This window comes from Diplotaxodon limnothrissa, linkage group LG14 (assembly GCF_057381915.1).
Source record: "Diplotaxodon limnothrissa isolate DT_005_m linkage group LG14, D_limnothrissa_male_GT1.1, whole genome shotgun sequence".
NCBI classification, from domain to species: domain Eukaryota; kingdom Metazoa; phylum Chordata; class Actinopteri; order Cichliformes; family Cichlidae; genus Diplotaxodon; species Diplotaxodon limnothrissa.
The window spans coordinates 19,131,314-19,203,402 of record NC_140609.1 but is presented as its reverse complement, the minus strand read 5'-3'; the positions used below and the strand labels follow the sequence as shown (position 1 = coordinate 19,203,402).

The window sequence follows — 72,089 nt, the reverse complement described above, 5'->3', positions numbered from 1 at the left end:
GGCTGTCATAGATCTCTTCGCCTCACGAGAAAACACACATTGCCCACTGTTTTTCTCCCTGTCACACTGGATGCGCTGGCCCATCCATGGCCACATCTTCCCAACACTGATCAGAGTGAGGGATCAGGGCCAATTTCTGCTGTCCAAAAGACAATGACAAAAGCCATTTTTAATGTCAACAAGATTGGTTTTTTAACTGCATAAATAAAGGATATATAAAAGTCACTGCCAAAAACTGACTGCGGCTTCTACCTTGTTACGGGAATGTTGTCTGTGGCTCAAGTTGATTTGATATCATTCATGAGGGATACATTTGACATATGTTTCACATATTATAGACAACACCGGCTCTCACTCAATGGGAGTCGGCTCTTCTGATTCACTACAAAGCGTTTTGCTCATGACCCATCACTGACACGCATGCAGTTGTACTCCGGTGAAGGCAGAGGTTTTCTGCTTCAGCTATCCAATGAGATCGTTAGTGATGAAAGAATAAGCTGCATGGTAGATCTTCAGTTATTAGTATAATTCGATACTGTTTTCCTGTATTCAACCTATGGCAATATCACAAGTCTGCTGTGATATCTTTTATTGTATTTTGAAGAGGAAAAGAACTATAATTATTCATTTTCTTGAAGTGAGGCTGTTGATCTTGACTCAGAAGGACAGAGTTAGGGACATTCACTTTATCCATAGTAGTCAGTTCTTAAACTTGGAGGATTTTCTTTATAAACATTCTACAGAACACACGCAAGGAGTCATAATAAATAAAAGCAATTAAGATTGGAGCCCCTTTCATTCAAAGCACCAACTTGAATTTTCAGTTTTTAATTTTCAGTTCAAGGCACACGTGGAAATACAAGTAAAACAATTTGAATTAAGCACTTAGAACGATTGCAACAACATAAAAATTAAAGATTAAAAATAAATATAACATTGTAGGCATCATTCAGTGCAATTCAATCCAGTTTTGTTTATATAGCTCCAAATCACAACAACAGTTGCCTTGTGCTGCCCTCACAACACGTAACAATGTGAAGCTAAACAGCCAGCAAACACAACAGAAGAGATCTCCACACAGGGCTTGCTTTTCTTGACTTTGAAGACCTTTTTAAACCTTTTCCTCTCCCAAGGATTCTTCTCAGTTTTGTAAGTGAAATGAACAAAATAACAAAAAATTTCTCACCAATGCACACATCTTAATGACAAACTTAAATGCGTGCATTACTTTGGCATCACATTTTATTCCATGTAAACACATATCCAAGTTCTTCCTGAACACAGTAATACTCACTAAAACGAACGTTTCCCAAAGCACAAGTGTGTAGGGCACATTTAGCGTGTACATGAGTGTACTCTTATTTCTGCCGAAGCACTTGTTCACAAATTCTACAGTTGCGGGAGAAAAGTATGTTAAAGATAGGTTCGTGATGTGAGTGCTCTCTCGCGCCCGTTGCCGCGCGTACAATATACAAAGATCGCTTGTAATAAAGATGTCTTACTCTAATCAGATTTCAAAACCAAAATATTTTAACCGTTTTTAGCATAAATTTACTTATAATGTTTATTAACTATGAACTTATTTATCACTTTGCTTATGTAACTTAATCACATCATGCCCTAATTACTGTCTTTTGATCAAAAGGCATCACACGCCTAAAGGCATTTTATATTGTAAGGTAAATATGCTACAATAATACAGAGAAAACAAAATCTCAAAAATCACATGACTCCCCTATGAGCAAGTGTTTTGGTTATAGTGCAGAAGGAAAAACTCCCTTTTACCAAGAAAAAAAACTGGTAGAACCAGGATCAGGGAGGAGCGGCCATCTGCCACGACCGGTTGGAGATGAGGGGAGGGAGACATGACAAAAGACACGCTATGGAAGAGAGCCGAGATTAGTAATAACTAATGATTAAATGCAGAATGATGTATAAACACACAGTCAGTGAAGAAGGTGAATGAAGAAGACAGTATGACACAACACTGAATCAAAAGGCTTAATGGTGTAACTAGCTCTTAAGGTGAAGCCAATTTGAAAAAACTCTCAGAGTCCCAGAGCTTCTTTCTTCACGCTGGAACCCAACAGGACATTTCCAGCGTCCACACACTCTGACACACATGGTGCTAAGAACACAAAACACAAGGATTAAAGAATTAATTTGCAAGAATAGCTCACTTTAACTTTGTGTCATGGATATGCAGCATTTTCTGTTATTATCGTGTTACTACCATTCTGAGCACGGAGCCATGAGGCAGCCTTCATAGCCAGAAGCTCCCACTCATCCTTTGCATCCATCTTAAAAGCATGAAGCCAGATCAGAGCCAGAATGGTGGCCCACACTTCATTGTTGCCCTAATTCCCCAATCAGAGACAAATAAAACAGGCAACACACACACACACACAGAGAAAGGGTGTCAAACAAATTTTAGATCGTAGGCCACATTCAGCCCACTTTGCTCTTAAGTGGGTCGGACCAGTGAAGAAGTTTTTCTACATAATGAAGAAAAACCTGCTGTGACAAAAAAGGAAACCTGTCAGTACGACTCTTTGGACTTAAATTGTAAGAAATAAATGTGTAAAATTGTATCTCATTGTCCAGGCTGTCCAGTTTTTGTTAGTCACAAAACCCCTCAAAATTTCTATTGTTGAAAGTGAAAAACTAACATCTCGGTCATTTAATTGTTTATTGGTTAATCGCTTTGTGTAGTATAAATTGCCACAAGGGAGGTTTTTAATCAGCGGGAAAAGATGTAAAACCTATAAAAATACTGTTAAAAGTCCAAAATTGATGCTTGTTCTTCTTAGTGGTGAGCAGCAGATCAAACAGGTTCAGAAATACAAATGGCTTCAAGTATCATATTCAGGTCTGTGAGACTAATTTAGACACACAGACACTGAGCCATGGCTCTGCAGTATATTCACACATTTCTGCATCTCTGCCATTCAAAGACACTTTGAATATAGTTTATTTTATCTAACATTCAGTACTGAACAGTAATTTTAGTCTTTTTCAAGGAAACAATTTTTCATTCAGTGTTTTCATAAAAGCTTTATTTTTATGCAGTTACTACTACTACTAGGGAGAACACAAATGAGGTTTTTTTGTCCTTGATGGAAAATGGCTGAAAACAAAGACAGGTTTCACTTTAGACAGCTCCCAATTTTTTAAATTCTGCACTGTACTTTGCAGTCTCCAATGTCATTGAAATGCAGCTAGTTGCTGCTCATTTTACGTTTTCGCTCGTTTCGTCACTTTTTCCTGATATGCTTGCATTTAAATCCGTCTTCCTGTCTCCCTGTCTCTACAGCTAAAATGGCAACAGGCAGCCAGTCACATGTGAATGTTGATACACCAAAACAAGTTAGTGTTCTGCACACAACTACATTTAGATTTTTAAAAAAAAATGCTACACAAGGGTTTAGATCTTACTTTTGGCAATTGTGATAATATAAATAATGTATTTTTTGCCAGTTTTTACTAGGGGTAGTTTTTGATTATTGATTTATAGATTAAAATCAATTCTAGCTTGGATAACATGATATCGATTCATTAAAATCCTGAATCAATTTTTAATATAAATTTATTTTGCCCGAAACACCAGAATCTGAGGTTAAACCTCACAAAATTTTGACAACCACCAAACAGCTAAAACATTAAATGGCAGCAGGTACACAGATTCTGCACAAATACGTAAACACAAAGCGCGGACCCGCTGACGCATCAGAGCCAGTGAGATGTCACATCGTCGGGGGCTGAAAGCTGACAGCTCACTGATTCTGATGTGTCGGCGGGTCCGCTCTTTGTGTTTACGTCTTTTTTGCGCTAGATTCTGAAGCTGCATGTTTTATCGCTCTCCAAACAATATTGACTGAACCAGCAGCAGAAGAAGATCCAAACTACACTTCACATTTCGCTTCACATATACATCGTCATGAATTCCCTCTTACTTTTGCTGTTTTGCCAGCGCTGTTGGACACTGTTTTTTTTTTTTTACTTACTTCTGACAAGAAAGCCTCATTTCTCCTGTGCTATACTGGACAAATGTAAACTTTTTAAAATTATGCAAAATTGCAAAACCCTTAGATGTGTCTCTAATTGAACCTTTGTTACTTTGCTTCACTTCATCAGGTAATGTTCATATGGTGATTAATGGTTTTCTTTCATTTTTGACCTACTACAGAATATATTTTAAGGTCATCTGCTATTAAAAACCCAGGCCAGGAAATTCTTCTTCAAGTTTTTCTGTGTTTTATCCCCAGTTACTTTGACACAAAGGCATCTGCTGTAATGCTAGTGTCAGCTTTCTTGTTATAGATATTATGGATAATATGGATATGCACTGATAAGTGATCAGAATTATGATATTTCTGACTGTCTGAGGCAAAATTCCCCCCGATTCAAATCAAATCGAAGCGAATTAAATCGAATCGTGGATAGAATCGAATATCGGGACCTTGTGAATCGGAATTGAATTGATTCCAGAAATCAGTGACAATATCCAGCCCTAGTTTTTAGTACAGCTGAATTAATTTTAATCTGTTATGTTATGTTACAGTTTAATTTCTTAAATTTCTTTCTTTAATGTGTACTATAAAATTTGATTAACACCCATATATTCACTTTTTGTAATGACTAAAATTGACAACAACCCACCTTTTCAGGCTTTGACTTTTCCATCTCCTTGCTGATCTTTCCCAGTGCAGTAGCCAGAGCTGGATCAAGCCGCCAGTAGCCAGATGCCTCCTGAAGGAAGACTAACTGTAGCAAAGGATCTCTGGGTGGCTGCAATTGCACAGCAGCTGAAAAAGATAAAGTACAAAGATGAAATAATAACTGGACATAAAGTGTTGAATCTAGTTCTATATATCTATTATTACACATACATATATAATTTTTATCTATCTATCTATCTATCTATCTATCTATCTATCTATCTATCTATCTATCTATCTATCTATCTATCTATCTATCTATACACATATATATATCAAATCAAATCAAATCACTTTTATTGTCACATCACATGTGCAGGTACATTGGTACAGCACAAGGGAGTGAAATTCTTGTGTGCGAGCTTCACAAGCAACAGAGTTGTGCAAAATACAATAATGTAAACAAGCAAAATACAAGAATGGCTACATCTGAAACTAATAAATATATGTACAATATATAATAGTATATGCATTTCTGGATGTGTATACTAAATATTTTTCTACGTGTGTGTGTGTGTGTGTGTGTACACATATTTTACAAATTAAATAGAGTAAACAATAAATAAAATATATAAAATAAAATATACAGAGTGAGACATGTGCAAAACAGTGGCATTACTGTACAGTATGGAGTGCATAATGTTAAAGTTCCAGTAGTGAAGCTGAGGTGTCTATGAAGTGTTCAGCAGTCTGATGGCCTGGTGGAAAAAGCTGTCTCTCAGTCTGCTGGTACGGGACCGGATGCTGCAGAACCTCCTTCCTGATGGAAGCAGTCTGAACAGTTTATGGCTGGGGTGACTGGAGTCCTTGATGATCCTCCCCGCTTTCCTCAGGCACCGCTTCCTGTAGATGTCTTGGAGGGAGGGAAGCTCACCTCCAATTATCCGTTCAGAGCACCGCACTACTCGCTGGAGAGCTTTGCAGTTGTAGGCGGTGCTGTTGCCATACCAGGTGGTGATGCATCCAGTGAGGATGCTCTCAATGGCACAGTGATAGAAGGTCCTGAGGATGCGGGGGCTCATGCAGAATCTTTTCAGTCTCCTGAGAAAGAAGAGGCGCTGCTGCGCCTTCTTCACTGTTTTGTTTGTGTGTACTGACCACGTAAGATCCTCAGCCAGGTGTACGCCAAGGAACCGGAAGCTGCTCACTCTCTCCACAGCAGCGCCGTTGATGGTGATGGGGGTGTGCACTTCTCTGCACCTCCGGAAGTCCACTATCAACTCCTTTGTCTTTGCGATGTTGAGGGTGAGATGGTTGTCTTGACACCAGTGGGTCAGTGCGCTGACCTCCTCCCTGTAAGCTGTCTCATCACCGTTGGTGATAAGACCCACCACTGTAGTGTCGTCCGCAAACTTCACAATGATGTTGGAGCTGTTAGTGGCTGTGCAGTCGTAGGTGTAGAGTGAGTACAGGAGAGGGCTCAGTACACACCCCTGTGGAGCACCAGTGTTCAGTGTGACGGGGGATGAGGTGATGCTGCCCAGTCTGACCACTTGGCGTCTGTCAGACAGGAAGCTAAGGATCCAGCTGCAGAGGGAGCTGCTCAGTCCTAGATCCTGCAGTTTCCTGTCCAGCTTCGAGGGAACGATGGTATTGAATGCTGAGCTGTAATCTACAAACAGCATTCTCACATACGTGTCTCTCTTCTCCAGGTGTGACAGGGCAGTATGTAGTGTCAGGGCTATGGCATCATCAGTGGACCTGTTGTGGCGGTATGCGAACTGTAGAGGGTCCAGTGAGTCCGGTAATGCAGAGCAGATGAAGTCCCTGACCAGCTTCTCGAAGCATTTGCTTACGATGGGGGTCAGGGCTACAGGTCGCCAGTCGTTTAATGAGGAGATGGTGGAGGATTTGGGTACAGGGACGATGGTGGCCATTTTGAAGCAGGCTGGGACTACAGACAGAGAGAGGGAAAGGTTGAAGATGTGCGTGAACACTCCAGCCAGCTGAGCCGCGCATGACTTGAGGACGCGGCCGGGAATCCCGTCCGGACCAGTAGCTTTGCGTGCGTTCACCTTCCTGAAGCACCTCCGCACATCCTCCTCAGACACAGTGTGCGCACTGACGTCATCCGCGGTGCGCACACTGTCCGGTCTCATGGTGTTCGCTGTGTCGAATCTAGCGTAGAATACGTTTAGATCCTCACACAGAGAGGCCGTGGTCTGCGGTGTGCTGGTTTTCCCTCTAAAGTCTGTGATCGTGTTTAGTCCCTGCCACATACTCCGAGGGTTGTCAAACTGTTGCTCCACCCTGTCCCTGTACTCACGTTTGGCTGCTTTGATCGTCTTCCGGAGTTGGTAATGTGCGTGTTTGTAGTCCGATGTGTTCGCGGAGGCAAAGGCGGTGCTCCGTGCCGCCAGTGCCGCGCGAACATCTCCGTTAATCCAGGGTTTTTGATTTGGGAAGGATTTAACTGTTCTGGATGGGACGACATCTTCCACGCATTTCCTGATAAATCCGCAGACTGAGTCTGTGTATTCATCAATGTCCCTAGCAGCCACGTGAAACATTTCCCAGTCCGCGTGATCAAAACAGTCCCGCAGCGCAGACTCCGATTGGTCTACTATATATATACATATATATAGTAGAATTCATAGTAGTCCATATACTCGGCTGAAGGACTATAATATGATAGTATAACATAAATGTGTATGAGAAAATACAAAGACAAATATTCTACAGTAAATTTACAGTAAAGCACATTTTCCTCTTTTTTGCAGTGCAGTGTTATGGTAAGATGACTATAATGTGGCGACAACAATGAAGAATGTATTGGGTGCCCTGAAATTCTGTAAATGATGGAAACTGGACGCTTCTGTTGGTTGATAACGACTGTGTTTAGTCTGTTCCTTCCCATTCCATGCAAGGCCACCTGGGTTGGCTGGAAGACTGTTTACTTAGCCTAGCAGGGCGAAGGACACTGTCTCAGCTGAACTCTGGACACGCACACACATACATATACACTGATATGCACACACTCATCCCCCCTCCCTTTCCAAACGCCTTCGACGCTTATTCCCTTCCGATGCTGACAGGGATCAAGGAGACCAGCGCACGCAGGCCTGGATGTACTGTCTAATTCGGCGGTCTCTCACCCTTTACCCACCCCTGTTGCTTGTCATGTGTTTCTTTGGTGTATTAAGAGTTTTTTTTCATGTGCTATGTGCAGAGGTGTTTTTTTTTTCTGTTCTCAAACGGATCTCCCTGTCGGAGCTCAGTCTGGGGGGAGTTATTTTTTTTCTCCTTATCTTTCCTCATGTGGTGCATTTTCCATTGTTATACCTCTCTGACCTGTCTTCCCCATGTGATGTTTTGTGTAATGTATGTATGGTTGGAGGGTAAGATGGCGCCACCATTGCGTGCAATAGGTCGGCAGCCTTATGAAATTTCCCCTTGTGGGACTAATAAAGGTATATCAAATCAAATCAAATCATTACCTTCAGACACAAAGTTTAGACGAGCATCATCATAGTTGGTAGGCGTCTTATGAGATTTCCAAAAGACAGGTAGCTTCTTCTTCATGTGAGTAAATAGCCCTTTTTTGCTGTCAGACTTGTTTGTTGGTTCATAGCTATCAGGTTCTGCGAGATTAGAGAGACCACAACTCAATGAAGCTCAAGTCATTATTATAAAAACACACACACTACAGTCCAACTGGGTGATCTGGTAATTCATTACTTTCATATGACTGATGCTGAGTTAAGTTTATTCCTTTCCAATAAATAGAAATCCACATCCATCCAGTGCAGTAACGGTCATCTAAAACAAAGTAAATAGGAGCTGCTCCAGTTCTACTGCCTGTGGGCGTCCTGACTAAGCAAATGTGCAACAAGTGCAATGGTATCTCTCTTAAATGTAGGACAATGAAAACTCTTGGACTCCTATGTCAGGAACTGGTTCATATGTTTTTTTAACAGTCATCACAATGCAGCAATATGTTGTCTCTTGCTGATTTAAAAACATGGAGCAAATGGTGACCTGAGAATTGAGAAGCAGAACAACTATCACTGGATTGGAATGGTAACGCAATAAACACAAGATGTTAAAGGCTTCCAAGGCAAAATTAAAGATCAACTGTGGCAAACGCATGTGGTGTTTAGTTGCGTGCTTACAGCCATTTAACGTATTTTTAATCACACTGTTTCTGCAACATTTAGCTTTTTACTCACCTCTAACAGAGCGCATGACCTGCGATTGAGCTAAACAACACACAATTAAAAGTCTGATGTTAAAATCATTAAGTAAACAGTATCATCCTTTTTTTTTTAAAAAAAATCATAAAGACATGGTTAATTTTCTTAAAATTGACATAACATGAAACAACTTTTTCTCTATGAAGTGTATTTCACATCAAGCTTAGAATGGGTAAAATACTAACTTTGTCAGAGAAATGTGTTAGTTTATTTAGTGATTGCAGACAATTGCTATATTTATAAAAATCACAGAAACAGATTTTTAACCTCACAGATGAATTTAAGTAATTTAAAAAAAAACGAAAAAGAAAAAACACAATAAAAGTAAATATTGCCCAAAAAATAAGCTGCACTGATGGAGGTTTTAACTCTCAGAGCGCCTCTTATTTCATATTTTTTCCCTTTACTCTGTTGTGTGTGTGTGTGTCTGTAGAAATTAGTAAACATATTTTTTTAAACTGACCTCCCTTGACTTGCTGTTCAGGAATAATTTATACAATTTAGATTTATATGAGTATGAAGAAAATAAACTCAACCTTCACCTTCATCATCATCAGCCTGTTAATAATTACAAAACAGAGAATACTAAAAAACTTTTTTCCTTACCACAACCCATGAGTGCTGTGAAAGCAAAAACATTTAAAAATGTTTTTTTTTTTTAATCTTACTTACTCTTTTTTATGTTACAATGCAGGAAAAAAACTTTTAAACTTACCTTCATTTCTGGATGGAAGACACTCTAGTCAAGGATAAAAATAGGTGATATTCAATAATTAAGAAAACAAACACAGTGATTGGCTTCTGATGTTGCTATAATTATTTACTCATTAAGCAGTTTTTAAATTCTACAAAGTTATTAGTTATTCAGTAATCTTTGAAATATCACACACATTGTAACAACTCAATCTTCATCACTTGTTGCTTTAGATAATGTTAATAATTACAACACAGAGACACAGCTTTTAACCTACCACGTAGGCGTCCATTACCATCTGTGAGACAGAAGATAAGAATAAGATTAATTATCAGTAACACAATGTATTAACTAAACTTCAAGGTAAAAATAGGTGATATTCAGTAATTAAGAAAAAAAACCTCTGTGATTGCCTTCTGATGTTGCTATAATTATTTACTCATTAAGCAGTTTTTAAAGTCTACAAAGTTATTAGTTATTCAATAATTAAAATATTGCAGAAGTTTTAACAACTCAATCTTCATCACTTGTTGCTTTAGAGGATGTTAATAATTACAACACAGAGACACAACTTGTAACCTACCACAGAGGCTTCCATAGCATTCTGTGAGACAGAAGATAAGAATAAGATTAATTATCATTAACGAAATGTATTAACTAGACTTCTTATCATGATTCAAAACAAGTGGTTCAAAAGGTACTTAGAATAATGTCACAACATGACATTTTGTACATACAAAACACTTTATCACATGAAGAAATCAGCACACACAAACACACTGAGCTCAGACTAAATGATGGCTCTGAGAATCAAATACAATGAACACGTTTGTTCCATTGATGTGCGCCTTTTTAAAAATATATAAACCTGACCACTCTAGAGAGATAAAATGGAAATGTTTGAGCGTGATGTCAATACGCAAGACATAATAAAAGAAAAACGCAACGATTGGCTTGCAAACTATTTCAAGTGTACAAGTTATTCAATAATACTCAAAATAACACAAAGGTTATAGCAATTCAGCCTTCTTCACTTTGTGTCAACAAATGACTACCAATGTAATTAATGACTACCAAAGCAAACCTGAAAATATAAAAACTCTACAAACTGTTTTAAAATGTGCAAAGATGGAAAAATGCTTTTTATTTTATATGTTTTCTTAATTACTCATTTTTGATGTATAATTTAGAAAAAAAAAACACTTTTAAACTTACCTGTCCATTCAGATGGAAGACACTCTGGTCAAGGAAAAAAATAGGTGATATTCAATAATTAAGAAAACAACCTCAGTGAGTCTACAAAGTCTACCAAGTTGTTAGTTATTCAATAATTGTTGAAATATCACACACATTGTAACAACTCAATCTTCACCACGTGTTGCTTTAGACAATGTTAATAATTACAAAACACAAAATATTAAAAAAAGATTTCCTTACTATATTCCGCGGATGCTGAGAAAGCATAAAAAAGAAATAAAGATGAAAGGTGAAAACATGTTAGCAAACATAATTTACAAATTTTTTGGTTGTTGAGCTTCATACTGTGACTCATCACAAACAATTTAAACTTTTGCAGAATACTATTCATATTCACTTGCTGCTTTGGACAACCGACTATGTTAAAAACTATGAAAAAACCTGGGCAAACATAACAGCTCCTGTACAAACTGCATTTCACATTAAAGCTGAAATGTAGTTAAACAGCAGCTGTGTCACAGAAATGTGCTGGTTTATTCACTGTTTGTTACCATTTACTACATTTATAGAACACAGAGACACAACTTTTAACCTACCAGGTGGGCGTGCACGGCCATCTGTGAGACAGAAAATAAGAATAAGATTAATTATCAGTAACAAAATGTATCAGCTAGACTTCTCATCATGATTCCCACCAAGGCGTTTAATACACACACACATATACATATATATATATATATACATATATATATATATATATATATATATATATATATATATATACTCAGATACAGGGATGTGAATAACAGGGTTAAAAGTAACGAAGTTACTAACGACGTTACTTTTTTCAGTAACAAGCAATCTAATTAATTACTCTTTCTAATTACTCCATCACAGAGGTGTGTGCTGTCTGAATGCTTCTTGTTTTATATGTTTTCTCTTCTTATTCTTTATTAATGTTACAATGTAAAAAATGAAAAAAGAACTTTTTTAAACTGACCTAGTCTTAGAGGTTGATAATGCTCTGGTCAGGGATAAAATAGATATACGAGGTCAACAGAAAAAAAAGAAAAGAAAGAAAACAGATTCAGTGATTGGCTTCTGATGTTGGTATAATTAGTTACGCATTAAAAGCATTGTTTAAAGTCTACAAAGTTATTCAGTAATCTTTGAAATATCACAGAAGTTGTAACAACTCAATCTTCATCACTTGTTGCTCTAGACAACAGCCTATGTTAATAATTACAAAACACAAAATATATTTTTTTAAAAAAGCATTGTTTCTTACGATATGTCTCGAATGCTGAGAAAGACAAAAAAAGAAGTAAGAAAATAGGTGAAAACATGTTAGCAAACATAATTTACAAATTTTTCATATATGAGCAGTCAAAAACAATTTAAACATTGTGCAAAATAATATTCATATTCACTTGGTGCTTTGGACAACGGACTATATGTTAATAACTACGAAAACAAAAACCCATAACAGCTCCTGTACAAACTGCATTTCACATTAAAGCTGAAATGTAGTTAAACAGCAGCTGTGTCACAGAAATGTGCTGGTTTATTTACTGTTTGTTGTCATTTACTATATTTATACAACACAGGGACACAGCTTCTAACCTACCAGGTGGGTGTGCACGGCCATCTGTGAGACAGAAGACAAGAATAAGATTAAATATAAGTGGCAAAATATATCAACTGGACTTCTTATCATGATTCAAATCAAGGGGTTCAAAAGGTACTTGGAATAATATCACAACATAAAATTTTGTACACACAAAACACTGTAAATTCAAATGTTGAAACTACTTAAATTAAGTCATGTAAACACTTTTTTTTTTAAAACAGTTCTATTAACTCAAATAGCTTAAGAGCTCCAAACTTCAAAGGGGGTTCAAACAGGGTATGCCCAACACATTCTACAACAAACTTTCAACCATCTTATTCAACCAAAGATTTTAAAATAGAAGGCTCCCAAAACAGGTCAGTCAGCAAATATCTTTATAGAAATTTTTAAAATTCACAATGGAAAGAGATATAACATGAACCTTAAGGCGAGATTTTTTTATTCTAGCATTCATCCCTTTGGTTTTAATTTTTTGCTTTTCTATTTCTCTTCTCCCTGCTTTCAGCTCAATCCTAAACATCCTTTCTCCACTAAGCCCACTGTCTCTACTCTGCACACATTCTAACCATCTCACCCTTGCCTTTTTATTTTATTGTCACTTGGGTTCAGTGGCCTCTGAACTGATTTTATAACTAAATAATACATAGCTTTCAAACATAACTCTTACACACCAAAAGTTGCTGGATGACACTGACAACAATATTATCATGAGTTGCAGAATCCTCTGGGTCAAAACTACTGTAAGATGACGTGAAGACTACAGCAACACTCAAAGTGCTGAACAACAACTCTGTTGGGTGACCAATGGTTTTTGGCTTGTGGCCTTCATCAGAGTCATTACGAAATATCAAACAGTTTTTGTTTAAATAAAAAAAGGACACAGAAGAAATCCAAGTGGACCAATCATACATTTACAAATAAACAAGCTGACCAATTCACATTTAAAGAGGTGTTAATGGCTGATTGGTTAAGACACAACACAAATAGGCTCTGAACTGAACCACTACAGATTAAAACAGGGAAAAAAATTCCCCATATGTCCAAAAATCTTCTTAAAAACACAGAAACACAAAAGTAAAAATCACAGAAACTCATTAAAAGATAAATCTTCATTTATACCTGTAAAGTGAAACTCTTTAATCAAAATATCCAGAATGCTTCTCTTTTTTATCAGATAAAATTAATATTACCCCCTCTTTGACTGTGTTTAATGGCTTCAATGACTATATAAAATAAAGGTGAATTATAAAGTTTTTGATTAAAATGTCTTGCAACAGGACTGGTTAAATCATTTCCCTTAATCGAACTTCTGTGTTCATTAATTCATTCTTTTAGAGGGCAGGCCTTCTTGATATGATGTTCTTCTGCCTGGCCGCTATATCTGTGGGGATGATGTTTGCTCTGTGTTGCAGATGACACCAAGTTTGTGCTCCAGTGAACTAATTCACCCAGGTGTCATTCATCTACACATCCTAACCAATGACTTAGTGGTGTTCCAGGGTAGGATAACAAAGCATTCTTTTCCACTTACTTTGCATGGTTGGCTACAATGGGTGAAACTGGGGAATCAGTCAGGGATTTGGGTCTTTACGAACTTGTCTTTATGTGCTGCTCTGTCTTAGTCTGAGGCCATGTGTTTGTCTGGTACTCCTGTCCCTTGATTCCATGTTTGTGTGTGTATAGGAGTGTGGATGTGTGTTTGTGCGAAGAACCGGCCTACAGGTGCTCTCAGGCCTGGTGGGTGTGTCCTGCCGGGAGGCTGGTCACACCTGAAGTGGATGATGACACACACCTGCTGTTAATCAGCCTCATCTGGAGGGAGCTATAGAGAGTGGCTGAGCTCCTATCAATTTGGGATCGTTGCATGACTACCTGTTAGTTTCCCAGCAAGTCAGTGAGTGTGTGCTTGACGCAGTCTGGAGTTTACTGATGGCTGCCTCTGTGTTTTTCCCAGAAGGATTGTGGGAACCAGAGGGCTGAGGGGCAGAGCAAACACACTTGGTAGATGCTGAGAGTGGTCCTGTTGCTGAAGTTGGGATTATCCTGTAATCTCTTACTAACCACTGCTTCAGTGACTGGAACTCAAGTGAAAAGAGATGTGACATTGTACGAGACCATTGTTTCATCTGCCTTCATAATGACATCTTTTACCTTCTCAACCAAATCCAAGGTGTTCTAGATGTGGTGTTCGGACATGCCTACCACTGGGTTGAGGATTGAAGCCAGAAAATTTGTGAGGTTATAGGTGACCAAGTTGATCATACAGACAACTGATCTTTAAAGGTACACCCTGTTTATGTATCTTCTGTAAACCATACAGACTTGGTGTAGATTCCCCTGAGTATAGCCTGTGGTACGATGCCCGGTCAATATCATTGTCTTGTTCTAACTGTTTCAGACATCTATCACCCTCTTCCTGTAACCACTTCCTGGGTTTCGTTTTAGAGGCATTTTTGTTACTGAGCAGCGAAAAAAGTTTCTCATGATAGTCTTTCTGGTTTAGTAAAACCATGCACCTACTCTTGTCTGCCAGAAGGATGATAATGTTGTTGTCATTACTAAGTGATGTGAGTGCCTTCCGCTTCTCCATGCTGATGTTGCATTGCTGAGACAGGCCGAAACTCTTGTCCATAGCTGCTCTGCTTCCACATTTGCAATGTTGTTGTTTTGGATTGCTGTTTCTGTGGATGTGATCAGTTCCACTAGCAGGATTTGTCTCGGTGTCACACCAAAGTCAATCCTTTTGCAAGGATGTTTTTCTCTGCTTGGGTGAGTTGTCTGTCAGACAAATCCTTGGTGTGGCATCCTTCTCTTTTCTGACTGCTGAGGACATCCATCCATCCATCCTCTTCCGCTTATATGGGGCTGGGTCACAGGGGCAGCAGCCTAAGCAGAGAAGCCCAGACCTCCCTCTCCCCAGCCACCTCCTCCAGTTTGTCCGGGGGAACACCAAGGCGTTCTCAGGAGATATAATCTCTCCAGCATGTGCTGGGTTTGCCCTGGGGCATCCTCACGGATGCCCAACACACCTCACCCAGGAGGCGCCCATCCTTGTCAGATGCCTGGCTCCTTTTGATGTGAAGGAGCAGCAAGACCCTCCCGGATGGCCGAACTTCTCAACCTATGTCTAAGGGAGAGGCCAGCCACCCTTCGGAGGAAGCCCATTTCTGCTGCTTGTATCCATGACCTCGTTCTTTCGGTCACTACCCACAGCTCGTGACCATAGGCGAGGGTAGGGACGTAGATACACCGGTAAATTCAGAGCTTCCCTTTTACACTCAGCTCCCTCTCCACCACAACAGACCAGTACAGTGTCTGCATCACTGCAGCCGCAGCCCCAATCCTGACAACAGTCAGGACCCATTCCCTGACGTAGAGACGCAGGGAAAAAACCCTCTCGTCCACTGGGAGAAACCCCAACATACAGGCAGCAAGCCGAGGGGATACCAAGATACCCACCCTAGCCCGCTGCCTCTCACCAGGGGCAACTCCAGACTGAGACAGAGTCCGGCTCCTCTCCAAGAGACTGGTTCCAGAGCCCAAGCTGTGTGTTGAGATTAGCCTGACTATATCTAGCTGGTACCTCTTAACCTCACGGACTAACTCAGGCTCCTTTCCCACCAGAGAGGTGACATTCCATGTTCCAATTGCCAGTCTTGGTAGCCGTGGCTCGGTCCACCAGGGCCACCGCTCCTGGCCGCCGCCCGGTACACAATGCACCCGACTGATACGGAGCCTCCTGTGGGTGCTGGACCTGCAGGACAATGGGCCCATGTCCCTTTTTCGGGCTGTGCCTGGCCAGGCCCCATGGACTTGGGCCCGGCTACCAGACGCTCACCCTCCGGCAACCTCCCCGGGCCGGACTAGAGGGCGGGGTCTCAGTAACCCTATCCCAGGCAGAGTGAACTGTTCCCTCTATGGTCTTCTCATAGGTGTCTGTTGAGGACAATCTCCATATTTTGCTGTAGTTTCCGACGCACAACCAGTGAAATGTCCCTTGTTGTCTGGTTTTAGACTTTTCATGCTGTGCTAAACTAGCTTTCTCAGTTAATTCAAACACCTTTTCAAGAGTATTCTTATCTAGAAGCATTGTAAGTCGCTGTCGGATCCGCTCCTCTTTAGATTTTAGCACATCAATGGTAAAAAAAAATTGTGTCTTTAGTAAACTGAAAAAGTGACAGATGTAATGTGTACTACTTAGTCAGCATGTTTTATTTATGTTAGAAGTGCCAGTATTTTCTTTAATTTAATTGGTATGTATTCTGGCCAATCCAGTGATAGTCTTAAGTGGATGAGTGGGATTTGGTGGGGAGCTCTGAGTGTGAGAGAGGAGCTACAGGTATGAAGTGGACATTTGAGCGAGTAACACAGTAACACACGCTGAAGAATAGTGGTGCAACGGATCACGGTTGATCCGAAATCCGAACCGATCGCGATTCGAAAAAGAAAAAAAAAGTATGAGTATGGTGCGCTTGGTGGGTCTGTCAAGCGATAGTTATGGCCAGCGCTAGCGGTCCAAGTGGCGGAGCAGAGGAGTTTGCGGCATTTAAGCAGCCCTTTGCTGCCCAATCCGACCGGGCTAAAGCTATTACAAAAGCTACTGGGGTGTTTAGCTGAAGATGGGAGGCCGTATTCTGTTGTGCAAAACAAGGGGTTTAAAATGTGATGAACGTGCTTGAGCCATGCTATGATATCTCGTTGCGCGTCCACTTCAGTGTGACAAGATCGTTCCAAGCATGTATGAGCAGGAGAAGTTTAAAGTTATGGCTGAACTGTCCCAGGCATCTTCTGTTGCCCAACTACAAATGGGTGGAGCTCCAGGGCAACAGAAAGCCACGTGACCGTGACCGTGACCGTGACCGCTCGTTATATCTTTATTTCCGGCGCCCCCCGTGTGCGGCAGCCTGTTACAGCAGCTCTGCTCATTCTGAGTTTCTTTCTTTCTTATCTTTTTCTTCTCGTAATTTTTTATAACTAACGTATTAGTAATTAGACTCTGCAACCATGTTCTACCGTTTTGTGCTAGTTCTGGTCATTTTTCTTAGTTTATTTCTACTTTTTTCACCCGTGTCTGGGGACCCAGAGCAGGGATCCTTTGTTTACAGTAAGGATCAGCTGTTAGCGCTGCGTCCCGCAGCGGTACTGCCGGCAGACAGACCCGACATTCCCAGCGAGCTGAGGAGGAAAAGACGGGGGTGTCGTGCTGGGAAGGAGCGCCGTCGCCCGAGAAGGAGACGTTATCGACCATCTCTTCCTTCTGTAATTATTGGAAACGTAAGATCTTTGACATTGAGCTGTTGGCCGTTAGCATGCGTCCGTACTACCTGTCCCGGGAATTCTCGCATGTTATCGCAATAACAGCGTATGTCCCCCCCTCGGCCAACGCGGATGCAGCCTGTGACACTCTCCACTCAGTGGTCAGCAGACTGCAAACACAATCTCCGAGAGCCCTTTTCATAATATCAGGGGACTTAAATCATGCCTCATTGGACTCCACACTGCCCACCTTCACCCAGTATGTGACCTGCCCAACCAGAGACAATAAAACACTGGACTTACTGTATGCCAATGCAGAAGAGGCATACAGTTCATCACCTCTCCCTCCACTGGGCAGATCTGACCACAACCTGGTGCACCTTGTCCCTGTGTATGAGCCCTTAGTGCGCAGGGAGCCACCAGCACAGTACAGAGATGGTCGGAGGAGAGCGAGGAGGCTCTTGAGGATTGTTTTGAGTCGACTGTGTGGGAGGTGATCTGTGACGACCACGGAGAGGACATCGACAGCCTTACTACATGCATTACTGACTATATAAACTTCTGTGTGGATAACACTGTACCTACCAGGACTGTACGGTGTTTCTCCAACAACAAACCTTGGATTACCCCAGAAATTAAAACCGTCCTCAAGCAGAAGAGGAGGGCCTTCAAATCTAAAGACATAGAGGAGTTGAAAAGGGTGCAGAGAGAGTTGAGGGGACTGATAAGGAATGGGAAGGACAGCTACAGGCAAAAGATGGAGAACCAGCTTCAGCAAAACAACGTTGGTGAAGTCTGGAGAGGCCTCAGAACCATCTCAGGCCACAAACATCAGAACTCTCTGCCTGGGAGGGATGTGAGGTGGGCAAATGAACGGAATCATTTCTTCAACAGATTTCATTCAGCCATGAGGCAGTCTCCAACATCGGCTGCAGACTCACCCACCCCCACTGCTGCTGTTCCACCTCTGACACCTCAGACACTTCACACCTCCTCTATTCACCCTGCTCACTCCTCCCCACCCCCAACAACAGCATCCAATACACACTCAACACAAGGCTCCAGCCTGTCTCTCTCAACCACCCAGGTTAGGAGGGAACTGAGGAGGATTAATGGCAAGAAGGCAGCGAGCCCAGATGGCATCAGCTCGAGGGTCGTCAGGTCCTGCGCGGACCAACTGTGTGGGGTGATGGAGCACCTCTTCAACCTGAGCCTGAGGCGGGGAAGAGTCCCACAGCTCTGGAAAACCTCCTGTGTTGTACCAGTGCCAAAGACTTCACGCCCCAAGGACCTCAACAGCTACAGGCCGGTGGCTCTGACATCCCACCTGATGAAGACCCTGGAGCTGTTGGTCCTTGCTCAGCTTCGGCGCCTAACAAGCTCATCACTGGACCCACTTCAGTTTGCCTAACAGCCTGGCATTGGAGCGGATGATGCCGTCATTCACCTACATCGTTCCCTCGCTCGCTTGGAGACCGCTGGAAGCACTGTGAGAATCATGTTCTTTGATTTCTCCAGTGCCTTCAACACTATTCTTCCCTCGGTTCTGAAAGACAAGCTGGAGAACTCTGGAGAGGACCATCACCTCACTACCTGGATTTTGGACTACCTCACCGACCGACCACAGTATGTGAGGACTGAGGGCTGTGTGTCGGACAGGGTCGTCTGCAGTATGGGGGCCCCACAGGGAACGGTTCTGGCTCCGTTCCTCTTCACCATCTACACTGCAGACTTCTCCCACAATTCCACCCAGTGCTTCCTGCAGAAGTTCTCTGATGACTCTGCAATAGTCGGCCTCATCACTGATGGGGACGACAAGGAGTACAGAGGTCTGACCCAAGACTTTGTGGACTGGTGCCTCCAGATCAACGCCAGTAAAACCAAGGAGCTGGTGGTAGACTTCCGCAGGCACAAGCATTCTCCACTGCAACCACTGAACATCCAAGGTATGGACATTGAGGCTGTGGACAGCTACAGGTACCTTGGTGTTCATCTGAACAACAGACTGGACTGGACTCATAACTCAGACGCCCTCTACAGGAAAGGGCAGAGCAGGCTGTACCTGCTGCGGAGACTCAGGTTGTTTGGAGTGGAGGGCCCACTCCTGAAGACCTTCTATGACTCTGTGGTGGCTTCTGCTATCTTTTATGGTGTGGTCTGCTGGGGCGGCAGCATCTCTGCCGGGGACAGGAAGAGACTGAACAGGCTGATCCGAAGGGCCAGCTCGGTTCTAGGATGCTCTCTGGACCCAGTGGAGGTGGTGAGTGACAGGAGAATGGAGGCTAAGCTGTCATCACTCTTAGAAAAACATCTCCCACCCCATGCAGCAGACTGTGACAGCACTGAGCAGCTCCTTCAGTGGGAGACTGTGGCACCCACGATGTGGGACGGAGAGATTTCGCAGGTCTTTCCTCCCCACTGCTGTCAGACTCCACAATAAAGACTAACTGATCAAACACACACATCCACACATGTGCAATAACACTAAGTGCAATAATCTTCTCTGGCATCGTTGTATTTTTTACTCAGTTGTATATAGCATTCGTATTCTATTTTTATCTTATTGTATATTTTATTCTATTTTATTCAACTGTATATAGTATTTTATTTTATTCTATTCTGTACAGTTGTGTACTGTATTTATTCTTATTGTATTCTAATTTTTGCTTCATAACTTTTGCACTGTCTACTTCCTGCTGTGACAAAATAAATTTCCCACGTGTGGGACTAATAAAGCTTATCTTATCTTATCTTATTCTTTGCAAGCTCCTTTGACGATGACCGGTAACTCGCGTCACTAAAACAGAACAGTTCCTTTCTCAGTTCCTCCACCGCCTCCCAGATGCATCCTGTTATTAAACTTTTCTAGACTTACACAACATTTGCAATCAGTTTACCCAGACAGACTATGTGTCTGTGTTGTTAACCTCAGTGCATGACCTCACTCAGCGCCATCTGTTACCAGGCAAACTTCAGTGCAGCAGGCTGCTGAATGCACACAGGCAATATGTAGTAAATTATACTGTAAACATGTAGGCAACCTTTCAATAGCTGAACTTTGCTCCATTGATCGGCCAGACATCGCGCTGCCCGTAGCTTCAAACCATTAATTAACTTGACCGAGCTTCAACCCTTTAACTATGCAATATGTGTATAACATGATTACAGTTGCACCTGCAATGAAAGATTATTATGTGCTTATGCTAACACCTGAAATACAGACTTTAATATAACCTCACCAGTTTCAATAAATGTGTCAATGAAATAACAATAATGATAAATCATAAATGATGCAACAGTAATAATAAGGATTATGAATAGTAACATAGATTATGAATGTAAAATAATATTTCATTCCGATACTAATTAAATGTAAAATCTAAATAATATTTTCCGTTGTCATTTTTAACTTATTTCGAAATACTAACCTCTCCAGTGTTTTTCACTGTACACAGGCAAAAAGAGTAAACACAAAGAAAAACCCTAATATGAGTAGTTAAAGGATCTTTCAACCTTTTGAAAGATCCTGCAGATGCTTCTTTCAATAACACTTATTCAGGTTTTTACTTACTACGTAGAGAACTGTTCACCACAGGAGGACTCTGGATCACTTTAAAGATAAAGAAAAGAAAAGAAAAAAAGAATGAGTTCAAGTTTAGAGAATCAGTGAAAAAAAAACCTTTCTCACATGCATCCCTCTCTCTGATACTGCTGTCTGATGAGTACCTACATTCTACCATACATTACCACCTTGTTTCTACTGTATTTTTTTGGACCACAAGGCGCACTGGATTATAAGGCGCATTAAGTGAAACAAAACAGTCAGATAAGTCAAACTTTACTCAAGTCATTCTTCTTGCTTCCTTCACTTCCGTACCATTGATTCATTAATGTTTATAGCAGCTGCTCTATTCCCATATTGTTGCAGTATATTAATGACTAACCTCGTATTGTGAATAGTTTATCTCAGTTGTTCTCCTGACTGACGTTTGGTTCGTTTACAGCATCCTGCCATGCGATTGCATTTGTCCCTAACTATCGGGAACCCTCGTTAACTTTTATCGAGTGGAAAAAAGCCTTAGCGTTCATCCTCCAGCTTCACTGTGCTAATGTTATGCTAACATAGCTGTGTCTCTAGCGATAATGTAGCACATCATTATATACCAGCTAGTCCAACTTCAGTGACCCTACAAAAGTCACTACTGTTTAGTTTTCTGTCTTCATTTAAGTTGGAAGTGATAGCAGAGCAGCACTTTTAATTTTTTCAGAAATCTCGGTCAAAACATGGTATATCATGTTTAGGTGGAAACTAGCGAGCTAACTTCCTGATAACTTCTAATTCTATTAAATTTAATAAATTCTGTTTTCATGAATGCCTGGAGATGAAAGATGAAAGAATGTAGACAGTTTTTAACTCTCAGTGATGCCAGTGTTTGTTTAACTCCAACAATCCATCAAGCAGTGTGGCTTCGTAGCTTACCAAAGTCGTACTAAAACATTTTTTGACGGATTTTTGAGCACCATGCACAACATAAAATCGGTTCAAGGTCAGTAAGCACAACCAGAATCCATGCATTAGGCGCACCGGAGGCGCACTGTCGAGTTTTGAGAAAATTAAAGGACGTTAAGTGCGCCTGATAGTGTGGAAAATACAGTACTTGTTGTCTTTTCATTTGAGTCTGACTTTCTATTAAACCAAACATTTTACTGATTTTATTCATGCTGAACCATCTTTGCTTCAGATCTGGGGTTGACTTTTAGTTTTGCTATTGGGAAAAACTCACTGGCTGTTGGAATATTTCTGCGCACAAGAGGTCCTTGAATCACTTTGCTGTTGTCTTTGTTGACAGCAATGAAGGCAGTAAAAGAACAGCTAACTCCTGATTGGACACTGAGATGCACCACCTTCTCCTTCACACCTCCACCTTGCTGTCCTCTGTGCTCTCTCTCCTCCATCTCCAGGGAGCGAATCAGAGTTCGAGCACCCAACCTGTGGACTGTTAATCTGCAGATAATAAGGAACACCAAGAGATGGGTGACTTAAGTGTTTCTTTGTTTTTTTTTTAAATACTTTATTTCAGATGTGAACACAACATATTTCAGTTCATATTCATTGTAATCTACTGCTATTTTCAACCCAATATATCTAAAGTCATGAACCATTGAAAAGTACTGAGTTTCTTAAACTCTGTTTTACCCAGTGTCCTCTGCAGGTCTGAGACTGAAGTGCAGCTGGTTCTCAGAGGGATGACCTGCCAGGCTGTACTTCACCGTCACACAGCCCTCTGCTGCCTCTGAACTCTGACACAGAATCACAGGGTCAGAAGTTATGAAATAGTTAAACAACAACATGAGAAGGTGCTACTCCTACCTGTCCAGTGAGCTGGGCATAAATCAGCGACCTCTGACCCTGGAAAAGTGCTGTGATTGGTGGAGAGAGGACAGTGACAGACACTTCCTTTGGTAAATCCCATGTGACTGAGATGTCGACCACAACCGGCTGCAGAGCAAATCGCAGCGACTGCATCGCCTGAAAAATAATGAAAAACTCTCCAAATATACACAAACAGTTGGAACAGACATTTTACTCACTGCAGGTCTGATCACAAATATGTATCTGCTGCTGCTGCTGCTGCAATGCTTAACTTGTTTTCTTTTTGTGTTTAATGTCTTACTTTTGCCTGCATCCTGTCAGTCCCTGTGATGAACTGAGCGTGACCTCCTCCTTCTTTGGCCATCCCATTGATGAGAGCAGAGCTGGCCCCTTCCCCAATCCCAAAAGAGAAACACCTGCAATACAACAATTTTCTACATAGAGGACATGTTGGACATTTTGGGAATTGTGTAGACGTACTTGTGTTTTTGTGGTTTCACCTGTGAGAATCTGAGTTCTTCTTCACCAGATCTATCACTTCTTTGGTGTTCCTCACCTCTCCATCAGTAAAGACAAACAGCTAGAGAGGAGAGTTGGCACATGAAGACATAACATCAGACCCAGAAACACACAGCTTGTTCTGAGAGCTGAGTTAGGATTCAGAAACACAAATGTTTTTATGGTAGTGTGCAAAGAACAATGTACAGTTAGTATGAACTCCAAACTAAAGAACAAAGCTGTTACATGAACAACGATTATATTCACAGGGTTAAAATATGTGATATATTAAAAGTTAGATTGTACACTAATGCCAATGCTGAGAAACATTTGTAGAGCGTGTGTGGTCCAAGTTTTGTCCAATGTTTTTATGAAACTGAATCTGCTCTATGTAGATACATCCCTATAAAGCATCTTCATGGTGATATAAAAAAAGCTAAAATATCCTAAATCATTATATTTTAAGATGAAGTTGTTCTAAGGCTAAAGCAAGGCAAGCAGAAAGTAAAATTAAGTTCAAAGGAAATTTCCAGGAGATTAATGCAAAGCAGTTTGTGTGTGTGTGTGTGTGTGTGTGTGTGTGTGTGTGTGTGTGTGTGTGTGTGTGTGTGTGTGTGTGTGTGTGTGTGTGTGTGTGTGTTCTTACTATCTTGGTGGGGACCAAAATCCAGGTCCCCACGTTGTTGAAGGCATTTTTCACACTTAAATTGTGGTTTTAGTGTTTTAGGGTTACAATTGGTTTATGGTTAATGGTTAAGTTTAGGGTAAGCATTATGTTATTGGGATGTCCCCACGAAGACAGCAAACCAGAAGAGCATGTGAGTGTGTGTTACCTGTCGAGGCTGATTGGGAATGCAGGGCTGGCTGTAAATATATTTGAGGGGCTCCAGGATCTCAGTTCCTCCAAGATTAGCCTCCATCTGCTCAACTTTCTTCAGAGACTCCTTTATGGTCTGCTGGCTGTACTCCACACTCTTACTGCCATCACACAAACACATGCACCAAAACACCCATTAGGATATTTTAACAAAGACAGCAGGGCCTTTGATATGAGGGAGAGACTCACGGGAAGATGTGTTCATAACAGGACCCAAAACTGTAAATGTTGAAATAGCAGCCCATTGGTAAGCTCTTCAACAGGAGCAGCAGAGTATCCTTAACAGAACATTGAAAATATAGTGAGGCCACTGTGTGAGAGGAACAATTTGAAACTAAAGAGTTTATGATTAAAATATTACAGATACCTTGGCACTGCGGATGCGAGTATTACTCATACTTCCAGATCGATCCATTAAGAACACAAACTCTCCACATGAAGACATCGCAGACTGGGGGAACTCAGGGTACAGACTCACCATCACCACTGGATCACCCATCAGAGAGCCTGAAAAATAACAGACAGAAAAATCTGAGAAATTGCTTTTTGTTTATGTCAACATTTTGACCTTCCAAGCAGAAGTAGATAATGATTTTTAAAATTGGCAAATCAACTACTCCTATCATTTCCACTCACCCGGCTCAGCAGAGGCCTGTCCTGCCTCCACCACAGCAGTGGGCTGGTGAGCATCTTTGTAATAAATCAGCAGTTCAACATCTCTGTCAAACTTGTGTCCTGCAGCCAGCTTAACCTGCACACCACAAACACATTCATATTTAATTCTCAGTAATAAGTAACAACCACACACAGCAGAAACATCAGCACTCTACCTACCGTGGCCTGGGTTTGATCAGTGTTGAGGTACTGGAGAGGGTCCAGGGAACAGTTGGACTCTACTTTAGAGATTGGACGAGGAGAGGACACTCGGGCAGAGAAAGACAGACTGTAGGGCACTAACCCCACACTCGAAAGACCCCCTATGAGCAAGTTCCTTGGCAACAATGAGAGGGAAAAGCTCCCTATTTACAGGAAGAAACGTCCAGCAGAACCAGGTTGAGGGAGGGCCAGCCATTTGCCAAGACCGGTTGAGGGTGAGAGGAGGAAAACAGGACAAAGACATGCCATGGAAGAGAACTTGAATTAAATGCAGAGGTATGTGTAAACGTATAGTGAGTGAAAAAACACTCAGTGAAGAAATACACTTAATGCTTCATTGGAACCTTGACCTATTGCAGTGTAACTAAGGGAAGTTTCTGGGCCACCTGATCCAGTCCTAATTAGGGGAAGGCTGTCCTGTAATTAGTTAAGACTGCTGGGTCTAGAGGTGGCTTTTAAAGTAACAGTTGAACTACTGCCAGTCTGAAGACCTGTGGTACATAGCCGCTTAATAGAAATAGGTTGATCATATTTAAGAATGAAATATTAACTATTGGCAGAGTTTCTTTGAACAGTCTTGTAGGAATGGGGTCTATGAGACATGTTGATCATTTGGAGGAAGTAATGAAGTAATTACTGAAGTTAACTCAGAAAGATCAATTGAAGAAAAAGATTAAATAAATACCACTGGTACTGAAAGTAACTCTACACATTGTTAAGTCAGTGAGATGATTATGAGTATGTTTTTCCTCTAGTAGTTAAAATTGTATTTGTGAAGACATTCATGAATTCATTACTATTTAACGTTAAAGGAATGGTTGGCTCAGCAGAGCTCTGACTTTTTGTCAGCTTGACTACAGTGCTAAGATAAGATACAATAAGATAACCTTTATTAGTCCAACCTGTGGGAAATTTGTTTTGTTACAGCAGAAAGTGGACAGTGCAAAGTTACATCGTAAAATTTAGAAAAACACTGGAAAAGGATAAGAATAAGATACTGTACACAATTGTAGACAATGTAATAGAATAAAATGAATAATATGCTGCAGAGAAACCTAGGGTTGCTCTTATTTCCTTCAATCAGTGATGAATAGTAACCTTCTAGCTTTACTGAAGGCTTTTTTATAAAGCAAAAAACTATTTTTTAAGCTAAATGATGATCTTCTTAATTAGTGAGACACTGTTTCTAGCTTACTTTATCTGCTTTAAGGTGCACATTTGCGAGTTATACCAGGGAGTCAAGTACTTCTGATTTGAGGTGTTCTCTTTCAGAGGAGCCACAGTAACCCCTGTGTTTAAATTGTGGCTAGAAATGACACAAAGAGCAAAGAAACTGCAGTTATAGTAATGGTGGAAGGACAATCAAATAATTTTGTATGTTTGAAAGACAGAATAAATGCAGAATGAGAAAGAAAGAATGACATAGCCTAACACAGCACAGATACTCCATAACCCCAAAGTCCATCCCCTAATCATGTTATAGATTCTGGACTTGAAAATAAAGTGTTGAGAAAGACAGTTGCTTTCAATGTTTATGTTTCCATGTTACGCTTAATTCTTTTCAAGTTTATCTTTTTTGTCTACATAACAAATTCAAAAATATTTTATTTATGGAGGAAGAGAGACGGAGAGAGAGAAAGAGGTTGGAAATTCCTCCACCACCATAGTTGCAGTTATGAAACCTTTTTCTATGCAGAGGTGTGAGTTTGAGGCTTTCTGTTAGTGTCAACGTTTTTTCCTACCCCGAGGCTGGTATCGAGGGTTGAGCACAGCAGGCAGACAGAACCTCAGACCATCATCAGCCTGCACAGCCAGCTCAGCCACATACTCCAACCTGATGGAGGCGCGCTCTCCTGGAGGCAGACTGCCCACACTCAGAGAGAATATATCTGGACTCTGATCACTCTCCTCCAATAGGAAGGCCTGCTGACCGGAGCTCAGAGCATCATCATACTCCTCACGAGCCTGAAGGACAGGTGGCACATGTCAGTGACATTCACTGTGTTTATTATTAATTTGAATCTTGTTTGTCTGTTTGTTTGTTAATTTATTTCAATCATGTGAACAATATACAAGTACATTTAGCAAAGAAACGAAGAGAAAATAATGCTATACAAAATAAAGCTAATACATTTCAATATTGCTTCAACTGTTCCGATTCAGTTACATATCAAAAAGGAGTGGGAAGTAGTAGCCTACACACTTATTTAATCCCATCCCTTTGCCTTAGGTTATCAATATTTAGTCAGCTTCCTTACTGATAAAATCTGCAGTAAAAATAGCGAACAGATATCTGATATAATACTGTATATACATCACATCATGACACTTTCTAAATAGAGACATTCACTGAATTTCAACATTTTCCTTTTCTTTCATGAAAATCATTATAACTATATCTTTATAACTCTTTTTGAACTGCTTTATGTTTGGACACTGCTGCAACTCCATATTCAAACTGTTCCACAGCTTCACTCCATGGACAGAAATGCAAAAGCTTTTGCTGGTAATAATAATAATAATAATAATAATAATAATAATAATAATAATAATAATAATAATAATAATAATGGATTGCATTTATATAGCACTTTTCGAGGCCTCAAAGCGCTTTACAATTCCACTATTCATTCACTCTCACATTCATACACTGGTGGAGGCAAGCTACGGTTGTAGCCACAGCTGCCCTGGGGCAGACTGACAGAAGCGAGGCTGCCATATCGCGCCATCGGCCCCTCTGGCCAACACCAGTAGGCGGCAGGTGAAGTGTCTTGTGTGTTTTATTCAAATTTAATGACAATTTGTTTTTATCAGGCCAGAACTTCACTTTACTTATTTCATTAGTCATCTCATCCAATAATTTCTGCAGATCAGCACCAGAGCAGAAAATGTTTGTATCATGAGCAAATAGTACCATTTTAATACTTTGGAGACTTTAAAAATGTCATTGATGTATAAGTTGAAGAATTTTGGGCCCCAAACTGACCCTTAGGGTAGACCACAAGCAATGTCCATACATAAGGAGCAACAACCATTTCATTTCACAAACTGCTTCCTGTCACTTAAATTACTCAGGAAACAAATTTAAAACTACCGCTTTGACACCATAACGTTCCAGTTTTCTTGTTAATATATTGTGATCTATAGTGTCAAATGCTTTTCTCAAGTCTATGGATAACCTACCACACATTGCTTTTTGTCCATGGAATAGATAATCTTACTTATAATGAGGTTATATTTACTGTCCAGCTCACCTTCTGTTTTTCCATCACCTCAGCTACAATCTGTGTCTGTCCGATCTTAGCACTGAAATGACAGACAGCAGCGTCTCCAGGCAGAGGGAAGACAAAAACAGCCTCTAATGGTTTGTTCTCCTTGTTCTCATAATTCAGAGTGGAGACCACTGTAGCCACATGGTCCCTCACCTCCAGCTCCACCTCAATGCTCTTCAGGGGAACTGACAGACAAACAGAATTCTAACAGTCACACTTCATAGTAGCATTTATTTTTTAAAGTCAAAATTAGATTTTCTGCTGAGCCATCTGTCCATGCAACTCTATTAATTTTTTTATGACAAATTGAAAATTCATTTTAATGTTTATCAGATTTTTACCTGGTTTGTTCTGGGCAGTTAGCAGACCACAGCATCTCATCATTGTACCTGTATAAGAGACAAACACCACAGACAGTTTTCCTCAATAAAACATTTCAGTTTACATAGTATATTATACTACACTTATCAGCTTTTTTTGGAGTCTGTCTCTTCTGCACATACTCAAAGCGAATTTTCACATCACCAGACTCAAAAACATTTATTCTAGCAGCTCAGAAAATGGTTTGTTTGAGAGAAATGAGTCCCCCCACCACACACACACGCACACAGTGTTTGAGTGCAAAAATAATATATTTTACATATATTTTTTTAATAATAATAATAATAATAATAATAATAATAATAATAATAATAATAATAATAATATCAGTAGCATCATTACAGCTTTTGATCAGCACCATGGACAGCAACCACAGTCAGGGATAAGGTGAATGCTTTAAAGTCTTTTTCAGCTAGGCCAAAATAGATTTAGCATCTCAAAAATGAAATAAAATTTAATAAAGACAGCTGTCTGTAAACATGGAACTGACAACGCTTGGCGTGGAGATACACCCCAGGAAATATGGTTGTTGACAAGGCAAAGGCGTAGAAAAACTAATTAAAGGATTTTTATTAATAAAATAACTGAAACTAATAAGGAGCAGCAGGGGAAAAAACAGCAAACTACGTGGCAGGACTTACAATACTACCAGACCTGAAATTAAAACACTTTTCAGACACTAATTAAAAGAACAAGATTCAGTGACACTATGTTACTCTAGCAGCTTAACAAAAAAATTAATACGCCTAAAGACAGGCCACCTGTGGCGTTGTGCCCAAGGAGGTGCCACGCATTTTACTATGCGTGGCACCTTTCATCCAAATTTCCATCACTGAAAACTGAGTTTAGGTTTTTATTTGTCACCCAATGTAAAAGGTGTGCGCCGTTTTTGACGTCACGCTGTGCGCCACGTTATTGTTTACATGAGATGAATTTGTACAATGGTGGATAGAGACAAGATATTGTTGCTCTTAATCTTACTATCTGCAGTTTTTACACGCTTACATATACACACGCAGTTACTGGCCCTCCATTTAGAAAGACAGAGAGGTCAGAGTGAACTTCGGACGTGGCTTCTTCAACACAGACGCTCTCATAACCCAAATCCCGACGTCGGTTTTGAATTAAAAAAAAAAATATATATTAAACTTATGTATGCTGTATACATTTTGTTCATTCCTAATGTTTTTCTTAACATTTCTTAACATTTAAAATGATGAACGCACTTGAAAAGTAACACAAAATAAGTTGCCTTTCCAAAAATAAAAATAAAACTTTTCAGTACTTAAGGTTTTGTGAGGACACAAAACCCTGTATACTCTTTCTCTCCCAGGTTTCTAGACTTCTGATTGGCCAACATTTCTTAGTGGGTTAGGGGTTCTGGTTTGACTTTTTGACTCCGGTTTTTTGCATTTACATGACAACGGAGATATTTTGTGTGGACGAGATTTTTTTTAAAGGAAATCGGAAAATCTACGTTTTCAAAAATACCCGTGTAGCGTTTAAGAGAGAACCTCGCCCATGTGCTCAAACTGCCCCATTGACACCCTGATCACCTCCTCGATCAAACCATAATAGTTTCGTTATCGTTTATTTATATATACTGCACGTTTAATTACAACAACAACGTTGACTAAAGTGCTGTACAAAAATACAAAACAACTAATTCCAAATAATTTATGATGGTACCAAACAACAAATAAATAACAAATAACTTTCATACTGCATTAAAAGCCAGTGAATACAGATGTGTTTTAAGATGAGATTTAAAAGGTTTCACAGAAGGAGCCTGTCTGATGTGTAGGGGTAGATTATTCCACAGTTAAGGCGCTACAACCCCAAACGCTCGATCGCCTCTTTGAACCAGCCTCAACCTTGGTATCCATAAAAGCAGAAGATCATTTGATCTAATAGATCTAGAGGGCCCATAGGAGGTCAGACAAATACCCAGGAGCCTTTCCATTCAGGGCTTTATAAGTCAACAATAAAAAATTTAAAATCAACTCCAAAGTGAACAGGGAGCCAGTGAAGAGAGGCAAGCACCAGGGAAATATGTTCGCGTCTTTTGGTTCGTGTCAGAAGACGAGCTGCGACATTTTGGACCAACTGCAGTCTTACAAGGCAGATCTGGATAACTCCAACATATAAGCAGTAAGACTGTGCCGGTTAAAATCAGCTGTGCTGGGATTCCCACTTGGTCCAAAAATTATCACTTTGGTTTTATTCTCATTAAAGAGAAGTTAGAGGCCATCCAGGCTTTAATTTCACCGAGACACTGAAGTAATGGTGGGGTAACTATCCATAGCAGTGGGGCAGGGCAGCTCGTCTTCAGTCCTAGATAGATCTGAGTGTCATCGGTGTATGAATGGAAACAAATGTTATATTTTCTAAAAAAAAAAAAAAAAAAAAAAAAAAAAAAAAAAATAGACCTCGAGGTAGCATATAAATAGAGAATAAAATTGGCCCCAATATAGATCCCTGGGCAACACCACAAGTAATCAGAATGAGAATCAGCATAGTTTATTAATCCCTGAGGAAATTGTGTGGGTTACAGGGAGCTGAGGAAGAGATAAAATCTCCAAAGCTCACAGAGAAAGTCCTCTCAGACCTGAACCACTCTAATGCCACTGAACCAATCTGATGCTGCAATGCCCCAATGTGAGATCAAGATGCTGTGGTCAACAGTATTAAAGGCAGCTGTCAGATCCAAAAGCAAAGGCACAGCCGAGTCTCCTGAGTTAGTGGCTAAATAAAGACCGTTAAAAACTTTGCGGTTTCAGCGCTGCCAAGAGCTTTAAAACCAGACCGAAACCTCTCAAGGACACCGTGTCAATTTAAAAAAAGATTGCTGCTGAACGAATAAAATCTTTTCAAAAAAATTTTGACAGGAAAGGAAGCTTTGAAATAGGCCAGAAATCTGAGAGGACAGAGGAATCCAGATGATTTTTTAAAGCTGTACAACAGCATGTTTGAAACGGGCTGGCACAACACCTGAACTAAGACTGCTGTTAAAAATCCTTAAGATGTCAGTACCGATAACCTTAAAAATATATTTTTTAAATGTGTTGGAAAAACATCATTTGGGCAAGATGATGTCTTCATGCCATTACATAGTTTCTCCACGTGATCAAAACACACTCTCAAACTGATCAAAACAGCAGAGCGGATGAATATTTAATAATAAGTCATGTGAAGGCGGGGTGATCACAGATCGAAGCTGTTTTTCAGTTTGTATTTGTTTTTTGTTTTTGTTTTTTACAGCCCGCTTCTTGTGAAAAGAAAAATAACAGAATTCTCCACAAAACACACGCAACAAGTGTGCGGGAAATGCCTACCTTTGAAAAGAAAGATTTTTGTCTCCTCAAAGTACTTTCGTTCTTCAGTGTGTGAAATGTGGCTTAAATGCCCCTACGCCAGTTTTCTATACCGAACTGAAACACTTTCCTGTATCCGTGGGAACCCTTCAGTGAGATCGCGTCAGAGTCGAGTGGGTGGACCTTAAATTTGTTTTTATTATTATTATACAAAACTTACCCATCACCGTTGTTAAAATAGTCTGGTATTTGAAGACCAAAGAACATCATACAAGACAAGTATTGAAATACAAACATCTGCATTTAAGACTAAATTCTTAAAGAGTTTTTTATACAGCGTTCTTAATACATCTTCAAACGCAGTTTGTAAACACCCAGTGCTATTTTTTTTCATATATATATATATACAGGGAGAGAGTGAGAGTAATCATACCTGCCAATTCTCTGTGTGTCTCATATATCTCCCTTATCAGATCGCATTAAATATGAATTCTCCAAAATACGTTTTGCCTGCCGCCTGGTGGCCAACATCTCCATTACCCAAGACATTTTCTGCTTGTGAAAAAGCTGCAGCAGCGACAAAAGCCAACTCTTGCCTGCCTCACATAATGGTTTAGCCTAACACATGTAAGAAACATAGACATGCTATTTGGCTGGTAGATGGTACAAGCATCTACCAGCCAAATAGCATGTCTATGTTTCTGCAAAGCACTTGGAATCAACAAACTCTGGATAAAAATCTCTTTCACGCAATACACCTCAGGTTTATTAAGCCTATGTCGAAATAATAGAAAGTTTAAAAACAAAATATAATGCAGTCAGCTGAAGTTCTGAAGGTAAAACTTTACTTTAGCCTTATTTTTCTTGATACATTTTTTTATTCATTTATTTTCATTTTTAAGTGAAGAGATCCACCTACACCATTTACATTTTTTTAATCCTCCATGTGAGGGATACTTTATTACACAATGTTTACACCAAACAGGAAGGTGTCTCTCTTTCTGTTACCTGCTAGGCGAACCTTGCCTGCTTACTCTTAAAAGTCATTCTGCGGTGACCCTTTAGACCACTGTGAACAGGGAGAAAGTCTTTCTATCTTCCAGTGTTTTGTGTCACTGAGGATGAATGTGCTTGGGCCCTGTCTGCTGATGGACCAAAATGGTGGTCGAGAACCTTGGCCCTCCCTTTCCCATGTGTTTGCCTACCTGAACTTTATCTCTGTAAATCTGAGTCCCCATACACAGGTTCTCCACTGCTTCACGCACCAGACACAAGCCAATCTGTACTTTTCGATTATGGAGAATTTTCTGTCAGTTGGTGACAGGATGCAGGATACAAGTGCAATTACACATTCAATCAGTGTTGGTCAAGTTACTTGAAAAAGTAATCAGTAACTAATTACTGATTACTTCCCCCCCAAAAGTAATCCCGTTACTTTACTGATTACTTAGTTACTTTTTAAAAACACGATTTACAACCTGAACAGGTAATAAAGCAATAGATCTTTCAGCCCAATTCTACTTTTTCTACATAATCCATCATACAATGTGTAATCAAATGGAAAAGTCTGTTTTAAAAACTTGTCTTATTAGTTTTAATCTTTTAACTTTATGCATCAAACATTTAATTATATGCAACATTCTCTGATTGGAAGAAATTTGTTTAACATTTAAACCTATTTTCTGCACATTCCAGCACATAAAATAAAAATTTTTTTTTGTGTTTACACTCAGTCTTTCAAATAGATGCAAGTAAATCACAGCAGAAAATAAATAAAATCAAAGACTAGCAGTTCTGTTGCTCTATTGTCACCTGCAAAGCAGAAGTAGGGTAGGCGGAGGTTTACCCCGGTGCAGGTGTGCTGCAGCGGTCAGTGGAAGAATCCGCGAGTTTCTCTGTGAATTTCTCATTACGTCGTAGCGCACTCGGTGCTTGCTTGGACGTTTAGGGTTTTTTTTCGCTGTAAAAAGAAGTTACAAGTAACGCATTACTGCCCATCTCTGCATTCAATGTTGTTTTTGTGAAGCTGAGCTAGGAAAGTGTCTCAGTCTCAGAAATCTGTGGTAACGAAGGTATGGAATCCAGGGTCATAAATCACAAGTGCTAGGTTTTCCAGTAACCTAGAACTGACTAGCTGCATCACAGCATGGTACGGCAGCACTACTGTCATGGACCGCAAACGCCTGCAGAGAGTGATAACAACTGTGGAGAAGATCATCAGGACTCCGCTGCCCTCTCTTCAGAGCATCTACCATCGCAGAGTCCAGAGGAGAGCTGCCTCCATCCTCAAAGAACTCACACACCCACAACACAGACTGTTCACACTTCTGCCCTTGGGACAGAGGTTCAGAAGTGTGAAATCCAGAACATCCAGACTCAACAACTCCTTCTTCCACACTGCCATCAGACTCTTGAACAGCTGACCTATTATTGAACAGAAATAATAATTTTTTGCACATCAGGTCATCCAGCATATTAAGGCAGCATATTAAGCTATAGCTCTTTTGCACACATCTCTGTTTCACACGTCAATATTTTCTCTCCTTTTCTGTCTTCATTTATTTATTTGTACTATTTGTATTTTATCTGTTCTATTTCTATATTATATATATACTTGTGATAGGTTTTAGTTTCCCTGAAGCTTTCTTCTGCCATCAAATTCCACTGCATTTCAGTCTGTGTATTACTTCCCAGAATGCCTCAGCACTGTTGTATAGTCAGGCAAAAACTTAGAGCACAGGCCATCTCTGGAAATCACATCTATCAGAAATGGAATGCTGGGATGGCTGAACAAACTTTTTTTTGTTGCATTTATCTGGAGGCGTTTGAGGTCTGCCTACATGTGTGGATCATGAGCCTTCTTGGAGTCTCCATAGACCACAACGTTATACATGTAGTTTTGCACCCCAGGCAAATCTCTCAGGATGTAGGGGTTTAAGCTCTCCAGAAACCTTCTTTTTATGCTCAGAGGTAGGGATCTCAGTTTCTACGATAGAATTTATTTTGTTTTGTTCACTTGTATCTTGTGAATACAACCATTCACATGTCCAAGGTGATTGGCTTAAGCCATATCAATAGCACAGCTCGTAGTTACTGAAAGAAGTTCTGAAGTGTACTGAAGTGGAGTGTATAGGTAGATGCTGTAGATATTAAATCTATGCTGACATTGCAAGTTTGTTGTAATATATGTAAGTATTATTGAAAAAAAGTAGACAGCTATCGTTCATTTTCTTGAAATCAGCATACCAAGACCTAAGCAAAGAGTAAATTGTTAAACTTTAGGTTAGAGATATGAACTTTTTTTTTTTTTTTACAGTAGTCAGTTCTTAAATTTAGAAGAGAGTGTTCATAAATGTGTTACATAGTTTGCACAACACTGAACAGAAAACATGCAAAGTCAATAATTAAAGGAATGGAGCTCATTTCATCCAAAGCACTGGGTTTATTTTTCAATTGCTGCCAACAGAAAGATACATACAAGTAAAACAATTAGAATTAAGCTAAAGAAGCATTCAGAAAAATTCTGAAAGTCTTTGATTTTTCACAAATTTGACTAAATAATGTCTATCTCCTGAATCCAAACTGGAACCTGGTTCCACAGAAGACTCTGCCTCCTATTCTGCTTTTAAATACTCTGGGAACTACAAGTAAGCCGCGGTCTGAGAGCAAAGTGCTCTAATCGGGTGATATGGTACTATAAGATCATTAAGACAAGATGAGACCTGATTATTCAAGACCTTGTATGTGAGGAGCAGGATTTTGAATTCTGCATTTAACAGGGAGCCAATGAAGGGAAGTCAGTATAGGAGAAGTATGCTCTCTCTTTCTAGTCCCTGTCAGTACTCTTGCTGCAGGATTAACCAAAGGCTTTTCAGGGAGTTTTTAGGACATCCTGACGATAATGAATTACAGTAGTCCAGCTTAGAAGTAATACATAAACTAGAACTAGCATGAACTAGTTCTGAGACAAGATGTTTCTAATTTGGGATATAATGCGCAAATGGAAGAAAGCAATCCTAGACATTTGTTTAATATGTGCATTGAAGGACATATCATTGTGAAGAATGACTCCAAGATTCCTCACAGTGTTACTGGAGGCCAAGGTCATTTGAAAAATGTCTTTAAGATATTCCTGCAGTTTAACTAATTGGTGTGTGTAATCTGGCTTAATGGATAGATAAAGTTGGCAATGCAATGGAAATGTATGCTATGCCTTCTGATGATACTGCCTAAGGAAGCATGTATATTGTAAACAGAACTGGTCCTGGTACTGAACCCTGTAGAACTCCAATATTAAACTTTGTCTGTGAAGAGGACTCTCCAGTTACATGAATTATAAAAATAATAAGACACAAATTGTACTGTTCAGTACAGAAAGAAGCTTTTGTAACAAGTACTTGGTTGAGGTGACAGACAGAAATGTCAGTGTGGTGAACTAGCTTACGTTACTGCAGGTAAACAGGAAACAGTAACCTTACCCTCAACAACCTCAGCACTCTTCTGGTAAATTGCAAAAGTTAGCAGACTTGTTTAGCCTCTTTCTTGCTATGAGTGCCTGCATGGAACCATGTGCAATGCACTTGTCCTTCATTAGAACTGCAGCTCCATAGCAAAGTCTCCCACTGATCACTTTCTATAACACATTAGAATTTCCTCTTGGGTGTGTTTTGGTTTGTCAGGGCAGGAGAGTGAGACACAGCAACAAAACAACCGTTGCATCTTGTGTTTCACTTTCAATTGTAATAATTAATTTTAATAATTAAAATGCCAAAAAAAAGGCAAAACAAAACAGCATAAGAAAACAACAACAAAAACACAAAGCAGAGACATCCTGTATTCTTTATAACCTTAACCACATTTCAGTCCTGCAAGCTCAACACCCTCTTTGGAGTTGTCTAGCAACTGATTCCCCTCTTTTCAACGCCTTTGCAAAGTGCTTTTTTTGGTTTTGTGAGGAACACAGAGTGTGATACATTGCAAAGAGGGGGTTGGGGTAGGCCTTAGTTGAACACCCTGACTGGTAATATATTCAGCCCTATTGTGGTGAATCAATGCACCGTGCTTTAATGGGGAGATAAGGAGGGGCAATGGGGAGCTATGACGAGATATCTTTTGCCCCACAGTGCACCCCTAAAGCTAAGAGGCACACCCAAGACTGTGCAGTATCACCTAAACTCTCATCTGAAGAAAGTGCCTCTAACATTCAGGTCCTGTTTTTTTTGTGGGGGGTGGGAGGGTTTCTATATCCATGAGGAGCAAATAAGAAACAAGAGCTCAAGGACGCACAAATGTGAAGACTTTGCTATTTTGTTTCAAAGATGGAAATGTTGTGGTTTGCTTAACCACTGACAAGCATGTGTTGTGGCGTTTCTTGATACTCTGTACTCTTGATGCTGTGCTACGTGATCAAACAGATCTACAGGGCTAGACATACAGGATGAACTGAGGTGAGACTGTTTTTATCAAGTTCTTTGGGTCTGACTACAGCTCTAAAGAAATATTTGCATTTGTCTGCTAATTTGGAAGCTAATAAAAATAACCATTATGGCATAAAATAACTCATACTTCATGCTCATCTAGTGTTCATTTTTGCACTGGAGTCAGTTAACGTATTAGGCTAAAGTGTTAAAAATTGATTAGTTGTGTTGGTAAATGGCAAGTGATTGCTTAAACTGACCACCAACACCACCAAAGTTTTTGCTTTGTGAAATGTTAAAGTGAATGACTGTCTTTGAATCAATCCTGGAGAGTTTTAATTGGGACCGTGACATAGTAAAAGGAACAGGTTGTTTTTTATAGGCCTTGTGCTTTGTTGCACTCTCTCCTCGTGAAAGCACAGACTGTGAGAACAATCCCAAAGAATGTATCTGAATTAAGATGAAAAAGAACAATAGGAGGCTCTGTACAGGCAAGGCTGAGAAAAATCTGAGAGGAGCTGTCGGGGGTGGTGGTAAGGACCGGGTGATGACAGAATAGTACGCATGGTTGAGTGGCACAGCTTGATCAAATTAGCACAAAACTTTACTGAACAATAGAAGTCAGGTCAGTTCAAATCCTTTCAATTAAAAGACAAAATAATGAGTTTTAGCAAGACTGATATCAGGCAAATGACATTTCGTTTTTATTTCATGCAGGTAGGACGTGACCTGCTCAGAGCACAATGTCACAGCACAGAGGAATCTGGAGGAGGCAGGTGCACCTTTTTACCCTCCCTTACCTTCTTCTCCTGGCTTCACCGTGCGAGGGTTTCCTCCCTGACTTGTGGTCTAGAGTGCTGACTCTGTCCTGGGACTCACACACTCACCAGTACATTACAGAGCGGGCCATTCTAAACGTAACCCTGGAGACTCTGAGGGGACTAAAAAAACACCATGGAAACCATGATAAAGAGGAGGTGAGGTCATGTTTGCAGTCAGGAGATTTACTGAGTAATGCAGCATCAGTGGTTCATAAAGTGTTTGAATTACCTCTTTAAGTAAGTATGCAAATTTAACTGAATCGCTCTTTCTCCCTATGGTGATATTTGAACACAGACGTATTGAATTTCTTTCAAATAATGATAAAAGTCCTGGTCTAACGATTGCAGATCAGACTGGGACGTGGATTTTGGAGAGCTGTGGGAGATGTGGTGAAATCCAATGCAGCCATGGACTTCCGGAGCTCCACAAGGTCTGACCCAGTTTACCACTTTGATTCAGAGCATATTGAAAGTGCCACGGTCATGCTACGACGGTTCTGGACCCACACTGTGCTCTCAGTGCGGGCCAAAGAGTACCAAAGTGCCCGTCATAGCCTGGGTCAGCTATTTCATTCACTGCAGGTAATCTGCCACACAGAACTGAATTTTAATAATAGGGGGAGGGTTAGCTTAACCTTAGAGATATTTCATGAAGTGAAATGTTTTGGCTATGTTTTTGTTTTGAACATCTGCTATGTCAGGACTTCTACAGCCACAGTAACTGGGTGGAGATGGGCCAGCGTTCTATTTACCTCCATCTGCTTCAGCCAGAGGAGCCTGCCGTGCCTGTAGCTAAAGGTGATTCATGAATGTGACATTATAGTCCCATTTAATCACAAAAAAACAAAATTAGTTGTATCTACACATTATTGTAAAGGTCCTCTTGAAAAGACTAGTTACTGAGGTAACAGCTTTACAGAATTTTTTCATTTTGCATCATTTTATCATACTGCATAGCTTCACGTGTTAAAGTTACAGCTCTTCCACAGTTTTCCTACTACCGATTTTGCTGCTTCTTCAGATGTCATTCTATTGTGGTCTAATCTGTTTTACAGTTTTTTCTGAATGCTTAAACCCTAACTGTGATTCCTGTAGCACAATCTCTAAAACTATTCAGACTTATAGCAAAACCACTCACTGAGTTTGCAAAACTAAAAGCACAAAAACTGCTTTGCACTCAGTTTGCAATTTTGTAACACACACTTTGCAAAACTGCAGGCACAATTCACTGCACAACACTCAATTACCAAATTTCCAACACACTCCTAGCAAAAGTATACACATGTATGGCTATCATTAACACTAATTTGCCAACTGTCTGGCACACTTTCACATGTGAAAACTTCTTTAGATAATTAGTTCACTTTGCAATCAGCCTAAGCACTATAATACAGGTAAGCTGTGTGTGCGGAGTACAATGGAGGGAGCAGAAAGAGTGAGAAGTAGAGGAGGCCGAGGAAGAGGACGTGGAGGTGAAGAAGTAGGATGAAGAGGACGACAAGGACAAGGAGGAGCAAGAGGAAGACGAGGAGGGGGGAGAGGAAGATGAGGAGGGGGGAGAGGAAGGGTAGGAAGAGTAAGAAATAGAATTGCTGATGACATCAGAGCTACAATAGTGGACCATGTAATCAACCGTGGAATGACCCTGAGGGTAGCTGGCCAACGGGTCCAGCCTAACTCGAGCCGCTACACTGTAGCAAGTACCATAAGGACATCTTGAAATGAGAATCGGTTAGTACAGTCACTTTGCACAAAGATTTGTAGCACTGCCATATGCCAATGAGAAACACACCAATACCATTGATGTAAAAATACTGAAATTGTTACTTTACAGAATTGCTAGATGACCAGATGCTGGGGGCAGAGGAAGCATGTTCACTGCAGACCAAGTAACCCATATAGTCATTATGGCGATTGCAAATAATCCTATACTTGGAAATAAACACTTGTGTTTGTTTTGATGTGTTTGAATAAACACCAGTACTTGAAGTTTGGATCCCTCTATGCTTATGGATCTATGACAGAAGTATGAGCTCAAACTGACATAGCCTACCTTGTGCACAGAGAAAGCAAAAGCCAGATGTGTTTTGTATTCATACCATCAGTGTGCAGTTGGCGCATTGTGTGCTTAGTAGATGATGGCTTGTGTGTACTGTTTGATACGGAAACACCATTTTTACGAAGGTGTGAAGAGTTAATCTAGCTGTGTTTGCTTTTGCAAGAGAACTACAATGTTTTGATTATTGGGTGACAGGTTTTCTTATTTGTGTGAAGAGTTTTGCAAAATTAGCCAATAGTTACAAAAAATGTGCTTAAGCTATCAGAAAAAACTGTAATATGCTACTGTATAGTATTTATTTCATCAAGTAGAGATCATTCAGTTATTATTTAACAGTTCGATTAATATGTTATTTTGTAATCAGACTTGTACCAGAATGGAGTCCCAGCAATGATAGAAATTAGGACAATGAGAGTGAAGATGAAGACGGAGGCCTGGGTGGGGCTGTTAGTGACAAGAGGGAGGCAGAGATGAAAAGGAAGTGGGTTTCATGAATGAGAATTTGAAAGGCAAAATGACTGAGTGCTGAGATTTAAACTAGGCAGAACAGAGGCTGACTGACTCAACAAAATAAAGAAAACGATTTGATCAGAGCAATTATGTCAGTGTTTAGTTTAGCAGGAAAATGGAAGTGACGTAAAAAATAAGGTAGTAGCTGCACCCAGGAAGGCAGGGTGCATAATGTTTCATTTAAAAGAATATAATATTTATATAATGTGTTGGTTTTTTTCAAAACTCAATGTGTCACTCAGTGTGTATATGTATATACACACATACACATATAATTATCCACGTCATTTAACTATTGACCCACCACGTCTAGTAAAGCACTCCCCATCTTTACTAATTAACTTGACCAGCCAAATGTTCAACATTCTTTCAAATGTGGCTTTAAATGGTTCAGTGGAAATCAGCTATCATTTCTATTGGTCATGCATTTAACACAGACTCCCAATGTTTTGGAAACCTGGCTGTACATATGTCAATCTGATATATTCATTATTACATTACAAAAAAAAGTTTAAATGTAAAAACTAAAGCCTTCATCATTTCTGCTTTCAGAAGACACACCTACCTGTATGGAGTGCTTCAGTACCACCTGTCGAAACAACCTTCTGCCAAGACTGAAAACCACACAGGGAAACTCTCAGCTGCTCACCACTGGATATTTCAGTACATTTCCTCCAAAACCTCAGGGTAAACCTCGGCCACCTGCAGGCAAAGTGTTACAAAAACACAATAAATAAACACATTTGGTTTTTAGAATATTTTAAAGACTTTTTCAACTACGTTTCCATCTACAAAGCTGTAAAGATGGGTTTTTTTTCTAGGCAAATGCAGTCATGGAGGTATTCTAGACAGCAGCCGCTTCTCGGGCGCCAAAGGGGGCATCAACAAGGACAGCACCTCACCTCTCTTCTCCCCTCATCATTACCTCCATCTCAAAGCTGCCACTTTGGCTACTGAGGCCACCCTGACTGTGCTGAGAGACGTCAGAGACTCTGTGGGCCACAGAAACTTTCTCAAGTAAGTTTAAACCACTGTTAAAGCTCCCTGAACTGTAGACTTGTTACAAGATTCAGGTGATGCCTGTGCTGCATGAAATGACTGTCTTTAATTGCTGCTGAACTCTCTTTGAAGACTCTTTAGTGTGAAGCAAGTTCCTGCACTGGTTTTTGTCATGGACACCACAGGCAGCATGTTTGAGGAGATCCACGCTGCTCGTCTTCGGGCTCAATCCATCATACAGAGCAGAGCCAACAGCCCGGGGCAACTCGGCACCTTTGTGCTCGTCCCCTTCCACGATCCAGGTGACAGCTGGTGGTAAAAAGTGCCTGCAGGTCATAACAGATAAACCTGTAGAGGCTTTTGCCCCCTGTTAATGTGTGATTGTGTTTCCCATTATATACATACCTTTATATACTTCTGTAGAAGGTATAGTTCTGATTATATGTTTCATGCCTACTGTATGTTCTATCAACAGTGAGCCTCTAGATTTGTGCCATCTGTTTCCCTCAGTTCAAAGAATGACTGAATGAACTTCTGTGACTTCCATGAAAGCAATGAAATGAGAAATAATATATTAATATAATAACTTATAGACAGAGCCTCTTGATAGCTTAAAGATTCAGTCTTATGGTACTGTAAATATGTTTTAAATAGACAATAAGGGTCTATAAAGACTGCAAACAAGCTGTTCCTTATCACAGTCTGTAAGCATTTATATTTACTGTACTGTGCAGGAGTAGGACCGGTATTTGAGACTGATGATCCAGGCCAGTTCATGCAGCACATGGAGGGGCTGATGGCTCTTGGAGGCGGAGATGAACCAGAGATGTGCCTCTCCGCAATTCAGGTACATTTAGACGCTAAACACTCAGAGAGAATAAGTGATGTTGTGTGTGTATGTGTGTGTGCGTGCATGTGTGTGTGTGACAAGGGGTTTCTTTAAATCACCCTGTAGTTCTTCAGCTAAGACACCTGAGTTAGAAAACACAAACACTGCAGTTGTATAGATTGGACATGTCACCACTAACTTGCTCTCTTCTTGTTATTAGCTGGCACTCACTCACAGTCCACCTCTGTCTGAGATCTTCGTGTTCACTGACGCTTCCCCTAAAGATGCCCATTTATTCGGTGTGGTGAAGGCCCTCTCCCTCGAGAAACAGAGCAAGGTATATGCACCTTTGAAGGGAAGTCTTTTTTTTTTCATCTGTCACATAGCATTATGTTTAACAAAAATCAGAGCTGCTTTAAGGTTGACAGCGAAGACAAACACCAACCGGGAGCTGCTGTTTAATAACCTGTTCTCAGATTTTCAAAACTTTAAAATAAAAGCCTTCATCTGATGTGATTGCTACTGGTTATACAGCTTCTGTTTGTATGTATATTTATAAAGAAAGCACTGCGTGAATTACATTTTTAGATGGGTTTTAAAGGAAATAAGAATTTCCTGGAGAAACTGTGCCTGCTGAAAGCTGGTGGAGATTACCTGCCTCATGTGGCCGGCAGGTGGCAGCAGCTACACTAGTTGAAAATTAAAAGTTTAATGGAATTGTAGTTTTTGTCACTGGCCACACAGTGGTGCTATTGTATCATGAAACCTTTTAACCAAAGGACAGTTTTATTACAGTTTTTTCTGAATGCTTAAACCCTAACTGTGATTCCTGTAGCACAATCTCTAAAACTATTCAGACTTATAGCAAAACCACTCACTGAGTTTGCAAAACTAAAAGCACAAAAACTGCTTTGCACTCAGTTTGCAATTTTGTAACACACACTTTGCAAAACTGTAGGCACAATTCACTGCACAACACTCAATTACCAAATTTCCAACACACTCCTAGCAAAAGTATACACATGTATGGCTATCATTAACACTAACTTGCCAACTGTCTGGCACACTTTCACATGTGAAAACTTTTTTAGATAATTAGTTCACTTTGCAATCAGCCTAAGCACTATAATACAGGTAAGCTGTGTGTGCGGAGTACAATGGAGGGAGCAGAAAGAGTGAGAAGTAGAGGAGGCCGAGGAAGAGGACGTGGAGGTGAAGAAGTAGGATGAAGAGGACGACAAGGACAAGGAGGAGCAAGAGGAAGACGAGGAGGGGGGAGAGGAAGATGAGGAGGGGGGAGAGGAAGGGTAGGAAGAGTAAGAAATAGAATTGCTGATGACATCAGAGCTACAATAGTGGACCATGTCATCAACCGTGGAATGACCCTGAGGGTAGCTGGCCAACGGGTCCAGCCTAACTCGAGCCGCTACACTGTAGCAAGTACCATAAGGACATCTTGAAATGAGAATCGGTTAGTACAGTCACTTCGCACAAAGATTTGTAGCACTGCCATATGCCAATGAGAAACACACCAATACCATTGATGTAAAAATACTGAAATTGTTACTTTACAGAATTGCTAGATGACCAGATGCTGGGGCAGAGGAAGCATGTTCACTGCAGACCAAGTAACCCATATAGTCATTATGGCGATTGCAAATAATCCTATACTTGGAAATAAACACTTGTGTTTGTTTTGATGTACTTGAAGTTTGGATCCCTCTATGCTTATGGATCTATGACAGAAGTATGAGCTCAAACTGACATAGCCTACCTTGTGCGCAGAGAAAGCAAAAGCCAGATGTGTTTTGTATTCATACCATCAGTGTGCAGTTGGCGCATTGTGTGCTTAGTAGATGATGGCTTGTGTGTACTGTTTGATACGGAAACACCATTTTTACGAAGGTGTGAAGAGTTAATCCAGCTGTGTTTGCTTTTGCAAGAGAACTACAATGTTTTGATGATTGGGTGACAGGTTTTCTTATTTGTGTGAAGAGTTTTGCAAAATTAGCCAATAGTTACAAAAAATGTGCTTAAGCTATCAGAAAAAACTGTAACAAAGAAAATAATTCATCCAGCAGTTATACTAATAAGGAGCAAAAATAACATGCAGCCAGATTGAAAGACTGAAAGAACCCCTCTTGTTTGCCTTCTCTTGCTCACTGTGAAATTACTTTGGACAGGGGGACTGCAGTAAAGCAAACTGTATGTCAGTGTACTTACAGCTGACAGCACTTATTTTCCCTACAGGTGACTTTTCTCCTTACTGAAGATCCCAACTACACCAAAGAGAGCCGAGGCAGGTTAATGAGGAGGAAGAGGAGAAGTAGAGAACCTTTATCTCCTGATCGTTTTAATCTCTACTCTTCACTGTCCTCCCTGTCAGGAGGACTAACAATATTCACCACCAACTCTGACATACACAGGGTCTCCACAATAGTGGAGGACAACACAGCAGCTGACAAGGTGCCAAAATAAGATTTTTTACTGGAAATTCACTCCAAACAAAGTTAACAAGTTATTTAAGGAACTGAGGTAGTACACTAGCTCACAGTATCTGTTAACTTCCCTCATTCTAGCAGTCTCAATTTCCCACCTTCATAATTTATCAACCATTTAATATTAGAAAATTTCAATTACAGTTTTTGCCCGTTGCTTGAACACATTTGGCAAAACGTCGCTCATTGTGCCAAAACTCTAAACACAAGTAAACACGACACAACACTGGGAAATATACCATACACATCTGTGCCAAAATGAAACTCCACTCCCAAAACCTAAACTCTGCTGTCAAAACCTAACATTCCTCTGTCAAAATGTAACTCTGTTGACAAAATGACACATACTTGCATCATATGCAAACACTTACAGATCAGGGGGAACACACTAGTCTTCTTTACATAAAACACTGCAGTCCTTGATTTCCATTGTGTATTCAGAAGGCACATTTACAGGAGACACATTTCCAAACAACCAAAAACGCAAATAGACCTACTCAATAGTGTACATCGCAGTACCATGAATTCAGATAAAGCAAAAAAAAAAAAAAACCACAACACAATAATACTGCAATAGAAAAAACACTATACTGTAAACACAAAAAACCATGACAATTGTGCATAAGTGGGCTCATGGATCCCGCCGTCTGTTGGGGTCTGGCCACAGGACCTCATCAACATCGCAAGCAGTGTCCTCTCCCGCTGGGCACCGGGGAAAATATCCTCTTGCATGTCGAAACCATCCATGGATTGCTGTCACCTGAATGTCGCCGCAGGCCTGTTCCATTGCCTGCAGAAGAGGCATGCGGGCATGTGGTTGGCGGTCATATACACGTCATCTCCAAGCCTAAAAAAATCCTCAATAGGGTTTAAAAATGGTAAGGGGGCAAGTATACCACTTCAAATTGATTGTGGTTGGAGAACCAGGCCTGGACCAGAGCAGCCCGATGGAAACTGACATGATCCCATATCACCACAAACCTGGGCTGATCTGGTCTGTTCTGTACAACTATATCATGGAGAGCATCTAGAAATGTGAGTATGTGTTGGCTATTGTATGGACCTAGTATTGCATGATGGTGCAGAAGCCCTCGAAGGCATATGGCGGCACATAATGTGATGTTTCCCCCGCGCTGCCCTGGGACGTGCACAATTGCCCTTTGGCCAATTACATTACGACCCCGTCGTCTTGTTTTGCTCAGGTCGAATCCAGCTTCATCAATGAAAATGTATTCATGAGGCTGTGCAGCTCCATCCATGGCCGAGATTCTCTGAAAAAAAGGGGAACATGTCACTGTACTACAGTGCTACACATACGGCACCCTCACCCCATCACACAGGTACCTGTGTAGCTCTCAGAATAGATCCATGTGGTACTGATATGGTACATATTCAGCTGCTACTGGACTTCACCAATACTCTATTGTAAATGTAAGGGACAGTTACACGTACCCGTACATATTCAGCTCGAAGTCCTTTGACCCTGTCACTGTTCCTCTCGAATGGGACTCTGTAGAGCTGCTTCATGGTGATGCTGAGTTTACCCAAGATGCGTCTGATGGTGGTGATGCTCACATGGTTTATGTTGCTGAACACTCGCCTGTCTGCAAGTATTTTCCGTCGTAGCTGGTGGAGACGGATGGCATTGTCTGCCCTCACTAGGTCCACAACAGCAAGTTCCTGCCGTTGTGTGAACAGGCGTTGCCGTCCTCCCCCAGAAGGTCTTCGGGTCATTCTGGAGGAATACAACCACATATTGTCATCGGTTTGCTTATTTTTCTTACAGTACTTTACTGTATGTACTGTGTCATCCACTGTACAACACTGTACTTCAATATAAGGAATCAGCCACTTTGGCTGCAAAAGGAGCATTAGCACCCCGTACACTTGATATGGTAATGTGATATACTGTAGAACAGTGCTATGGAACCATCTGAGTAGAGCAGAAGGTATGGAGGTGAAGACAGACCTGTTTTCTAGTCGGAATGTTCGTATTATAGATGCCACTGTGAAGCGGCTTAGATGTGGGTGGACTCTCTGCCCAGCTTCCCTCATAGTCAGGCCATGGTTGATGACATGGTCCACCAAAGTTGCTCTTATTTCATCAGAAATATGGGTCCGTTCATGGCCTCTTCGGCCTTCTCCTCCTCTTCCTCCTCCTCCTCTACCTCTTCCTCTTCCTCTTGCTCTCCCTCCATCCATGCTTGCAAAGTTCTTGAATTGGCTAAACTGAGGGCTTTTTGTGGCTGGCTAATTGGTGTTCAGTTTTGCAAGTAAGTGCCTTCAGGTGTATATTTGAGTGGTTGCAATTACCCGATGTGTTTTGTATTTTGGATACATGTGTTTTCCGAATGGCACCCTGACATTTCATTTTGTGAGCGAAGTGTCTTATGTATGAAATAGAGTGTAGCATGCAGGACCATGTGTGTTGCATAAAGGAGTAAGTGTGTTGCATAAAGGAGTAGGAGTGTTGCATAATTGGTACTGGGGTGCAAAGCAGCGCTTTTGTTTAAGGTATGGGTACATGTGTTTGAGGTATGGTAACAAAAGCTTCACGTTGTGTTACTTTAGTCTGAGCATGGGTTTATAGTGTTCAAGCAACGGGCAAAAACTGTAAATATGAAATTTTCCATTGACCTAATGCTCTAATTTTCTCAGACAAACATGGCAACTGCTGCTTATAAAGCATTGAAAAAACAATATAATTTCATTTTCTACATGACAGTTAGCACATGTAAATCTTTTTTAATCAAGTAGTCTATCTTAGCTGCAACTTTTTGCTGAGCAGAAATGTGTCAGATTTTATAAAAAGTTATATCACAAAGTATATTTCTAATTTTTTTTTATTAGTTTCTTTTCCAGCAAGCCGACTAATTTCTCTTTTAGACCTTTAATTTCATAATGATATCACTTATAATTACTCTTCATTACCTTCATTACCTATCACAACTTATTTTTCTTCTCCTACCTCAGGTGACCCTCCTCCATGTGGAAAGTCACAAAGACCTGATGTCCGTTCATACATTTAGAGTTGACAGCTCGGTAAAAAATGTCACCCTACATGTCTCTGGCACTATGACGGAGTGTATCCTTACCAGTCCATCAGGTAATTCTCACATCATATTAACATCAGCTTTGAAGTCAGGGTTAGCTTTTTTTCCATCACGACACTGCACTTTGAACTGTACTTTGCATTTGCTTGAAATATCATGTACAGGGTGCAATTTCCCTGTAATTAAATTGAATTTCAGCATATTTTCTTTTAAATAGCAGTATAATTATATTTACATGTAAATATTGAAAGGTATTTACACTACACTGAAATTCAGTTTAGTTACAGGGGAATTACGCGCTAGATTTATCACACATACTTTAAAGTGTTACCTTGCAAAGATCATTCTTTAACTTTTTTTTCTTTGTAATTTGAGGGTAAAATAAGCTCAGCTGTTTATGCTTCTCTTCTCAGACCAGAGTCAGTCACTGTTGAATGAAGAAGGTCCCCTAGCAGTGCTACAGCAATTTCAGGGACTGTACCGTGTCAACCTGTTTCCTCCTTTACAACCTGGCCAGTGGAAACTGCAAGCCAAGAGCAATGGGCATCTTACGTTCAATGTTATAGGTAAAAGAAATAATATCGAGTACATCAAGCAGATCACCTGGCAGATATTCATTTTCAATTCAAATGCAGCTTTACTGTGGTATGAGATTTTTTTAAAAACATTTTTTAAAATTGATTTGTCTTTTGATCTACACCACCAGGTGACAGCGGTGTAGACTTCCTGTATTATTTTGCAATTATAACCAATGAGACACACCCGGGTCTGGCCAGAGTTGATGGTAATCCTACAGCAGGTGAGGGATTTTGATAAATTTACACGATAATGAGGATTTGTAAGTAAACAATATGTTTAAGAATATATCTTTCTAATTTTCAGGTGTTCCTGCCTTTCTAGTGGTGGCTGTTACAGGCCTGGGTTCAGATGAAGAGGCATCTTTTAGTCATGCAACACTGCTGGGGGCTGAAGGAGAAAGTCTTCAGCAGGTGAAGCTCAACTCCTCCTCTTCATCTATCTATTCCTTGGAGGAGCTGGTGGGCTTGGTGGACCCTTTTCCCAGAGTTCCCTTCTGCATTAGACTTTCAGGCGAGGACAGCAGAGGAAACAAACTGGAGAGGGTTTCCACAGAGATGGTGGAGCCCACTCACATTCAGATACAGGTAATTGTTAGCAATAATGCTGAAGAGGACAGAGGCTGCTTTCTACTCCAAGTTTACTATAGTTCATCTCCGTTACTCTGTTATGTACATCTATTTTTCAATTTTTCTTATATTTTAAATGGAAATTGTTTTGGTTTGGTTATTTCTGTGCACAATAAATGTAAAGCACTCTTGCACTCTTACAGTGTATCAAGAAAGTATTCACATCACTTCACTTATTACACAACATTGTCATATATATATATATATATATATATATATATATATATGGTCTCATAGTTGAGACTGTATGTCAGAGCACAAACCAAGCCATGAAGTCCAAGACCTCTGAGGCACAGATCTGGGAAAAGTTACAGAAAAACCTCTACAGCATTGAAGTTTCCAGTGAGCACAGTGTGCTCCATCATCCGTAAATGGTACCAGTTTTGAACCACCAGGCCTCTTCCTAGAGCTGTCTGCCTGCCCAACCAGAGAGATTAGGGTACAAGGGCCTTAGTCAGGGGAGTGATCAAAACCCAACGGTTACTCTGACAGAGCTTCAGCATTGCTCTGTGGAGAGATGAGGACGTTCTAGAAGGGCAACCATTTTAGACCATGAGAAACAAAATCCTCTGGTTAAAAGAATCTAACTTTTCTCATCACTGCATATTACCAGACCGATACCATCCCTACAGTGAAGCATGCTGGTGGTAGCTTCTTGCTGTGGGCCATATGAACCCATATAAAGACTCTCTAAGACCACTCCTTTGTTAAATCCTGGAGTGTCCCAGCCAGAGACCAGATTAGAACCGGATTGAACATGTCTAGAGAGATTTGAAAATGGCTGTGCATTGATGCTTCCCATCGATCCTAATGGAGGTTGAGAGGTTCTGCAAAGAAGAATGAGAAAAATGAAAACAACCCGAAAATGTCAATATGGGATATTTTGTGTCGAATTCTGAGATGAAAAGGCTGCAACATGGCAAACTGTAGAACAAGTATAGCCCTGTGAATACTTTCTGGATTTACAGTTTTCTCTGTAAAACTCTATTTTCTTGCTTCTTTAAATTCTGCAGGGCCAGATGGCACAATTATAAGTTATTGATTACCTACAGTATCTATGTAGAGGTGTCAGGTGATGACCTTTCTTTGACCGGTGGTCCGTGCACTTTTGACACAGTCTGTTTCACACATTATTCAGGTGCTTTCTCTTCCTGACCTCGTGCCTGGTCAGAGTGCTGTGGTGAACTTTGAGATCCAAAACCACGGTGCAGCACGGAACTTCAGTTGGACAGCCGATGATGACTGTGGATATCTTCTTATGACAGAGCCCCACAGGTAGATCAAAATGAAAATACATCTTGCTCAGGTACAAAGCAAACTTAGACTGCCATCCCGCTTCTTTTGTCACCTTCGCTGGCATTCTCTCACCTTTGAAAACTATGTAAACTTAGTAACCCAAAATATTTTTTAAATTATACAGTTATGTACAAAAGTCTTGAGTCACCCCTCAATTCTGCTCTTCATATCAGATTGGCTTTCTAATTTTCTTTTTTGCTAGTGGATATATTAAGGGTGTGCACCTATTGCAGTTTGCACTTGTGCTTTAGATGGGGAAAAGAACCAATTTTAAATTTTAACTTTATGCACTTTGTTATTAAAACACATAATTTGTTCCCATTTCTTTTTAATGAAAATTTCAAAGATAACACTGTGAAACAGTAACAAAATGTACCAACAAGATTATTCAAAAGAACTATTAGCTGAGTAGTGTGTCATTAAAAAGTGTGAGGAAATTAGACCAGTTGCGGACAAAATAAGAAGTGGCATGCCCACTTAACTATCCATAGCAGATAAAGATGCCTATAAAGGCCGTCATGAAGCCATCCCCAAGGAAGGGAAACGGGAAAAAGCTTAGATATACCAAATTATGGACTGAAAATCTGTGGTAACGGGTCTTATGGAATGACAACAGTCAGTATCTACAGTCATGGTTTGGCCTGCATTTCACCCATTGGTGTTGGGAATCTTGTTAAAATTGATGCAATTAAGAACACAGAAAGGTATGATTCCATTTTGGGCCTGATTGGCAGTGGCTTAATTTTTCATGACAATGATCCCAAACACACTGCCAGTGCATTAAAAGCATACCTGGATAGAAAAACACAAAGTAGAACACTATTATTCATGGATTGGCCTCCCCAGAGCCTGGACCTTAACTTTATTGAAGCAGTGTGGGATGATCTTGACAGAGGGTGGAACAAAAGGCAGCCGGCATTCAAAGAGGACCTTTGAATGTCTTTTAAGAAGCCTGGAGACCTATTCCTGAAGACTACTAAAAGAAAGGAGATAAAACCTTGCATCTATTTCGCATTTTAAGAAAAATATAAATTAAATGATGGCTAGTTCAAAACTCTGGCACAGTATTGTAAGTATAAGTTAAATGATTTCACAATTCATGTTTTTGCCCTTCAGCTTTCTTGTAGCAGAACAAAGGTCTTTTCGTGACCAGGTGTACCTCCAGACTCCAGCCACAGCGCAGGCAGGGGTGACAGTCACCCTTACACTGACTGTAAATGATCTTCATTCTGCTGACTCAAATTATGCAGTGGCCTACTTGACTGTGGTCCCTCAGGTGAGCAATAAGAGAAACTGCAGGATATTCTGCTGAAAACTTGTTTTTTGGTTTATTGTGTATATGATGATTTTCTCTTGCCTACAGGATTCAGACACGTCCCCACCATCCTGCTCTGCAGCACGAGTCCAATCGAACTGTTCTGCAATTTGCAACGCGACTAGCTGGAGTGTGTCTCTGTCTGTATCAGATATCGGACACTCTGGCCTTGATGCTCTGCAGCTACAGGAAGGTGAAGGTATTCTGATTTTGTTTCACAGTAACCCAACCTCAGAGGACAGCCTTGGAGAGCCTGGCATTGAGCTGCAACAGACACAGAGGGATAAATCAACAAATGGAGCCTACCACCACCACCAAGAGCAACACAACCACAAGGCCAGATTAGAGACAGGGGGCCCCCCTTTGAATATTTCAGAATGGTCGCTGGATGTATCTCAGCCACTGTTTGTGAGCTACACATCCAGCTGCTGCTCTACTCAGGCAAAGATGCTGGTTTGGGACAAAGCTGGAAACATGAAACGCTGCCATCTAACAAATGGTCAGAAGAGGCAGCTACAAAACAAGAGTACAGAAACCAGTGGGACTGGACAGAAAATGCCCACAGGCTTCTTTTTCTTGCTGTTAGGTCTGCTGTGCTTTCCTCTGCTTTAGCCCCGTGTGATTACAAATGTTTTGCTGGTCAAAATTATCTGTTGATGACTTGATACAGAGCTTGCTCTACTGTATTTTCAAAGGCAAAATCTGAAGCACCAATAATTTTTTTTCATATTGATATTCAAAAGATGCAAATTTGCAAAGAATAAAAAATCTTTTATTGCACTTCCTTTTATTTTTGCTACAACTAGATTTGTATGCCTGTCACGTTTAAGGCTGTGTGAGAGGTCGATTCATTTGTAGTTTGTACTTGGGGAGCAGCACCAATAACACCAAGGCAAGCTTTAATACTGATAGATCAAAACATAAACAAAGTCCAGAATCTAAGAAAATAATTACAAAAACAGAAGACATAAAAATCAGAGATTAGTTAGGATACAGGACTCCACAAAAACACAGAATGCACAGACAATATAAAGACAAGGTAATGAGGGGAGTTGGAACTGGTGGGAAACCAAGCTGGAGACAACTAAACAAATGAGATGGAAGGAACAACACTTGCCAAAAGAAAACGGGAAGAGTGACACAACTGAATGTGCACCCAAGATCAACTTGACATGCGAAAAAAAGTCCAAAAAAAGAGACAAGGCTGAAGGAACATGAAGTTATCTATAACCAAACTATAAAGGCACAAATTACAAACCATAAACAACCAAAACCAAGCATCACACCAACCATCACCTCTATGCATTTCATTATTAGTTATTACTAATCTCTGCAAGGGCGTAGATTTGGCATGAACGGAAGGGACGTGTCCCCACCAATATCCAGCGATTATTGAATTGTCCCCACCAATAATTTGATCCCTTCGAGTAAAGAAAAACAACCCGATAGAAAGAAAACCTAGTAGCCTGCGCTGCAAGGAGAAGAGGAGGATGGCAGCAAAAAGGAAGAACCTGGATATAAGAAAGTATTTTTCAAAGAAACCTGTAAGTCACTTAAAGTCAAGTTCACTCATATAATGTGTCCGTCACAATAACGTTACAGGCTATGCTAGGCCATACATGCCAGCACTCCCGATTCTTCCGGGGAATCCCGAATTTTAGTGCCCCTCCCAAAAATCTCTGGGGGCGACCATTCTCCCCAATTTCTCCCGATTTTCCACCCGGACAACAAAACTGAAAAGCCATATCCCAGACTGGCCCAGCCAATTTCAGTTTCCAACAATGGCTACTATTACTGCAGCTACTTAGTTTTACTCTTATTACTCTTTCTGGGTCGCAAAATAAACTTTTAACACATTTTCAGGCGAGAATGTAGCTGTGTAAACATCAAATAACTTAAACATGTTATTGTTTGGCCTTTTTCAGTGCTTTAGTTGTGTTTTATTTGTTGGTGAGTAAAACGGTTTGGCTGAGATTAAAGTTATTAGATTAAATTAGATTAAATAAAACTTTATCAATCCCTCGGGAGGATTCCTCCGGGTTCTCACACAGCTGAATAAACTGCTGTCACACAGCAGTGTGTGAAAGCAGCTGTGTGAATACAGCAGTTTATTCGACCATCTACGCCAGCGTCCGGTTATATTTTAGACAGCAAGGAGCAGACGGCAGGTGACGTAATTCTGAAGGCTAGACCGTCCAATTTCACAGTCGCTCATTTCCGGTCTACCCGGCTTTCGGAGGACCCGGCCCACTTAGACCACAAAGGCCGGGTCCTCAGGTGGACGCAGCCTCTGAATTTGGACACTCCCGGCCTGTTTCCGGCCGGACAATAATAACGGTATTTTATCCGATAAATAAACACTGTAAGATTCACGTTTTTTGTATATATATATATGTACATATATATCCTTTTATCAAGAAGCAAAAACAAAAAAGAAAAAATAAGAAACAGGGCAGGGTTCGATGGTTGAATCATCCGTCCTCACCAATGCCACAACCAAATCTACACCCTTGAATCTCTGGTTCTCTTCCACAGCATGTCTTTGTCCTGTCCTTCTACCCTCACCCCCCAACTGGTCGTGCCAGATTGTTGCCCCTCTCTGAGGTTCTGCTGGAGGTTTTTTCCTGTTAAACGGGAGTTTTTCCTTCCCACTGTCACCAAAGCACTTGCTTATAGGGGGTCATATGATTGTTGGGGTTTTCTCTGTTTTCTTATATTATTGTTGTGTATTTACCTTGCAATATACATTACCTGGCAACTGTTGTTGTGAATTGTCCATTAAATAAATAAAATTAAAATTTTTATAACAAAACTCAGAACTAGGAATTGCAAAATATCACTACAATAGAAAACCATGAAATGATACAAAACAAAAACATAAATCACTTCTAAAAACCCAGAAGAACTAATAACTCACAGAAAAACTCAAAATCCTAGAACTTGGATCCAGGATTTTCCCAATGTGGAATAAAAAAGTAGAAATCAAATAAAGCAGTGGGTAAATAACTGGATTGTTTTCACAGACCATCATCACTTAATGGCCAAGATGAAATAATGCATTTCTTAACACATTAAAAAAAAAAAAGAAGTTGTTTTACAGTTTTTTTCAGTCGCTAACAAGCGTTTGTCCAAACAGTTGTCACATTTGCAAAACTCTAAACACAATTAGCACAGCATCGGTCTGTTGTGGCCATACCATTCACACATTTCATGTCGTGTTCACCCAATATGCAGTCAGTGAACACATTTCCACAATGCTTACATTTTCTTAACAGACAAGCTATACCTCCCAACAAAACTATGGACTGTTCTTGTAGTATCTACGAATGTTAACACACAACATCCCACAATAGCAAAAACAATATTCCAAACCTTAGATACAGTATAAAAGCCTCTGCTTCTGCAATGATATCAGTACAAAAACAATATCAATATCAAAAATATATCTCAGCTGATAATAAACAAACAACTGAATAATTGAGACACAGCTTATTTATGTTGGGTAAATTGGGCCAACCACAGCTTCTTCCATTCTGGCTTAGACTCAGTGGGGTTTATAAGGCAAGACCTTGAGGAGTGATGTTTTTGGAAACAAAAAAAAGACAAACACTGTAATGTCTGGTCGAGGAAGAGTAAGAGCAAGGGGCCCAGGGAGAAGAGCAGGCCCAAGGAGAGGGCAAGGTAGAGGTGTAAGAATGCGTGGTGGTGGCATTCCAAGGGCTGCAAGAACAGTAGTCAGTGATGAAATCCGTGCCACTATCATTGACCATGTAATCAACCATGGTCTTTCACTAAGAGAGGCTGGTGAAAGAGTGCAGCCCAATTTGAGGCGGTCAACGGTTGCCTCCATTATACGCATCTTTCAACAAACCAACAGGTAAGTATTGCATTTTACATGGATTGTTTCTATTCTCACTTGACATGTCAATATGGTCATACAGTAATGCATATGTTGAATTTTTTGTCTTTCTAAAGAATGTCTTCCACCCTCTGGGGGAAGAGGAAAGCTCCTCAGTAATGATCAGGAGCTTGCCATTGTAGAAATGGTTACTGCAAATAATGCAATAAAACTGCGTGAAATTCAAACTAGAATTGTGGCGGACCATGAGATATTTGACAATATCGATAGAATCAGCCTCACAACCATTACGCGGACATTGTCCAAACACAGAGTGCGGATGAAGCAGCTCTACACTGTTCCCTTTGAGAGGAACAGTGAGAGGGTCAAGGAGCTACGACGACAATATGTCCAGGTATAGTGTATATTCAATCCAATGTCCAGTTCTATAAGCTTTGCACTTTGCAAGTAGGTAACCTACACAATACTAGGTTACAGTACAGTATGGTATACAGTAATAACATGACTTACATAAACTTTGTTTCAGAGAGTTATGGAATTGGAGGCCAACCAGGCCCCTCATGAATTCATATACATCGATGAGGCAGGATTCAATCTGGCCAAAAGGCGTCGACGTGGACGAAATGTAATTGGAAAAAGGGCCACAGTTGATGTGCCAGGACAGAGAGGGGCAAACATTACCATGTGTGCAGCAATTGCAAATGCAGGATTACTCCTTCACAAATGTCAGGTTGGACCCTATAATACAGAGCGCTTGCTTGCCTTTCTCAATGATCTCCACCAGCGCCTGGTTCCAGAGCAGGGTCAGGAGGGTGAAAACATGAGGACCTTTGTAATTACCTGGGACAATGTGGCTTTCCATCACTTGCAAGCAATAACAACATGGTTTGAAGTCCACCCAAGACTGGTAAGTCTCTTCCTTCCACCCTATTCACCTTTCCTCAACCCCATAGAGGAGTTCTTTTCTGCATGGAGGTGGAAGGTTTATGACCATCAGCCACATGACCAGATGTCCCTCCTTGAAGCCATGGATGCCGGCTCCAGGGACATCACAGTTGACGATTGCCAAGGGTGGATCCGACATACCAGGCGGTTTTATCCCAGGTGTATCGACTTGGATAACATCAGATGTGATGTTGATGAAAACATGTGGCCTAACCCTGAAGATCGCAGAGATTAGATGCAAATTTTTTGCCTTTTTTTAGCCCCCCTCCCCCCCCCCCTTTTTTATCTTGGCTTTTTGCTGTTGTTTTTTTGTTCAGAATGCTCTTGTGTGTTTCATGGATATTTTGTTCACTGTAAGCAATACTGTAAAACTTTCTCTGTCCTATCATACCGTGTTTCTACTGTACCTCCTGTGGTAAACAGTAAAGAAACAAAAACTTGTTTGCTTTTTACTGGAATGCTTTTGAATGTGAACATTACTGTACATGTGGACATACAGTTACCAACCAAGACATTTCTGGTGTCAAAATGGTGGATTGCATGTTTCGCATGCAAATACCTGTAAAACTGAAACATAAAAGTCTATGCAGTTTTTGTAATGTCAATAATAGCCAGTATTTTGAAACCTGGTGTACTTTGATTGACTGCATGTACCTTGTGGAGTGAAAACAAGTGTTATTCTTTGACAGACTAATTTCATTTTGAGTCAGATTTATAGTGTTTTTGTACAGTTAGTGTGTGCAGAGAAAGATGTGTTCTATTTTGAAATGAAGAGTTAGTATATATTTAACAAAATGTATTTTTGAGAAGGAAATTATCCATTTGGCCAATTGTGTTTTTGTAGGTGTGAGTCTGTGTTAAGAGTTTAGAAAAAGTATCTGAAGTATGGGTAGGCGCTTGTTAGCGATTGAAAAAAACTGTAAGATGATATCATGGAGACATCTGACAAATTTACGAAGCAGTATCTGTATACCACTAGTCAGGGTAATATTAAAGAGTGGCCCATGATAAGAATTGACTGATGGGTCTTCGCTTTTATTCTCTGACGTCCATTTATCTACAAAAAGAAAGTATTGAAAACTCTTAGTGTCTTTAGACCTTAAATACAATCTGGCAAAGCTGGAAACAAAGAATTTTGCAGAGTCATGCACCTTGTTTATATTTAACTGAAAAATCCCACATCCCACACAAATGTACTGAGAAACTTTCCTTTGTGCTTCAGCTGTAGGACTTTAGCTTAAATATTTAAACTAAAATTTAATATTTAACTACTTTCCTACTAACCTTGCTAAAACCTGTTACTCAGTTATTCATTTGAAATTCGGCTGTCCCCACCTTCTGGGCCAGCCTTAGAGAACCAATCAGAAGCTACTGCAACCACAAACACAAACTCACAGTTAAATTAGAGACAGGAGACCCCAATTTTAAGTGCACCTCCTCTTCCTCTCCCATCTTTTAACTCGCAATCTTCTCATGGCTTTAAATGGTTTCCTTTAAACTTTTACTTTGACCAACACAAAAGCCTGGCAAGTATAGCTTAACGATCGGCAGTTGTGACATAGTGATGCAGCACAACTAAATTTTAACCCCTCCTATATCTGAGATGCATCTTGAAAAACATAGACCCCAACAAGTTAAAAGTGAAACCTTTGAAACCTTTTTTTTTCATCCAGTTACTCTCCTGGAGTTAATTAATTTTTCTACTGAAAACTTATTAACTCATTCTTCAACACAGAATTGGCAGAGAATATAAAGGCAGTGACAATTAGAGCACCAAGCGCAGTGCCATCATTGTCCGCACCCTGAACCTTTAGAAATGATGAAAAGAAAATCTATGCAGAGAGACACACAGCCAGAGGTGGAGGAGCGAGGACACTGGGGAAATAAGGTGGAATTTCTCCTTGCTGTGGCGGGAAATGTTGTCGGCCTGGGGAACGTGTGGAGGTTTCCCTACCTCTGTTACAAAAATGGAGGGGGTAAGCAAATGAGGAACTCACTACATTAAAGGTGTATTAATCTTGTAGGATTATATTGATTGTGCAAAGCATGAGCAAAATAAATTACAAAACAGTACTAGTTCAAGGTCTATTATTACTAGTTCACAGTCACTGAAATGAGACTGAAAGTGTGACTTCAAACTCCATTGGTACTCTAGGAAATGTTAATTTTATCACTTGAGGTAGCTCACATGACAACTGTAGGTGAAGTCAAGCAGGGCTCTCTATCTGTTTGAAGCATTTTGGATTTGGCAGCAGGTTGATTCCATCAAATCTGATGCCAGCATCCAAAGTGAAGACTCTGCTCCACTGAATCCAATAGCATCCAGTCCTCAGGCAGCTTGATTGTTTGCAATAGAATCATTATAATTAAAAAAGAAGAAAACAATATTATTAGTTTATAAAAATCTGCCTCTTGTAGTTTTTTTGTGAATTCAACTTTCACAAACAAAGTTCTAGTAAAAAGTAGTTGTAGCAGCAGTAGTAGTAAAAGTACTAGTCAAACAATTCATTAGTAAAAATTTCCTTTAATAACTTCCCAATATGTCATCTTAATTTTGGTAGTATGTTTAAACAACTGATATATGTTTTGTTTTTAAAAGCATATACCAGGTCCTTGTTTAATATCATTGATTTACGTAAAGCCTTTGATACAATAGATCATTCTTTACTTTTACGGAAGTGTGAAAGGTATGGTTTAAGAGGTGTTGTACAATTTTGGTTAAATAGTTACTTGAATAATAGGTTCCAATATGTGAGTATTAATAACATGAAATCTAAACTTAGAAAAGTAACTTGTGGAGTTCCGCAAGGATCTGTTTTGGGACCTAAGTTATTTTTACTTTATATAAATGATATTTGTACAGCCAGTGATACTTTAAAATATGTGATGTTTGCTGATGATACAAACTTATTTTGCTCTGGAAAAGACATAAAGAAATTACTGAAAACAGTGGAAACAGAACTCATGAAGTTAAATAGATGGTTTGTATTTAATAAACTATCATTGAATGAAAGTAAAACAAAATTTATGTTATTTGGAGGTAGTAAAAGTAATATTAAAGTAAAATTGAATTTAAATAATGTTGAAATTGAAAGAGTATATGAGACAAAAATTTTTAGGAGTAATTATTGATGATAAACTTTGTTGGAAGCCCCACATAGAACATGTGAAACGAAAATTATCCAAGTCTATTTCTATTCTTTATAAAACAAGAGATTTTTTGAATAAGAACTGCCTTTATTTATTGTATACTTCCCTTTGTTTGCCTTATATGACCTACTGTGCAGAAATTTGGGGGAACACATACAAAACATATTTGGATTCAATATTTAAATTGCAAAAAAGAGCTATTAGAATAATAAATAAAGTTGGATATAGGGAGTCCACCAACCAGTTTTTTGTAGGATCATCTATGTTAAAATTCATGGGCATTATATATTCTAAAACTTTAGAAATGATATATCGTGTGATGAAAAAGAATGTTCCAATTTGTATTTTAAGTATGTTTCAACTAAGAGATGGAAAATATGATTTGAGGGGGTCTTATAAGTTTGAAATGCCTAAAGTGAGAACCAATGTTAAGTATAGATGTGTGTCAGTTTTGGGAGTGAAATTATGGAATGGACTTAATGATGAACTGAAGATGTGTTTTTCTTTGTCATTCTTCAGGAAGATTTTAAAAATTAGTATTATACAAGGTTATAGAAATTTGGTTTGTTAAAATTTTTTTGTGTTGATTTAATTTCTTGATTTATCATTGATTTCTTTTCAAACTGTTATACAACTTATTTATCAATGCTATTTATTTTCTTGGTTAAGGATTTGATTATTTCTATGGGGGTAAGGGATAGGATAAGTATAAGCCATAAGGCTTCAGCCTATTCCTTTTTCGGTTTCTGTTTGAGTACTTTTATGTAAAATTATAATCTGTTGTTGTTGTTGTTGACTGAAATAAAATTTCAATTCATAATTGAGTAAGCTTGTTACTCAGAAGCTGCACAACAGGTGTGTTTACTGTGTATGTTTTTAATTCAGGTGCATTCCTGGTGCCATATCTGGTATTTGTGGTAACCTGTGGTGTACCCGTGTTCCTGCTGGAGACAACTATAGGGCAATTCACCCAGGAGGGTGGCATTACCTGCTGGAGGAAGCTGTGCCCATTAGCAGAAGGTAAGCTGTTCATGTTATCCTTCTCTTCAATGGCCATTTATTCACAGTCTTGCACAACTGTGTCTCAAAATGTAGTGAACAAGTTAATAAGTATTTAAAGTTAAGCCAATTCTGTACTTATCACAATCTTCAAGTTATAAGTTCAAGCCTTAACTGAGAACTGGTAACATTGTGTTTTGCAAGTCATTCTCAGTGATTTGCTGCTAGGCAGTTCTAAAGGAACAAGATGTAATTTCTATGCATTTAAATTTAATATGTTAAGACTAATATTATGTGTGTGGTTCACTTTTCTACATTATCTCAAATATTTTCCATGATGTTCAAATTAGAAATACTAAATTTTATTAAATATTGGAATGTGTTTGTCCCGTTTACTGCAGACTGCTACCCAGCTAATGTATAAAACAGTGTTTGTGGCACTCTTTATTTATGTTTTTAAAGGAATAGCACTGGACTATCCCACAACTGAATTCTACACATAAAAGCTACTGTAGCTGCAAGTTTTTGGACCCATTATATTTTAAGTTAGCAATTAGCAACAGAATGCAAGCAGCCTGAAATAAAAGTTGACTTTAAAGTTGCACATTATTACGATGTATTATTATTATTATTAGGATTTTGGCCTGAAAAGTCTTAACATTTTGCTGAAAGCATTGAAAATACAGGCAAGTAACAATTACAGCTCACCCAACTTTTCACTAGGCTTCCTTTTCACATGTAACCTGCTACAGTATCTTGACATATTATTGTAGCAAAAATCTGAATACGCACACATGTATTTCAATACCCGCACACAAATCAAATATGCTCATTCAAAATGAAACACACACACACACACACACACACACACACACACACACACACACACACACACACACACACATCCAATATATCCTGGGAAAAATAGGATCTCTCAATGCACAACAACCTTGAAGCAGATGGGCTTCAGCTGTAATCAAGTGCCACTCAGATAAGGACCAGGAAACTGAGATTCACAGAATCTCACCAAAACTAGAGAAGAGAGCAAACTTTTTTTCTGATGGTAGGTTTGGCATAGAAGCATGAGTCCACACTGCCTTGGATCAGTGGTTCAGGCTGGTGGTGGTCGTGCTGATGTAATAATGTGGTGGATATTTTCTTGGTACACCATGTGCCCTTAAGTACCAGCTGCACATCGTTTAAATGCCAAAGCCTATAGTATTGCTGCTGACCTTGTCCATCACTTTATGACCAGAGTGTAGCCATCTTCTGATGGCTACTTTGAGCAGGATAATGTCATGTTATCCTGTTATATCACAAAATCATCTTAAACTGGTTTCTTGAATATAACAATGAGTTCATTCAAATGGCCACCACAGTCACAGACCTCAAGCCAAAACTGCTGAGTAACCCTAAAACAACAAGAAGTCTGAGTAATTGATAAATGGAGATTTTTGTAATTATTATCTGTAAATGCCTTTCAGGGATAGGCTTTGGTGGACAACTAATCCTTTTCTATAGCTGTATGACCTACATCATTATTCTTTCCTGGGCTTTGCTCTACCTCGTGTTCTCCTTCAGCTCTCAGCTCCCCTGGGCCTCCTGCAACAACGACTGGAACACAGGTAAAATGCAAAGATTATTTCCATTTTCCAATAAAAAATTGTCAAAGTATGTTTAGGTATTTAAACTTTTGTTCTGATACTTTTCACACTCTCTTCTCAGAGGGCTGTGTAGACTTTTCAACAAAAAATAACACCGTCCACTGGACCAACCAGACAAACTCGACCTCTGCAGCCACCGAATTTTGGGAGTATGTCTATGTAGATGGACTGAAAAAGCCTACATACCAAGTTATTTAAAGCCCAATAAAACATTTTGTACCTTTTCCAGCTATATATATCTATATCCTTCTACCTATCGATCTGTCTGTCTATCAATCTATATATTGTTTTTTTTACCTTCTGCATTTAATTGACTTCTAGACGACGAGTGCTGATGATCTCTGGGGGCATTGAGGAAATAGGCAGCATCCAGTGGGAGGTGCTGTTGTGCCTCATTGCTATGTGGATCGTCTGCTACTTTTGTATCTGGAAAGGAGTCAGATCTACAGGAAAGGTAGTTTTGCTGGTAAATACAGTGGGGGAATAATTATTTGATCCCCTGCAGAAATTATAAGTTTGTCCAAATACATGACTCTCTAATGACTCTCTAATTTAAATGGTAGATTAATTTCAATGGAATGAGGCAGAATGTGACATAAAAGTTATGGAATTAATTGATTTTTATGTCATTGAATGAGATAAGTATTTAACTTCAAGTGTTAGCTACCTCCACAGATTTCCCATATTTTGTGGACAAAAAAACAGAAAATTGTTGACAACGATCTGTGGATGCAGATTGTGTGTGGCAATGAACGGACCCCTGCGCAGATGGCAGAAGGAAAAATGAACTTAAGAGCTGATAGGTTTGTAACTTAAACCTATTTGCTGGAACGTTCAAGATAATTTAATTACACAGCAAAGCAAGACACGAGTAGGCAAAGTTCTTTATGTTTCTAGTGCACGGGAGAGAACTGGACAAACGCCGTTCCTTCGCTCGACCCCAGTTGCTCTCGTCCCCCCCCCCCGTAACACTGCTCTTTTATTGAGGTTACATGAATATACATAGGTTCATTAACATATGATGTCTACATACAAACAAAGAGTACCTTGCCTGTGCGTTGTGTGTGTGTGTGTGGGGTCAGAGTGTGACCCCATAAATGACTTCCCTAAACCTGCTGGTCTAAACAGAAGGCACTTAGCCTAAAACAGATATAGATACGTTTATCCTACCATAAAACAATAAGACAAGGTACGACCTCTCCCATGCTCCCAGAATGTGGGTGTGAATGCCAGAGCACTCTGGAATGAAAACAACGTCTCTGCAGACTACTAAGGATCAAACCTCTATTGTCTACAACTAATTATAAAACTCTAAGCATATATAAGTAGATATTTCTAAGCATAAATGATAATCAAAAATACAAATCCAACAATAACAAAAGGCTAGCATTTTATTTAGGCGCAAAAACACAAAGGTACAAAAATAAGAAAAACCAAAAGCCAATAACTAATCAAAAATGTGAGAAACTAAATGCAGAGCAACATACAGGACAAATAGACGTAAAACATTTTGTTTTTGTTTGTTTTTGTTGAAACAAGAGGAAAATTGGGCTGTGGAGAACAGACATGAATGCACACGAGAGACAGGAGAAATATGGAATGAAAAACAAGGAGGGGAACATGTAAAAAGAAAAGGGAAACAAGACGCAGAGACGCACACACACAACCAAATGCAACAAGGGAGCGAGGGACACAGGACAAAGGGGGGAACAAAGGAAACCTAATGAACAAGGAAATTAAGTGAGATCACAAGAAAACTCTGAAGCAATAATAAGAATAAATTCAGGACTGCCTGTTGAAACTTAAGTCATAATGATAACACAAAACACTCAAAAAACAAAACAAAACCCCACAATAAACTCAGAAGCTGGCCCTAAGACCCAGAACTGTGACAGGAGCATCTGTAACTGATTAATTCATTGATTGATTGCAATCTGTGTGCCACATAGGCCACAACAGCAAATCTATGAGAACCAGAGTTCTGGCTAGGCTGTAAGGGCTCAAATACTTATTTCATTCAATGACATGGAAATCAGTTTATAACTTTTATTTAATGTGTTCTTTTTGGGGATATCTTGTCTCCCCCCCCCCCATTAAAATTAAATTACCACAAACATTAGAGACTGTTCACTCCTTTATAAGCAATCAAACTTACAAAATCAGCTGGAGATCAAATAATTATTTTTCCTCACTGTAGCTCTATATACAGTATGTATACATAGTACATATTGAGTAAACACTTAAATGCTCTGAAATGTTACTTTTTCCCACAGGTGGTATATGTCACAGCTACCTTCCCCTACGTGATGTTGTTAATACTTTTGATCCGTGGCCTCTCTCTTCCTGGAGCATTCGAAGGAATCATGTTTTATCTTCTGCCTGAACCCTCACGACTGATAGACCCTCAGGTACTAGCTCAAATCTCTAACAGTGTCTGACACAGGTGGACAAGTGTAATACTGTTGCTTTGTTGGAACAGGTGTGGATGGAGGCTGTGAGTCAGATCTTCTTCTCCTACAGTATCGGTGTGGGCTCCCTAACTGTGCTGGGAAGCTACAACAAATACAACAACAACTGCTATAAGTACATGATGATCAGTAGTTATTTACCTTAATTTTAAATAGATATTTAAATATTAACAACCTCATATTTTGTCACATGCAGTGACTGCACTTTGCACTTTGTTTTTGTGATTTGCAGAGACTCTCTGATGCTGTGTTTGCTGAACAGTGGTACCAGTGTTGTAGCTGGTTTTGCTGTGTTCTCGGTGCTGGGATTCATGGCTCATGAGCAAGGTGTTCCCATTGCAGAAGTGGCAGAGTCAGGTATATATCACAAACATGCGATCATATTCTCCTGGACCCATAAATGTGACATAACAGTGATCCATAAATGGACTCAATCTTACATAACAATATTATGGGAGCATGTCTCAACTGGTCACAGACTTGGTAACAGAACAAGAAAGACTTTAAAATTTTCAGGGCTCTGTTTTAATTGTTAAGCTTGATTTGGGGGAATATTATTTTTTGGAATGATTTCTGTCAGGGCTCATTGTGCAGGCAGGTGGAGATGTGGATCCAAATGAAGGACTCTGAGATGGAAATGTAACTGAAGACCACACACAGCTTTATTGCTGGCACCAAACAAAAACAGAAATCAAACCATAAAACTGGAACACACAGGCAGGATCTGGGGGTACGAAGTGACACTGAGCACAGGAAAACACAGGGCTAATATACACAGGGTGGTAATCAGGGAATGGGCAACAGGAGGGAGACACAGCTGGGAGAAATTGGACTAACGAGACAGGGGAGCAGTAGAACTGAACACACTCACATGAGACACAGACCTTCACAATAAAACAGGAAACAAGAAACCACTAAACAAAGAGGCAGACAGAGAGGCAGACAGAATATAACACATGGAACTCAAACAATACATGAAACAACAAATCCTTAAACACGGATAAACAGAAACATGAAACTCTAATAATCATCACCACCACCATCACCACCACAATCACTACAAGAGAATAAGAAAACAATCCATAATCCAAAAACACACCAAAAAATAACAACTCAAAGTACTGGGTCAAAGTGACCCAGAACCGTGACAGATTTCGACATTTTTGTTTACAAAAGCTTAATTTCTCAGTAGTGAGTTTATACCTAATCTATGGGAACTTGTTTCCAGCACTGGAAGAAAAACAACGAAGTACTTTTGCCACTGAAAATTCAAAATTTACGATATCTAAGAAAACTTAATAAGAAAATTGGCAACATTTTCACACAATGTTGGCATCCAAACATTGTGTGAAAGTTTCCTTGTTATCTTGATTATAGGAAGAGGAGGAATGTGGAACAGAAGGATTGGTTTTTCTGTGGTATTCACATTTCTATAGGAAAACCGAATGCTTTGCTAAATGTTTGTGTCAGGAAGTTGACATTTTGTGATGCTTAACTTGAAATTAAGACTTAGGTCTCACTGGCAAAAAATAATTTTTACAGCTGTGGAAACTAACTACCATACTAATCAGGTCTCAGCATCCTTTGAGTTCCAATAGTCAGACTATATTATGTGGGCTAAATCAGTCAGTGCCATTGTGCCATCACAGTCAAACACGTGAGTAATGGTGAAAACCTGATGTCATTTGATTTTTCCCTCTTAATATGAACAGGCACAGGTGATTGTTCAATTTTCTGCATTTCTGCTGTCATATTTATGCCATTACACACCACAAAAATGTACAAACTAAAACACAAACATTTACCACTGGCTGGCATGTTTGATATGTTCTGGCATCATGCTGTTGTGTTTCAGGTCCAGGCCTGGCGTTCATTGCATACCCTCAGGCTGTAGCCATGATGCCCCTGCCTCAACTGTGGTCCATCTGTTTCTTTGTTATGCTCATTCTCTTGGGTCTGGATACACAAGTAAGACACACAACTTTGGAACATTGCATTTATGCTTTGAAATTTACTCAGTGTGTTTTGTCCATTTTCTGCACAGTTTGTTGCCATGGAAGTAGTGATGACGTCCTTCATCGATATGTTTCCCAAAGTGTTGCGCAGAGCCGGCCGAAGGGAGATTTTTCTCCTTCTCTTCTGCTTAATATGCTTCTTCTCTCAGCTTGTCATGGTTACTGAGGTCTGTATGTAATGTATCACTGGCAGAAAATGTTTTGGAAATGTGTGTAGGGGTCTAAAAGAAAAAAATAAACATTACATATCCTAATTGTAATCCAGGGGTCCGTTCTTCGTACCTCGCTAAGTAAGTTAGCTGGGTTTGATTGTTGACGATTTCGCATGATCTTGGATCGTTCGGTTCTCCGAAGCTCATCCGGGACTTGCTGTCATAGCAACAGATCCGTAAGCGTAAACCTGCTCGGAAGCAGGTTTACTTTATGTAAACAAGATTAGATCGCGGCCACGCAGGTATGTCCGCTTCATGTATACGAAAGCAACAGCGATATTTTACCACTGTTTTTCCATAAATAAATATTATCAATGTAACTAAAGATAATGCAGTACTTGATCCTTTTATTGATTCCATACAGATACATACAGGTCATTTCCTAAAAAAAGGGAAATGTACTATTAATCATTCTATTTCATGTATTTGATTATTTCAGATGTAATTCATATTTCAGAGTAGTAATTGTAAATTACGTCGTGTAATCAAGATGAGAGACCACGGCTATAAAAGCGAAGGTGGATTTGGGAAGCCTGTCGCAGCCATGTCCTGTCCGTATACGCGAGCAACCCATTGCGGAAGGTGCAAGATTGATAAGGAGAGTTTTCAGAATTCAGCGTATATTGCGGGACAGACAGGATCCTTTAGCTCAGCGCGACAGTGTGCTCATAGAGAGATATCGATTTTCCCGTGAGGGTATTATTCACTTAACCAACTTGTTGATGAGGGGGTGCAGGACCACCACCTGTCTTTTTTTGCTCTGCCCTTTTCTTGGTTGCCTTTATAAACAAACAAACAGATTATTTCAGGGTCTCTTTTCAAGAGACTAAAAGCAATATAAGTGATAAATATTACCATTCTGTAGAATATTCTTATTTCACTTTTACTTGTTCACATGTTCTCGTGGGTCCTGTTGTGGCTCTGATGTGAAAGAGGATATAATATAATATAATATAATATAATATAATATAATATAATATAATATAATATAATAAATTTACCCTACCGCCTACTGGTATTGGCCAGAGGGGCCGATGGCGTGATATGGCAGCCTGGCTTCTGTCAGTCTGCCCCAGGGCAGCTGTGGCTACACCTGTAGCTGCTTCCACCAGTGTGTGAATGTGAGAGTGACTGAATAGTGGCATTGTAAAGCGCTTTGGGTGCCTTGAAAAGCGCTATATAAATCCAATCCATTATTATTATTATTATTAAATTACTTACGAGTTTAATTTGTCAGAAACTTTCTGCCAGCCCCTCTCTCCTTGCTTTTGCAGCCTTTGCAGTGTTCCCTTGCGTTTTAATTAAACTCTGAAACTCCTGAAATCCCTCAATCAAGAGTTCTTGCTCTGCTGCCGAAAAATACTGAGCGCGCTCCTTCGACATTTCGCCGACCAATCAAAGGGTTGCCGATCAATGTTTCTACTATCGATGCGTAGCCCCTGTTAAGCCACCCAGTGATCTCACATTACTTCATCCAGCTATACTAATCGTCAACAACAGGTGTGTTCGAAGAACCGGAATAGCGAGCTCAAAGTTAGCGAGATGATTTGATCTTGGATGTGTCATTTGATCTTGGATGTAGTAAGCGAGGTACGAAGAACGGGCCCCTGATTTTAGTGAGGAAAATAAATGCATGCAAAATCAATATCTGTGTCATTGTCTCTAGGGAGGGATGTTTGTGTTTCAGTTGTTCGACTACTATGCTTGTAATGGAGCTTGCATCCTCTTTCTATGTGTGTTTGAAACTCTGGCACTGGGTTGGATATTTGGTAGGTGTGCTCTTCTTTTTACATCTCACACTAATGATGTCGTAATGATGACATGATCAGGGAAGTTTTCTCATATATAGGGGCAAATCTTGCAGACACTTGTGAGGACATTATAATGGAGTCTTTACATGGGTGATTATGACTCCTTTGGCTGTCATTTAACCTTTATGTGAAAAAAATACATCCATGGCATTCCATTGACACCAAGTGTGATCTTTATACGTTGTTTATCTTGTTTCTTCTTCTATTAAGGGGTAGATAAGTTATATGACATAATAAAGGACATGACAGGAACACGAGCCAACTACTTCTTTAAACTCTGCTGGCTCTACCTCACACCACTGGTCTCACTGGTGAGTTGGGCTTTAAGTATTAGGATACCAACACTCAATTCTCCACCAACTAAACCATCTCCTTTTGATTTCTCAGGGCTCTTTTATATGTTCTTTAATTGAGTACCAGCCTCTGACCTTTAATCGGTGGTACATCTATCCATCCTGGGCATATGTGCTGGGGTGGATACTGGCCCTCTCCTCCATCCTGCTTGTTCCAGGATGGGCCCTGTATAAGCTGGGCACTGAGACTGGGACTCTAAGTCAGGTGGGATGACTGTGTTATTATTTTAAATATATAGTTAAACAAAAATGTAAGACTTTCATGTTTACTGGGTGATTTTTAACGTAATAGAAATCATGGTAATAATAGCCTTTTTAGAATTATTATAAAACTTTTAAATTAAGTTTTTCTCCATTTTTCTCCATTTTGTAGCGTTTCCATCATCTGTGCCAGCCTAATCTTGAAAATTTAGAGAACCAAAAGAGGGAAACTCAGCTAGAGACCATCAGAGAACTTCTGCAGTAGTTCACACTCAACTGATACAAAAAGTCATCTGATCCCTTTGTAACACCTACGATTTGGAGTTGAACGTGATGTCACTTTCTCTGTTTTCCATTAAAAAAAAATTCTCTTTTTTTCCACTTCTGTACCCATTTGAGCTGCATCATAGTCATTTTTTTCTTTTTTTTGTTTATACAATATATCAATGTATCTAAATCCACACACATTTTCTTTAATGGAAAGATATGGTTGCTGTGTTTGTGTAGTGCACTCCCAAAAATGATGTTTTACACCACATGTTACAAAAAGAAAAAATGCTTTTGTGTTGATATGACTGACCTCAAAAAAATGTCCTTAAACGTTAAAGGCAGGGGCGATTCTAGGATCAGAGCTTTGGGGGTGCTGAGCAGCCAGAGAGCTGCCCATCCAGGCATCCAGGCCTTTACTCGTCATAATGAGACGTCTTCCCCGTCTCTGTCAGTCCCTGCATCCTTAAATGTCTCCAGTTGTCACGAGTTCTCTCTGACTGTCTCCTTGGTGCATTTAAACCCCTGTTCCTCCCTGTCCTCATCGTCTGTTGTCTTCATTTCCATTATCACTCATCATAATTTTACCATCTCTGTGCAAGTCTGCAAATTTCTTTATTAAATCATAAGATTCTTAAATTCATCAAGTCTCTCTGTGCCTGGGTCCTCATCACAAAACATTACATCACTGTTTTGTACATTTTAACACAATTTAATCCCCACATTTGTGAAAGAAAAGCAAAACACTTTTTTGAAAAGTCTGTAACAAAACCATCAAATCTGATAAAGGTTATTTAAATGCTGCTAAAGAAGAATGGATTGGAATAAAATAAAAATAAAAAACATATCCCAACCTTAATTACTGTGGGAGAAGTGAATGATGCTCACAGTGAGTAAGAAGTAAACTGAGTGCATATTTTGGACAGAGATTCACTTTTAATGTGTATGTATAATATAAAAAATACACTCCAAAAATAGAAGAGTCCTTGAAATGTACAAAATATTATTAAAAAATTAGAAAATGGACACCTTGGCCTATGGTACAATGTATACAATGTATGAAAAGATCTTTACTGCAGATACTAATATAGCTCTGCAGATTTTTTCTTTTCTTTTAACCTATGTCGCCTCACCTTGAGGTTGGCAAATCCGTCTATCACATTTTGGTGGTCAAGTCTCTCAAGCATCTCTTTCTCAACTGACATCACAGCCAGGTGCTGGAGTCTGCTTTGACCCATGGTCCTTCTCAGCCAGGTATGGAGCTGACTCAAGACACTAAAAGACCTTTCACAGCTACAGCTGGTAACTGGGTTTGTTAGGGCAACCTGAATAACAGTTTTCAGTGTGGGGAAGATCTGATTATCCAGAAGATTGTACAATGTTAACATATCTGGGATGGCACCAGCCTCACTCTTGAGCTTCAAAAAGTTTTTGGCAACCGTGACTTCCTCTGACTGAAGTTCAATATGGTAATGCAGTGCCAGGGCTGACAACCCAGTTGGTTTTGCAGATTCTGTATGTCAGGGTTTCTGGGTCATTGACCCAGTATTTTCAGTTCATGTTCACTGTTTATCCTCTGTACGTTCCACTTCCTGTTTTGTGTTACGTTACTCTGTGTGCATTATGTTCTAGTTCTTATTCCATGCATCATTAGTTCAATTGTGTTCAGCTACTCACTCACCTGTCACCTATCAGTCATTGTTCAGACAGTGTATTTAAGTCCTCAGTTCTCTCCTGGTCAGCGTCGCGTCCTTAATGTTGTCACTGCTGTCTATGCCCCATGTTTGCCTCCCAAGTTCAGATCAGTCAGCCGTTCATTCAGTCAGTCAGCCAGCCATCTCCTGTTTTCGTCATTCGTCCCTC

The 72,089-nt window shown here is 39.9% G+C and overlaps 3 protein-coding genes across 4 annotated transcripts; 2 read left to right on the top strand and 1 right to left on the bottom strand.

Moving 5' to 3' along the window:
• Nucleotides 1–2,048: 2,048 nt before the first annotated feature.
• Nucleotides 2,049–28,969, bottom strand: LOC146618728 (von Willebrand factor A domain-containing protein 5A-like). The gene is made up of 28 exons (XM_085371374.1): nucleotides 28,927–28,969; nucleotides 28,568–28,770; nucleotides 27,056–27,278; nucleotides 25,272–25,456; nucleotides 25,074–25,188; nucleotides 24,805–24,944; nucleotides 24,627–24,715; nucleotides 24,394–24,538; nucleotides 23,563–23,642; nucleotides 23,364–23,478; nucleotides 23,060–23,218; nucleotides 22,886–22,989; nucleotides 22,473–22,693; nucleotides 21,260–21,298; nucleotides 12,430–12,450; nucleotides 12,091–12,105; nucleotides 11,803–11,826; nucleotides 11,043–11,057; nucleotides 10,821–10,844; nucleotides 10,189–10,209; nucleotides 9,883–9,903; nucleotides 9,627–9,650; nucleotides 9,518–9,532; nucleotides 8,888–8,917; nucleotides 8,156–8,299; nucleotides 4,660–4,805; nucleotides 2,234–2,357; nucleotides 2,049–2,128 (listed from the first exon to the last, which is right to left on the bottom strand). Exons 1-28 carry the CDS (start codon nucleotides 28,967–28,969, stop codon nucleotides 2,049–2,051), a joined length of 2,565 nt encoding a protein of 854 aa, XP_085227500.1.
• A 9,471-nt stretch (nucleotides 28,970–38,440) lies between these two features.
• Nucleotides 38,441–52,894, top strand: vwa7 (von Willebrand factor A domain containing 7). 2 transcript variants are annotated; one of them, XM_085370353.1, is made up of 16 exons: nucleotides 38,441–38,674; nucleotides 38,867–39,100; nucleotides 39,220–39,316; nucleotides 41,640–41,774; nucleotides 41,909–42,104; nucleotides 42,219–42,388; nucleotides 42,821–42,933; nucleotides 43,136–43,252; nucleotides 45,166–45,381; nucleotides 48,387–48,519; nucleotides 48,880–49,032; nucleotides 49,173–49,265; nucleotides 49,349–49,629; nucleotides 50,810–50,946; nucleotides 52,084–52,243; nucleotides 52,331–52,894. In XM_085370353.1, exons 1-16 carry the CDS (start codon nucleotides 38,441–38,443, stop codon nucleotides 52,892–52,894), a joined length of 3,033 nt encoding a protein of 1,010 aa, XP_085226479.1. The 2 variants fall into 2 exon arrangements, with proteins under 2 accessions (XP_085226479.1, XP_085226480.1); XM_085370354.1 differs by having other exon boundaries at nucleotides 38,441–38,679; nucleotides 38,872–39,100.
• A 6,008-nt stretch (nucleotides 52,895–58,902) lies between these two features.
• LOC146618726 (sodium- and chloride-dependent GABA transporter 2-like) lies at nucleotides 58,903–70,224 on the top strand. The gene is made up of 14 exons (XM_085370355.1): nucleotides 58,903–59,062; nucleotides 61,122–61,256; nucleotides 62,720–62,860; nucleotides 62,961–63,048; nucleotides 63,221–63,353; nucleotides 65,173–65,307; nucleotides 65,379–65,482; nucleotides 65,600–65,724; nucleotides 67,223–67,335; nucleotides 67,412–67,549; nucleotides 69,261–69,363; nucleotides 69,616–69,716; nucleotides 69,793–69,963; nucleotides 70,132–70,224. The coding sequence occupies exons 1-14, from the start codon at nucleotides 58,903–58,905 to the stop codon at nucleotides 70,222–70,224; spliced, it is 1,740 nt and encodes a 579-aa protein (XP_085226481.1).
• The last annotated feature ends 1,865 nt before the right edge of the window (nucleotides 70,225–72,089 follow it).

Coding starts and splice junctions, on each gene's coding strand:
- LOC146618728 (XM_085371374.1), bottom strand. CDS start 28,969: ATGATGAGATGCTGTGGTCTGCTAACTGCCCAGAACAAACCAG. Junction 24,716..24,804: donor CTCGCATCCGCAGTGCCAAG/GTATCTGTAATA, acceptor TGTTCTGTTAAG/GATACTCTGCTGCTCCTGTT. Junction 10,210..10,820: donor TCTTCCATCTGAATGGACAG/GTAAGTTTAAAA, acceptor TCTGTCTCACAG/AATGCTATGGAAGCCTCTGT.
- vwa7 (XM_085370353.1), top strand. CDS start 38,441: ATGTCACAGCACAGAGGAATCTGGAGGAGGCAGGTGCACCTTTTTACC. Junction 48,520..48,879: donor TATCCTTACCAGTCCATCAG/GTAATTCTCACA, acceptor TTCTCTTCTCAG/ACCAGAGTCAGTCACTGTTG. Junction 50,947..52,083: donor CTTATGACAGAGCCCCACAG/GTAGATCAAAAT, acceptor TTTGCCCTTCAG/CTTTCTTGTAGCAGAACAAA.
- LOC146618726 (XM_085370355.1), top strand. CDS start 58,903: ATGATGAAAAGAAAATCTATGCAGAGAGACACACAGCCAGAGGTGGAG. Junction 61,257..62,719: donor GCTGTGCCCATTAGCAGAAG/GTAAGCTGTTCA, acceptor AATGCCTTTCAG/GGATAGGCTTTGGTGGACAA. Junction 63,049..63,220: donor GCAGCCACCGAATTTTGGGA/GTATGTCTATGT, acceptor ATTGACTTCTAG/ACGACGAGTGCTGATGATCT.